The sequence below is a fragment of the Oncorhynchus clarkii genome, chromosome 10 (genome assembly GCF_045791955.1).
Source record: "Oncorhynchus clarkii lewisi isolate Uvic-CL-2024 chromosome 10, UVic_Ocla_1.0, whole genome shotgun sequence".
Taxonomy (NCBI): Eukaryota; Metazoa; Chordata; class Actinopteri; order Salmoniformes; family Salmonidae; genus Oncorhynchus; species Oncorhynchus clarkii.
This window is the reverse complement of record NC_092156.1, coordinates 42,397,640-42,467,645: the sequence shown is the minus strand read 5'-3', so window position 1 is coordinate 42,467,645 and position 70,006 is coordinate 42,397,640. Positions and strand designations below refer to the sequence as shown.

The following is a 70,006-nucleotide window of genomic DNA, read 5'->3' as shown; positions in this document are numbered from 1 at the left end:
TGTGGACTGTGGCTGAGGATCAAACCTGTTCACAGATCAAGCTACACACCAAAGCACAGCACTGATACACCCACAGCGGATGGCAGTGGGATTGTTCGTGATACCAAATCAACACACCGCCCCAATAACTAATTTAACTGTCTGTTTATTGTCTACCATTATTACCACCCTCCTGTGTCAATCTGTGGTACCTGTAGTGTTTTTTTCTGGTCACATTGTCAGGGAAACTCTTCATCCTATTTAAAGCTGTTCAAGGTACCCCCTCCTTCAGTTCTTTACAAAGTATGACAAGCACATGTCAACAATCTGCAACCCTTTTTGGTTTCACAAACATTAAAAGGAACAGTAAATGTCTGAGGTGGGCCTGGTTTCATGTAGCAGTGCATGCAGCTGTGCAAACACGCCATCCGGAGAAAACACAGAACTTCAGGTTATTGTGGCCACAGAGCATAGCTGTATTAGTCAGGCCGAGAGTGACATGTCTTTATCTCATATCTCACACAATTGTTGTCAAACATGAAGCAGAATACATCCACTGAATTTAATGTACACTGTAAAAAAGAAAGTGCTTTGTTACACAAACTAGTGGCAAATGAGCTGCCACCACCTTAAAGGAGACAAAACCTTAACTTGGCTGGAGTATTGAAACACATTGTTGTGAGGGTATTGGGACAGATTTAAGGTGTTCTGAAACATTAATCTTGAGGTATTCTGAAACATGACATGGTGTGTTGTAACACCACATACAGTGGGGCAAGAAAGTATTTAGTCAGCCACCAATTGTGCCCCCTCCCACTTAAAAAGATGAGAGAGGCCTGTAATTTTCATCATAGTTACACTTCAACTATGACAGACAAAATGAAAAAAAATATCCAGAAAATCACATTGTAGGATTCGTAATGAATTTATTTGCAAATTATTGAGGAAAATAAGTATTTGGTCAATAACAAAAGTTTATCTCAATACTTTGTTATATACCCTTTGTTGGCAATGACAGAGGTCAAATGTTTTCTGTAAGTCTTCACAAGGTTTTCACACACTGTTGCTGGTATTTTGACCCATTCCTCCATGCAGATCTCCTCTAGAGCAGTGATGTTTTGAGGCTGTTGCTGGGCAACACGGACTTTCAACTCCCTCCAAAGATTTTCTATGGGGTTGAGATCTGGAGACTGGCTAGGCCACTCCAGGATCTTGAAATGCTTCTTACGAAGCCACTCCTTCGTTGCCCGGGCGGTGTGTTTGGGATCATTGTCATGCTGAAAGACCCAGCCACGTTTCATCTTCAATGCCCTTGCTGATGGAATGAGGTTTTCTGATACATGGCCCCATTCATTCTTTCCTTTACACGGATCAGTCGTCCTGGTCCCTTTGCAGACAAACAGCCCCAAAGCATGATGTTTCCACCCCCATGCTTCACAGTAGGTATGGTGTTCTTTGGATGCAACTCAGCATTCTTTGTCCTCCAAACACGACGAGTTGAGTTTTTACCGAAATGTTATATTTTGGTTTCATCTGACCATCTGACATTCTCCCAATCTTCTTCTGGATCATCCAAATGCTCTCTAGCAAACTTCAGACGGGCCTGGACATGTACTGGCTTAAGCAGGGGGACACGTCTGGCACTGGCGGCGTAGTGTGTTACTGATGGTAGGCTTTATTACTTTGGTCCCAGCTCTCTGCAGGTCATTACTCTGGACGGCTCTGACTTAGAATACGTGGACAACTACAAATACTTAGGTGTCTGGTTAGACTGTAAACTCTCCTTCCAGACCCATATCAAACATCTCCAATCCAAAGTTAAATCTAGACTGGCTTCCTATTTCGCAACAAAGCATCCTTCACTCATGCTGCCAAACATACCCTTGTAAAACTGACCATCCTACCAATCCTCGACTTTGGCGATGTCATTTACAAAATAGCCTCCAATACCCTACTCAACAAATTGGATGCAGTCTATCACAGTGCAATCCGTTTTGTCACCAAAGCCCCATATACTACCCACCATTGCGACCTGTACGCTCTCGTTGGCTGGCCCTCGCTTCATACTCGTCGCCAAACCCACTGGCTCCATGTCATCTACAAGACCCTGCTAGGTAAAGTCCCCCCTTATCTCAGCTCGCTGGTCACCACAGCATCTCCCACCTGTAGCACACGCTCCAGCAGGTATATCTCTCTAGTCACCCCCAAAACCAATTCTTTCTTTGGCCGCCTCTCTTTCCAGTTCTCTGCTGCCAATGACTGGAACGAACTACAAAAATCTCTGAAACTGGAAACACTTATCTCCCTCACTAGCTTTAAGCACCAACTGTCAGAGCAGCTCACAGATTACTGCACCTGTACATAGCCCACCTATAATATAGCACAAACAACTACTTCTTTCCCTACTGTATTTAATTTATTTATTTATTTTGCTCCTTTGCACCCCATTATTTTTATTTCTACTTTGCACATTCTTCCATTGCAAAACTACCATTCCAGTGTTTTACTTGCTATATTGTATTTACCTTGCCACCATGGCCTTTTTTGCCTTTACCTCCCTTCTCACCTCATTTGCTCACATTGTATATAGACTTGTTTATACTTTATTATTGACTGTATGCTTGTTTTACTCCATGTGTAACTCTGTGTCGTTGTATCTGTCGAACTGCTTTGCTTTATCTTGGCCAGGTCGCAATTGTAAATGAGAACTTGTTCTCAACTTGCCTACCTGGTTAAATAAAGCTAAAATAAAAAAATAAAAGAAAAGAAAATTCACTAGGTCCCCCCTGTGGTTCTGGGATTTTTGCTCACTGTTCTTGTGATCATTTTGACCCCACGGGGTGAGATCTTGCGTGGAGCCCCAGATTGAGGGAGATTATCAGTGGTCTTGTGTGTCTTCCATTTCCTAACAATTGCTCCCACAGTTGATTTCTTCAAACCAAGCTGCTTACCTATTGCAGATTCAGTCTTCCCAGCCTGGTGCAGGTCTACAATTTTGTTTCTGGTGTCCTTTGACAGCTCTTTGGTCTTGGCCATAGTGGATTTTGGAGTGTGACTGTTTGAGGTTGTGGACAGGTGTCTTTTATACTGATAACAAGTTCAAACAGGTGCCATTAATATAGGTAACGAGTGGAGGACAGAGGAGCCTCTTAAAGAAGAAGTTACAGGTCTGTGAGTTTGTAGGTGACCAAATACTTATTTTCCACCATAATTTGCAAATATATTCATAAAAAATCCTACAGTGTGATTTTCTGGATTATTTTTTCTCATTTTGTCTGTCATAGTTGAAGTGTACCTATGATGAACATTACAGGCCTCTCTCATCTTTTTAAGTGGGAGAACTTGCACAATTGGTGGCTGACTAACTACTTTTTTGCCCCACTGTAAGTGTCAGTGTCATAACCCCTTGCCAGAGACTGGGAGCCCTAACCCGGAAATGCTTGGAAACACTATTAGTCCTGTGTAGCCGAATTGGATCCCTTCTCCTTTGGTGTGGTTTCCTCTCTAAATCTCATAAACACCATGATTGTATTTCAAATCCTGTTTCGAGCCGAATTAGATCCCCTATGGAGTTTCCAAAAAACTGTAATTGGGAGTTTCCTCTTTATTGTATGTTCCCTGCCCTTACAGTATATGGTGTGTTTATAAACTCATTGGTAATTCCAAAAGGTCAAATGTACAGTATTATGCTCAAAGGACAAGAGAAAAAAATATGTGTGAAAATACAAATTATTACATTTGTCCGGGACAATGAGTACAAAATTACTTTTCAATATTTTATTGCAAATTCCAAAACATTAAAAGGAAGTCAAACATTTGTATATTGATAAAGACAGTTCAAAGATCTGTAAGGTATTTATCATCAGAAATGTGACATTTTACACACTCATGGAAAAAAATACAGGCAATGACTGCTGATGTTAGCAGTAGCACTCATACAAAACCTCAGCCCATGGCTAAATGTGATCCACCAGTCATCCATTATGCTAATGTCCTGACCTCAGTCTTTATTTTCAGATGATGGTACATGGCATGGAAGATTGTTCATATTAATTTAAATCACAGTGCAGTTGAGTTAGATGATATGATTGACCATTGACATTAGCCTGTGATCCTGGTCGGCTTTGGTTAGGATTGGCCAGCAGGGGGGTAACGTAGTATGTATGTATGTATGCATGTCTGATTTTCTACAGGGAGAGAGAAATAGCCAATAATCTCAAACAATAATGATACTACATAAATGCATAATTTGGTTATCAAATGTCAGAACTGCCAATTCTCACACATAGGCAATAAGACACACGCATTTGACACTCTTCTCACGCTGACACACCGCACCTCATGTCTCATGCATCAAAAAGTACTGGTTTTCTTTTTAAAGTACTGGTTTTCTTTTTTAAATTAATCCAGTGTGTTAACTTTTCAACTGCGCCCAAATCGTTTTGAAATCCTAGTATCTGCACCAGAAATGTAAAGGAAAAATCCATCCAAAACCACTAATCCCTTTAAATTACAGTGTTAAATAACACTAATACAGTGCCTTGCGTAAGTATTCGGCCCCCTTGAACTTTGCGACCTTTTGCCACATTTCAGGCTTCAAACATAAAGATATAAAACTGTATTTTTTGTGAAGAATCAACAACAAGTGGGACACAATCATGAAGTGGAACGACATATATATATATATATATATTGTAACGACCCTGGTTTATAAGCTTGGAAATGTATAAACCCAGCGTCGTTACAATATATATATATACTTGAGGCAATGGGAAACGTTGCCCATGCTACGTCAATGGCCCGCGCGGAGCATTCTGGGCGATTTTGAGACAAGGAGCGGTTCTGCAAGGCTTGAATGGGAGTCTATTGGGCGCTAGCTCAAAACCCAAGATTAGCACGAATTTCGTCAACAACAAGTACAAGATTACACATATTTTCCGAGATGTGAGATAATTAACTTGCTCTTTGTAATATCGTATTGCTTTGAAATCTCAAAATTACGTACTTTCTAGAAAAGAGGCACGTTTCTCGACATAGACACTGACTTTGAGAAGGGATTGCGTGACGATAGGTTTAACAATCGCGTGACGCTGCATGACAACGTGAACGCGATTGGTCGACAGTCTACTGGGTGTAGCGTTACACAATCCTTCATTGGTTTCATATGTCCTTTCTAATATCATTTCAAGGGGCTTTATTGGCATGGGAAACACACACACTTCAAAACATTCAATGACACAGGGATAGAACATCCCTCAGAGATGAACAAAAACAATATAACATTAAAAATGGGTGAACCTTTCCTTTAAAATCACGAGTGGAACTTCTATCATTATTGTCCTGTTTTGCCACTGCACTGTGAACCGCGGCACATTGAAGCATATGATTGGTCAAGTTATGTAAGGGCTCATGGGGATTGGATGCATGTTTTAAAGAAACGCCCCTCGCGATTAGAGTGGCGTTTAATGGAGACAATGAAAACGTTCTCTGCCGAGTTTATAAAACTGCAAAAAGAGCAGCACGGTAGCGCTGTTTTATGTACAATGTTGTCAACAAAATGAGGTTGCTGTAACTTCCGTCCCTATTGCAGAATGCAGCCTTTTGACAGCATGGACTAAAGTCGATTTAATACACATTTACATTAGTCCCCTCGTTTCGAGATGGGCTTTTAGACTGTGACAATGAAAAGGAAGCAAACAGAGCTACAGTATGTTTTAGCAGGGAAGTTCTGCAGGGTGACCTGATTTGTAACTGAAAATAATTATTTCCAACAGATTGTGATGTGAACCCAAAAGTGTACGTTTGATTCTAGAGGTTGGAAAATAAATAGACAAATATTTTGTTTAGGATGTAGTCTAGTCATCAGGATATTTTATTATCTATTTACCTGATCAGTTTGACAATTATCATTCTTAACATTGGGGTAAAATATAGGGTAATTATTATTCCCTACACTTATTTTATTATTCCGCTTCTTCACAATTTTGACAGTGTAATTCCATATTTGAAATATGATATGCCTACTTGTGTCTTTGAAATTGAATCATATGAAGCTATGTATTTTTCAAATAAGCATTGGATAAAATGCTCCAGGACTCAAATATTATATTTGACATTTTAGTATTGTGCACATGCTAGGCAGAGATGGTAGTGGGACACAACTCATACATGCATCATATTTTGTCTACATAGAGTAAGATGGCAAGGATCTTCAACTGGTAGGCATAAACCACCTGAATAATTGATATTCATTCGATTTTCCTTGAAGTTTGGGTGATTTTAAGAAATTAATTGTTATAAGAAGAACATTTTCAAACACTCGGCACTTGGGAAACAGATCAGAGCTGGCCAACCCTCCTGGAGAGCAGGATTTTCTTCCATCCTTAGTGTAGTGGTGTGACTTCCTGGCACGTGTTGCCTACAAATTTCCACCCGAGATTAGGGTTTAATCCCTGCTTCCAATCTTCCCACTGTTTCTCCCCATTTCATTACTGTCTGAAAAAAGTATCAAATCACCCCCAAAATATGTAAAAAATGATATTAGCATACTTGATTTTTTGGGGGGATGAAATTTCAAGTAACAAAGTCAAAATATTGTGAGTGTTAATTTAATGTTCAAAGCATCCTAAATACACCTGACCTGTGGTTTTGATTTTCCACCCTGCTCATAAGCCTAAACCATATCAAAATTGCCATACATAGAATTGCAGGAAATAAGCTTTAAAATAGTAAAAAAATGTCCCTGCAGTACAGTTGACAACCATTGCTATAAATGCTAAAAAAAAATCCATTCTTACTGAAGCATACAGTGCATTCGGAAAGTATTCAGACCCCGAGACATTTTTCACATTTTGTTACGTTACAGCCTTATTCTAAAATGTATTACATATTTTTTTCCCTCCTCAATCTACACACGATACCCCATAATGACAAAGCAAAAATATGTTTAGAAATTTTTGCAAATGTATTAAAAATACAAAACAGAAATACGTATTTACATAAATATTCAGACCCTTTGCTATGAGACTTGAAATTGAGCTCAGATTGAGATGTTTCTACAACTTGTTTGGAGTCCACCTGTGGTAAATTCAATTGATTCGACATGATTTGGAAAGGCACACATCTGTCTATATAAGGTCCCACAGTTGTCTATAGAGCTCTGAGACAGGATTGTGTTGAGGCGGAGATCTGGGGAAGGGTACCAAAAATGTCTGCAGCATTGAAGGTCCCCAAGAACACAGTGGCCTCCATCACTCTTAAATAGAAGAAGTTTGGAACCACCAAGACTCTTCCTAGAGCTGGCAGCCTGGCCAAACTGAGCAATCGGGGGAGAAGGGCCTTGGTCAGGGAAGTGACCAAGAACCCGATGGTCACTCTGACAGAGCTCCAGAGTTCCTCTGTAGAAATGGGAAAACCTTCCAGAAGGAAAACCATCTCTGCAGTACTCCACCAATCAGGCCTTTATGGTAGAGTGGTCAGATGAAAGCCACTCCTCAGTAAAAGGCACATGACAGCCCGCTTGGAGTTTGCCAAAATGACTCTGACCATGAGAAACAAGAATCCCTGGTCTGATGAAACCAAGATTGAACTCTTTGGCCTAAATGCCAAGCGTAACATCTGGAGGAAACCTTGCACCATCCCTACGGTGAAGCACGGTGGTGGCTGCATCATGCTGTGGGGCTGTTCTTCAGTTGCAGGGACTGGGAGACTAGTCAGGATCGAGGGAAAGATGAAGAGAGCAAAGTACAGAGAGATCCTTGATGAAAACCTGCTCCAGAGCACTCAAGACCTCAAACTGGAGCAAAGGTTCACCTTCCAACAGGACACTGACCCTAAGCATACAGCCAAGACAACGCAGGAGTGGCTTCAGGACAAGTCTCTGAATGTCCTTGAGTGGCCCAGCCAGAGCCCGGACTTGAACCCAATCGAACAGAGACATTTGGAAAAAGTCAAGGGGTCTGAATACTTTCCGAATGCACTGTATATCACTTGAACTGGTACAGATATCCTACTCACGCCACTCCTCTCAGGATCCCGCCTCCTTGACCCATCTTCCTCTACTTTCTTCACTGTCTCAGCATATGACAACTTATGCACTACTCTAACCCTGGAAACCTCAACCTGCCTCTCTCGCAATGGACATTTCTGATCCACAGCCCCATGGGCACCCCTACAATTAACACATACCACTACTTTCCCCAAAGATACACATTGCTTTGTCTTCTGCACTTCTGCACACCTAGGAACCTCCCCCTACACACTGCTGCCACATGCCCACATGCTTGACACCTGTAACAACGTAATGTATTCGGCACAAAAGAACAGACAACGACTCTTCTGTTTCACCACTCACGCCAACCGGTCTGTCACACCAAATGACGAGCATCACAAACACCCGGAATTTTCCTTCAGTTGGTCAACTTTCACATTTACCGCTACCCCCATAATCACTCCTTCAATCAAATCAAATCAAAATCAAATGTTATTTGTCACATACACATGGTTAGCAGATGTTAATGCGAGTGTAGCAAAATGCTTGTGCTTCTAGTTCCGACAATGCAGTAATAACCAACAAGTAATCTAACTAACAATTCCAAAACTACTGTCTTATACACAGTGTAAGGGGATAAAGAATATGTACATAAGGATATATGAATGAGTGATGGTACAGAGCAGCATAGGCAAGATACAGTAGATGGTATCGAGTACAGTATATACATATGAGATGAGTATGTAAACAAAGTGGCATAGTTAAAGTGGCTAGTGATACATGTATTACATAAGGATGCAGTCGATGATATAGAGTACAGTATATACGTATGCATATGAGATTAATAATGTAGGGTAAGTAACATTATATAAGGTAGCATTGTTTAAAGTGGCTAGTGATATATTTACATCATTTCCCATCAATTCCCATTATTAAAGTGGCTGGAGTTGAGTCAGTGTCAGTGTCAGTGTGTTGGCAGCAGCCACTCAATGTTAGTGGTGGCTGTTTAACAGTCTGATGGCCTTGAGATAGAAGCTGTTTTTCAGTCTCTCGGTCCCAGCTTTGATGCACCTGTACTGACCTCGCCTTCTGGATGATAGCGGGGTGAACAGGCAGTGGCTCGGGTGGTTGATGTCCTTGATGATCTTTATGGCCTTCCTGTAACATCGGGTGGTGTAGGTGTCCTGGAGGGCAGGTAGTTTGCCCCCGGTGATGCGTTGTGCAGACCTCACTACCCTCTGGAGAGCCTTACGGTTGAGGGCGGAGCAGTTGCCGTACCAGGCGGTGATACAGCCCGCCAGGATGCTCTCGATTATGCATCTGTAGAAGTTTGTGAGTGCTTTTGGTGACAAGCCAAATTTCTTCAGCCTCCTGAGGTTGAAGAGGCGCTGCTGCGCCTTCTTCACGATGCTGTCTGTGTGAGTGGACCAATTCAGTTTGTCTGTGATGTGTATGCCGAGGAACTTAAAACTTGCTACCCTTTCCACTACTGTTCCATCGATGTGGATAGGGGGGTGTTCCCTCTGCTGTTTCCTGAAGTCCACAATCATCTCCTTAGTTTTGTTGACGTTGAGTGTGAGGTTATTTTCCTGACACCGCACTCCGAGGGCCCTCACCTCCTCCCTGTAGGCCGTCTTGTCGTTGTTGGCAATCAAGCCTACCACTGTTGTGTCGTCCGCAAACTTGATGATTGAGTTGGAGGCGTGCGTGGCCACGCAGTCGTGGGTGAACAGGGAGTACAGGAGAGGGCTCAGAACGCACCCTTGTGGGGCCCCAGTGTTGAGGATCAGCGGGGAGGAGATGTTGTTGCCTACCCTCACCACCTGGGGGCGGCCCGTCAGGAAGTCCAGTACCCAGTTGCACAGGGCGGGGTCGAGACCCAGGGTCTCGAGCTTGATGACGAGCTTGGAGGGTACTATGGTGTTGAATGCCGAGCTGTAGTCGATGAACAGCATTCTCACATAGGTATTCCTCTTGTCCAGATGGGTTAGGGCAGTGTGCAGTGTGGTTGAGATTGCGTCGTCTGTGGACCTATTTGGGCGGTAAGCAAATTGGAGTGGGTCTAGGGTGTCAGGTAGGGTGGAGGTGATATGGTACTTGACTAGTCTCTCAAAGCACTCTCAAGCACTCTCCCGAGCCCGTACGGGAGTTGTAGCGACGAGACAAGATAGTAGCTACTACAACAATTGGATACTACGAAATTGGGGAGAAAAAGGGGTAAAATTCAACAACAAAAAATTTAAAAAAAATCCCTGATACAGGTCCCTGTCCACCCTCTGGTGGTATGGACAACGTGTTATTATGTCTCCAGAGAAACTTAGATTCAAATAAAGGTCCTATCTATCAAATTACTATAGGCAGAATGAGGTGTTTTTGGCTGGGTGTTCTTCATAGTCCATAATGATTCAGAAACATGAAATCATTATTTAGATTTGATATGAACAAGTTGAGTGACAATGTCAATTGGAATAATTTAATAAAACAGCTTTGGGCTATGATTAAAAAAAATATGCCTCTTCAGTTGGCAGGATGAGGGAAGAAACCCACTGGTCACATACTGGTTGAATCAACGTTGTGTCCACGTCATTTCAATAAAACTACGTTGAACCAACGTGGAATAGACGTTGAATTGACGTTTGTACCCAGTGTGAAAGGGCTTATAAGAGTTTGGGTTTTGGAGTAGCCTATATGTGAACTTTAAGTTGGTTATTTTTTTTAAACAAATGTTACAGTTGGACACTCAATTATATTTTGATAAGACAGAAGACATTTCTTTGATATTGGATTTTGTCCAAACAAAAGTGGCCTTTTATGTGGCGGTGCCTGTGGCCCTTGCCGTGGGTGCAGTAACACAATTAAACCACAGGATGGCAGACAAGCGTTAATATGATATGAAATAATGTGTTTGATAGGGCTTTTCTCCAGGCTTACTTGCGTCTTGGTTTCATAAGGCACTTTAGTTATTTATCATACGGTCTATTTATCACACTATTTAGCTCCCGAGCGGTGCCGCGGTCTAAGGCACTGCATCTCAGCGCCAGAAACGTCACTACAGACCCTGGTTCGATCCCGAGCTGTATCACAACCAGCTGTGATCGGGAGTCCCATAGGGCGTCACACAATTGGCCAGCGTCGTCCGGGTTAGGGGAGGGTTTGGCCAGGGTAGGCCGTCAATGTAAAATAAGAATTTGTCTTAACTGACATGCCTGGTTAAATAATACAAATATTATTGTGGGGCACATATGTCTGGACAGCCCGGTCTCATAGACGAGATGTAACATAGTACATGTTAATCCGGTACACTCAAATTAGTATGATATGTTACATTTGGCATGGTTATATAAAACAGAAGGCAAAAAACGAATCTCACCACAGACAATTTTAGCATTTAAACTATTTACAACTTTTTTTTAGCTACTTTTCAACTACTTAGCTAACCCTTCCCCTAACTCTTACCTTAACCCTTTAACCTAACTCCTAAACTTAACCCTATCCTTAGCACCTAACCTTAATAGATAACCTTAGCCACTTAGCCATCTAGCTAACATTAGCCTCAACAAATTGGAAATCATAACATATCATACATTTTCATAACATATTGTACGAATTGCGATTCGTAATATAGCATACGAATTGCAATTCTGAACATATCATATATGAATTGTAATTCTTAACATATCACATGAAATGGATGACGCACATCACAAATTAATACATACCATACAAACCTAACATATCATACTAATTGGAGTATCCCGGAATTACATTTACCATGTTAAGTCTACCCATGAGTCCAGGTTGGTTTAGGCTACTCTTTATCATATTGTAGAGCTATTTATTATATGGCTAGCCTAATTGACAGCTGTATGGCACTGCATATAGATTAGAGGACAACACCGTTTCTGAGTATATTCTAGGTCTAGGCTGTAGTGGTCTGTGGCATTTCCCATGTTTTTCATTTAGCGGTCAGCTGAAAACCAGTGGTGCTGTAATACCACCTTTATTCAAGCCTCGCGTCACGTAGTTCTCCGGCGCGCGTTCCCCACTTTTGGTATGACCCCCTGACTGTGCCAGCAACACGTAACAGCTCTACCACTGAGGAAGCTGCAGTGGGCCTGCCCCCTTTAGCAATCGGATGTTTACTTGCTTTGTCAGCTGTGTCCTCGCAGCCTAGCCTACTATAGTCTACCTCCGAATTGATCAGAACCTCGGACTTGAACCCCAGAACAGCAATACATCAGACCGCCAAGGTTCCTTGTCACTCGTTTCCCCTTCTCTGCTACAATAGGACCTTGAACAAGGGCGCATTACGTTCACTTTTGTTTTTTGCTAACCAGTAAAGATGACATTAAAATCCAATAAAAACGAACCCGCTGTCATACTTGAGCGGGTGAACAGTGCTCGAACAGCCCTCTCCGACCTGTACCTGGAGCAGCTGCTTCAAAACAAACCAAAGCCAGAAAAGGTAAGCGGTTTACAATACATTCATACGATTGCCATAACATTCAAATTATAGAAAATATGTCTTAAATCAGATAAACAGTAGGCCTATATGTCTGTCTGGTAGGCTATAGCCTACGTACATTCCTTGGTGATGTCGTAAAAGCTATACAGATGTGTCTGTTAACTTCATTGCAGGAGTTCAAGACGCAGGGGATATTAATGCGCTGGTTAGCGCTGGTAAAATCCGGTTTAAGACGATCCTCTTGGTGTTCATGTGCTTTTTGTGTTTTTCATATATAGCCTACATTATTAAACATATTATTATTAATATATTTATATATTATTCATATATACATGGTTAAATATAGGTTTTTCCTATTTGTAAATAGTTTAACATGATGACCACACAGCCTATTATGTCATATAGGCTATCATGTTCAGAGCTTCACTCCAAGACGTTACTGCATGAGGAGAGTTCAGTAGTGCTTGTCAAATCCTAGCTTAGTTTGTTCCAGACAGGTAATAAGCCAGATTCAGTTCTGCAATTTCTCTTACAAGGAACAGAAACCACACACCAGGCACAAGGGCTGCGTTTAGACAGGCAGCCAAATTCTGATCTTTTTTTCCACTAATTGGTCATTTGACCAATCAGATAAGCTCTGAAAAGATGTGCTGTGAATGGTCAAAATACCAATGAGTGGAAAAAAAATATCAGAATTGGGATACCTGCTAAATATGTGTATGTGACCAACAACATTTGATTTGATTAGTTTAAACACAGCTTAGCAGAATCAGGTTAACCATTTCACAGCAATAGGGGGAAGTAGGCCAAGATGTGATGTCTACATAATGGATGAATGTATTTTTCAGAAGAGGGGACTGACGATGGTACTAATTGCCAGCATAGGTCTACTATGCCCACTGTAGTTTTTAACACTACTTTTACCTCATGACGTTTGTTTAGACATGTCCATATGGTGATCATGTACAGCATCTGAATTCTACAATGTGTTATGCTCCAGTTGTAATCTTCAACTGTGTCGTTTCTAGGCATAAGTGACATAACGCTTAGAGCCCCACAGACACTAGCGGGCTCCAGGAAGTCTCAACTTACTGTTAGGATAGTAGAATACACAACTGGCACATTTCCATTGAGGATGTACCTGTGTTTTCCCCGTGTCTCACTAGGCCAGGGCTCTGGCAGACCTGCTCCGACTTGGAGCCAAGGCAATGCCGTGGGTACTTTTCAGTGGGCATTTACATAACAATGGATATCTGTCAACTTTAAAGTAACTGTCCAGTATTTCCAGATTTCTTTGAAATATGACCTATAATTAATTACAGTAAGAGTGAAATAGTTTTCCTTCCAAAAAATTGTAATTAAGTATGTAGGATCTGCCCCTTTTTTCCAATTTTCACCTAAAATGACATCTAACTGCCTGTAGCTCAGGCCCTGAAGAAAGGTACCATTTGAAAGAAAACACTTTGAAGTTTGTGGAAATGTGAAAGGAATGTAGGAGAATATAACACAATAGACCTGGTAAAATACAAAGAAAAAACATGTATTTTCTTTGTACCATAATCTTTGAAATGCAGGAGAAAGGCCATAATGTATTATTCCAGCCCAGGTGCAATTTAGATTTTGGCCACTAGATGGCAGCAGTGTATGTGCAACGTTTTTGACTGATCAAATGAACCATTACATTTCTGTTAAAAATGTTGTATCAAGACTGCCCAAATGTGCCTAATTTGTTTATTAATAACTTTTCATGTTCAAAATTGTGCACTCTCCACAATAGCATGGTATTCTTTCACAGTAATAGCTACTGTAAATTGCACAGTGCAGTTAGATTAACCAGAATTTAAGCTTTCTGACAATATCAGATATGTCTATGTCCTGGGAAATGTTATTGTTACTTACAACCTCGTGCTAATCACATTAGCCTACGTTAGCTCAACCATCCCGTGGAAGGGACACTGATCCCGAAGAAGTTTTAAAAAGCAGCTTTTCTATGTTGGAATGATGTGGGTGTACCCCAACAACAGAATGGTGGGGGCATATACCGGTCATTAAAAATATTAATGTGAGTAGACCACTGATTGGCCAGCTCATCTTCCTTAGAAGGATGACATCATTGTCTATGAGGAAATAGCAAGTATTTTTTGTTTGAGAAGTTTGAGGTGGGGGTTTTTCAGTGTTTTTTCTCCAATTTATGCTTTGGCCACAAATACGAATATAGGATGAGTGCAAAAAATTATTTGGGTATGAGTTACCAGAATATGGACGTTTTCACTGAACAGTTACTGTAACACCTTTTCACAAAGCGACAGTCTTGAATGATGCAGAGGTTGTTGATTCTGCTCACCACAAGCCTTAAAGTGGAACTGACAGTGTTTTAACTACTTTTCAAATATGAAACAAACAGATAATCATAATTTCAGGCAAAAATATTCAATTCCCAATTTATGCTACAAAACCAACTTTATAAGAGGTTTTAAAAATAGGTTGTGTTTGACAAAAAAAATCAATGACATACATTAAGGCATTGTAGGCTAGCGCACCTGTCATACACAAGGCTTGCCACATTTCTATCTGGCCCGTGCTAGGATTTGGGTTGTCAATTCATTTCGGCCCACTATCATACCGCCCGCGATGCGCTGCACAACAAGTCACAAGCGAGTATAAATGAATCAACAGAGTCATCTACTTTATGAAATTACAGCCTGATGCGCTCGCGTCAGTGAATAAAAAAACAAAACATGTTTTAAGTTGGAATGTTATGACAACCTATAGCTACATTTTTGTTATTTGGAGTTATTAAATACTTTTCTGATTAGGGTCACAGTATATTATGCACATCTGCATGCATAGCAGTAAAGGCTGGACCAATATAATTTATCTCTCTATTGTTTAAATATGTTAAAATGCTATATACAGCATCCTATGTACAGGAGTGGACATTATAACGGCCATATTTTAATAAAACAATGGGCAGTTTGGGTCGCAGTTGCACGTTTTTTTGTTAAAACAAGTAGTCTATGTGTAGCTAGCTAACATATTGTTTTTTTCAGTGGCTACAGCTAGAGATGCAAGTGTCATTTGGTTAGCTAGCAAGAAATGTGAATCACTTTGCCAGCTAGCTATGCTGAACTTGAAGAACTGTTATCCACAGTTAGCATATCTCTTAGTTGTCAATCAAATGTATTTGGCATGTGTGGGCAGGCAGGCAAGTTCCCATTGAGTTGTCAAAACGTGGGTTGGGACCAGCATGCATTGGTAGGCAAGCTGCTGGTGATGGGTTGTTTGCGAATGAGTTGGCTCTAAGAGCCGGCTCTTGTAGGTGAACGTTGGGAGCCGGCTTGCATGTCAGAAGAGTCTAATCTATTTATAAAAATAAATAAAAAATAAGATACGAATAATCAAAATATTTAATTGAATAGAAAGAACTAATTCAAAGAACGAAAAAATAAATCAAATAATATAGGCCTAAATGCTCAAGCGCACACACATTCATTCTGACTGTCTGCTCAGACTAACAGCCTCACCTGTTGTTCCTGTCAATCAGACACGCAGTGTCAACCAATGAACCAAAGATGCGTGAGGGAGGGCCGAGCCAACTCACTCACAGTCACACACTTAGCAGTGTGTGAGAGAGGAAGGACAGCTGTGAAAACAACAGCTGGAAAATGAGTCGAAAGCAAAGTAGCATTTGGATGTATTTTAATGTAGACAATGTTAGAGCACAGTGTAGAATTTGCCAAAACAAAATCTCATATAAAGCCATTTCTACGCACAACCTACACTGGGAATATGCGAACTGTGCACCCAACTGTGAAGCTAGCTGTAGCGGAGCTTCGAGAAACTAGCGGCCCTGCTAGTGATAGTGGTGGAGCCACCACCTCCACACGTGGAGATGTATCCACTCAGTCAAGTAGGCCCACAGCAACGCAGTCTTCTATGGACCAGTTTATGCCGAAGTCTATGCCTGTAGCGAAACAAGGCCAAATTGATATTGCATTGGCTAAAATAATTGCCACCGATTTACAGCCTTTTTCGATTGTGGAGGACAGAGGTTTTAGAAATTATAGCAATAGTCTAATCCAATATACACAATTCCAAGCAGGAAAACCCTTTCAAAATCACTTATTCCACAACTGTACGAGAGCACACAGGCTTCGGTGTGGGAAAGAGTCCAGAAAGCTACTGCAGTTTGACTTACGACTGACTGCTGGACATCAAGGGCAACCACTTCTTACATGTCGGTTACATGTCACTTCATTGAAGATTTTCTGATGTCTAGCTGTCTTCTGGACTGCTTTGAGTTCAGCAACAGACACACCTCAGAGAACTTGGCAGAGGAACTGTTGAGAGTGGCCAGAGAATGGCAAGTAGATGGAAAAGTGGCCTGTTGTGTTAGCGACAATGCAGCTAACATAACCAAGCCATGAACATTTTAAAATGGACCCATCATCCTTGTCTTGCCAGTGGGTCATCACCTTCAGAGCATCTCTTACAATCAAGAGATGCTCTGAAGGTGATGACCCACTGTGGACAAAGTGAAAGCAGCTGTGGAATACTTCCACAGGAGCACAGTAGGTGCTGAAAAACTAAAGTCTACACAACGCCAGATGCCGATGCCTGAGCTGAGGCCTAAACAAGACTGCACTACAAGGTGGAATTCAACATTTTATATGTTGAAGCGGTTTCTTGAGTCAAAGGATGCCATCATCTCTACCCTGGCCATTGTCAATGCACCAGTTGATGCTCTGACCCAAGAGGAATGGGAGGTGGTGGAGTAGGTGTGCAAAGTCCTGGAACCCTTTGAGCAGGTCACTGTGGAGATCAGTGGCGAGAGGTACAGTAAGCAGTTATTACAACATCATTGTTTAATCCAGTATTATATATGTATATGAGCAGTAGATGATAATGTAGTATCAGTAGACAAAACATGAACCTGAACTAATCAATTACTCTTCTCTCTTTTCAGCTATGTGACAGCCTCAAAAATGATACTCCTGTGTGAGGGTCTGCAGCGAATCACAGCCAGCCGCCAGAGAGAAGCAAATGTAACCACATGACATGTGACAGAGTAGATGGACACCCTATGTTCATCAATGGACAGAAAGTTCCACAGAATGGAATATAATCAGGTGCTATCAGAAACCGCTACACTTCACCCCAGGTTTAATAAGTTAGCCTTCAGTGATGCCAGAGCGATTGATGAGGCTCATCAAAGAATAACCTCAGCAGCAGGGAGGGGCAGCCCCAGCAGTCATCTGGCTCAGGCACCAGGGCAACAGGAAGAAGAGGGATCAGATGCAGCAGAAGCACCAGCTGTAGTGCCACAAACATCTGCTGTTTGAATGCTGTTTGATGAGAGAGCAACCGGGGATGCAGCACGAAGGAATCCCTCAGCAGATGCCATAATGGAGGTCTGATCCTGTTTGGAGGAGCCCCCCTCCAAAGATCCACAGATCATCTGAGCTGGTGGAAGAACAAGGCCTCTGTCTACCCACGGTTTACTAAAGTCATGACAGGGAGACTCTGCATAGTGGCCACATCCGTTCCCACTGAGAGGGTCTTCTCGAAAACAGAACAAATTATTACTTAGAGAAGAAACCGCATCAGCCCCTCGAAAGTGAGGCAGCTTGTATTTCTGAATGCAAATCTCTCATAAAAGCTAAATATGGTCAGCATTGCTGTGTGCTGCTGGTTATAACATGGCAATAAAGAAGAGAGAGAAACGAGGGACCAGTTTAATGTTTTAAGTGAGATGCTGCAGTTTTGCAAATTGTTATTTATTTTTCTTTGATATGGTGCAATATTATATTATGCTGTTCAGATTGTATTAGATTTGAATGGTTAGATTTATATGCACTTTGTTGATATACATTAAAAAGTTAGACTTTAAATGCAAATGTTTAATAGCATTCTTTTTCCTAACAAACCAATGCATTTTTAAATACATTGTGGGTAAGGTAAAGTATGATTTCATTTAATAATTTAATTAGAATTGTTTTAACACCAATCGTAGTCAAACTATTGCAAACTGTTTGACTTGAAAAAATAGAAAACATATTTTTTTAAATAGCCGTTTGGGATCCAAAAGAGCCGTCTCTTTTTGGTGAGCTGAGCCGAACGAGTTGGCTCACTGAAAAGAGCCAGAATGCCCAATACTACAAGCTGCAGAAGGACGAGCAGGCTACTAGGCAATTTTGACGGTCAACCAGCTGAAAAAGTTTGAGAGACTATCTAATGTTCCCTCATTAGATTTTTGCTCATTTTGCTCTGGCTAGCATTAGTTGTTGATCTTGTTGTTGTTGATGTACATAGGCAACTTAGGGAGAGATAGCCTACCTTTTCATGGTTGTTTGATCACTAGGACTGTGAAGTACCCACATGTAAGAGGACTCCCGTGGTATTTACTGTACATATTTGCAGAAATCCATTCAAATGCGTTCTAATGATCTAAAGTCGCATTGTTGCTACTGCCTGTAAACACACAGTCCAGTTCAAAGTGAATGATGCCAGGCCCGTGTGGCATGTGGCTTATTTACATATAGTCCTGCTGTAGCTCTGATTGGCTATGGCGCACCAGTCTGCATAGACTCCGGTGCTGGACAAGACAGATGTTTTTATTAGGTTTTATCTACTGCAGTGTCTTAATTGTCCAAATGCACGGCCGCTTTCCCACTCTATATTTATATAGAATCTCCACAAATGTCTTACTCTACGTCATTCCCAAACATTCTATGAATTTATGAAAATGTGAAAATGACCATATCTAAGTGCTCGCTTGACTGAAAATGAACAACAAAGGTGTCATATTCTTCCTGGGGGTGTATATGAACAGATTTGAATAAGATTTCATGTTGATAACATGCTGTCAGTACCACTTCAAGTGACACACTACTGATGGAAACGCAACAACTCTAGAGCTTAACTTAAAACATTGGCGTCCCACTGGTCTGTGGGTAAATCTCAATGGAGAAGCACCAAATGTGTACGTTTTCCTCTTGTTATGTCAGTCACCGACAGTCACTCAATTAGCCCATGTCGGCTAACATTTTATAGATTGCTAGGTAAATTAATCTAGCTAGCTATCTAAACCTTGTATTAATTCTGGCCAAATTACTGACCAGGCACCTTGTGTGCCTAAGGGCTCTGACATCCAGGGGGCCCCTATTGGTTTTTCTCACTCAGATATCATATGAACATGGCACGAGTCATGGAAAAATGTGTAGAATTGCAGGCAATTCGTTTCAAAACAGCAAAATGTTCTCTCCATCGCATGGCAAAATGCATAGAACTGCAGGACATTTCCTTTAAAATTGCTAAATGTTTCTCTCAACCCCATGGTAAAATGAATAGAATCTCATGAAATGTATTTTAAAACTGCTAAGTTTTCTCTCCTCCGCCAAGAGGAGGGCGACTAAAATTTTTGGACGGTGAGGTGGGGAGGCCCCCCAACCAAATCTTTCTTAGGGCCCCCAAAATGCTAGAAACGTCCCTGAGCGTCAAGGGATGCAGGCAGCTGTTCTGGATGTTTTAATATGGATTTTCGTCTGTCTTCTTAATTATTTGTGAAAGACTTCCGTATGTCAAGTAAGGGTCTTACAGTAGTAGTAGGCTCCCATTCCAACCACACATTTCACCATGGACCTTTGACCCCACAGGTGAGGTGCTATCATCGTCTTAATGAGGCATAACTATAGTAGATCATTAATCCCCTCAGTCCCATTGGTCCCCTAGGTCAGGATGGCATTCCCATGTCCTTGTCTTTGTTTGCTTGCCGAGCCAGGTGTGCCTCTTAGATGCAATCAGGAGGTTGTCCTTTGTCTGTCTCAAGTGGGGATTTCTTGGTATGTGATGATTGTACAATAGGCCTCGCCAGTTTCAGAGGATTAAGGCTAAGGTGCATAGCAGCGCCTTTACTGCCTGGAGTTTGAGGGGATTTACTTGAGGAATGGGTCACCCATAGAATTATGAATTAGAATACTAGAATGGACATTAACCTTCTTATGATGGTCAAAAAGATCAGCCATGTTGGTCTGGGAGTTGGACAACCATGATTTGCTGGTGCTGTGATAAGATATTGTGCAAAACAATGAATTTGAAGATAATCTGCTCTATAGCCAGACAGTTTTAGAGGAATTATTCAAATGAACTGCCAAAATGCCAACATTCCATTTTAAAAAATGCAGTCAATCCACAGCCCTACACTGGCTGAAATCGGTTGATGACAGGATTTAGACAACTTGTAAATACATTAAGTACTGACATTGTAACACTCACAGCATTCCAAGAAAGCAAACATTTTGACGTTTATGGTCTGTTTGCATATATATATTTTAGAGGCTATTTATACAGATCATTTGTATAAAACCCGTATGAACTTTTTTTAACAATTATATAACAATATTTTGGGGTGACAATATTTTCTACTACACAATTTCTGTTATATCACATGCCTCTAGTAATTGAATAGGATCTCTATGGTGTCACCCCTCTATTGAAGTGGAATGACAGGTTCAAATACTCTGCTTGATCAGAGAAGGAGCCAATGAGTGATAGAGTAAGCCCGGCAATCAAGTTCGAAAGAAGCCATGACAATTCCAACAAGGACTTAGTAGCAACTTTGACATGGTAAGGGGAAGCCTTGCGTGGAGACTTTTCCTTGACATCAGCAACGGGTGTAATAACCTGGTGCAGCTGTACCTCAGGGAGAAGCTGAAATGTGAACTCATCATCTATTGTGAGATCTGGACTGTCGCCAAGTCAGGATCATATCTGCTTTGAGGAGGCAAACTAATATCTTATCTTAAGAATATCGTAGAGATGAGTGCTGGTGTCTCATTCTTTGTGTGTGTGTGTGTTGCTTGTGTGTGAATAAGGCTTCCCGTATGTGCTAGCTGCCTGGAGTGTGCAGACTACATAAGCTGAGTCATGTTTCACTGGACACTAGCCTAATCTTCCAGGCTAAAGAACTGCAGCTTTCTATAAATAGACACACAGCAATGTCTGCCTAATGCACGATGTCTCCCATCCTAAACCCTTGTCTCATCGGAGCAGTTTAAACAGGGACAGACAGACACTAGAACATTGCGGATGTGCTTGGGTTATGTTCCGTGCTCTCATCCTCTCATTGAACCAAAAAACATGTCCTTGTGAATAATGTTGCTCTGCTTTTTATATCAAGCTTACTTGAAATGATGATACCTGCTTGCGGGTTGTGTAATTACAAAATGATTATGCATTACATTTGTTAACTGTGTATTCTACATAATAAGTACTATGTAACAATGAGTACCAACCACACTACTTCACACTGTACCTGTAGTTGTAATTACAATATAAATACATACTGTATGTTTTCGCAACACTTATTGTGAAGTGGGACTCATCCAACATGAGCTCGACTAAACAAAATGCCTACAGCAATATGTGAGTGTAGGCAGAAACTTGTCTCATATTTTCTTCTATATGTTAAATGCCATTTATTGTAGCATTTATGTTTAGATATAGGGAGGGGCTCACAGATATGTGCTGCCTTAGGCTGTGTTTACACAGGCAGCCCAATTCTGATCCTTTGCCCAATTATTGGCCAAAGAGCTGATCTGATTGGTCAAAAGACCAAGTAGCGGCAAATGATCCGAATTGTGCTGCCTGTGTAAACGCAGCCTTACCGCTGTGGCCCTGCAAGGTCTCGTGGATCAATAGTTGTTAGTCTATTGGTTAGAAATCTACCCTAACCTAGCCCTGGTATGTTTGGGAGGGTTTGATTATAGAGACATTAGATCCAGTTTGTACCTTGGACTATTTGTCTAGCAACCTTGTGTTGTTGCTGTTTCACTGGAACACTCTGTCTTTCACATTGTGTATTCACAGCCATATTCACAGCACCCGGTGTAATTCCTCCTGTTCATTTCTTATCTAAATGAATACAAAAATATCCTACATTACAACATAACAGATGAATGTTATCGTCACTGGATTAGGTGATGGGAACCACAGATGAATGAAAGAGAACACAACACAGCATCACAACACAACGCTGTGTTGTGATGCTGATTCAAAACATGGCCCTTAGTCTCTGTTGTTTTTGACACTACTCCCCTGCCCACTTACATTTTTTAAAATGTATTTAACATTCATTTTATCAGGGAGTCATAAATAGTCATCAATAACCAAGCTTCCATCACTGGTGGATGACTACAACTCCCAGAGGCCTGATGTTCACACACTGAGGTCAGGGGTCAACACCAACTAGGAAATCACATGTTCAAAAGACCCAAAGGCTTCAAGACCAGATTGTTTTTATTTGACTCTGAGACCCTCCCCCCAGCCCTCCTCGTAATCGGACACCGCTCAGTGCAGTGGACGTAGGAAGCCACAGAAGAACATAGTGTTTTTCTTCTGGGAGACTGGGAGTGCCAAGGACCTCCACAGTTGAATCCACCCGGGCACTTTGGAGCCTGAAGTGTTTTTATTTTTTTTAGATGGTTTATAATTCGGTATTTCTGAGTCCTGTTGACTAGTTCAGCATTATGAGATAAAGAAGATGATTGACAATGCTTACTCTGCTAAAGCGACATTAGGAGGGATTGTACCATGAGCGGCTGTAAACTTGTAATAATGCTATAGTTAAACTGTGTTACCTGTTGAGGAGGATTACCCTCTTTGTTTACTGTCAAACTGATAATATCTACAGTGGCTGCTTGGCTAATTTGACACTAACAGCATAACGAGTTTTGTATTTCACATGACATAGTAACAGGACTCTTTTGGAATTGTATTTATTTAACCTTTATTTAACTAGGCAAGTCAGTTAAGAACAAATTCTTATTTTACAACGACGGCCTACCCCAGCCAAACCCTCCCCTAACCCGGGCGACGCTGGGCCAATTAGCTCTAACTGGGCTGTTGATTACTCACTAGGTAAACTAACTTTCAAACTGTGTTGGGTATTAAAAGGCTGTCATCTCTACCTTTTCTGTCTCACTTTAGACCAGGGGAGTCAAACTTATTTTGCCCCGGGGGCCGCATTCGGTCTTCAACGAGGTCCGGAGGGCCGCACTGAAAATCAGCAAGATATTCATTTTAAAGTATACTGAGTTATATATAACGTATACTTTTTTTTACTCAAACCACCTGTGGGTTGTATGTTTGACAGCCAAACTTTAGACCCACACCTTTTTCATTCTTGGCTGTAACTATAGAAACGGGATCTTGTTAAAACCCCTTGGTTCCCCTTTTGGAGAAGTTCCAAAAAAAAGCTTCAGGAAAACTAGCGCTCATCAATTATACAAAGCTGACCTTGAAATCACGGCCCAGTAGGCAGACAGTTCACCAAGGTCGGCTTGTAATATTGGGAAGCAAGTATGCCCGAGTCATCATTAAAACAAAAATTTAACGTTTTTCAACTTTGTAGTAAGCTTGTTCAAGAAATGCGTGTGCTGTGTGTTCTTCAGCTGACCTCGGCGGTTTTCTGCTATTAAAAATATTCATTATTCAGATGACACCAGTTACCCTTTAGACCAAAGTCTGGCAGTTTCCTTTGAACATGTGACTTCCTTCGCAGTCCAACCAAGGTCAGCACTTTGTAGGGGGATTTATTGAAGACTGGGTGAGCCTGTCCTTTTATGACTTAGTCCTGTGTGCTGAACAATATGATTAATGAACTTCAACCTTTTTGCCTGTATGATGGTGAAACTATTGTCATGTGTGCCTTACCAGTTTCTTTCAAAACAGGCCAGGACAGGTCCATCTTGGTAAACATGCAGCATACTGCGCTCTATGGCCCTATGGGGATGTTTTCAGTGTTTACCTTGGATCCAGTCTGAAGAGTGTTCCACTACAATGATGTGCTGATGTGTTATGACAGACACTATTTCTACACTCCTGGTCTCCTGTAATATCAGTATTATGTTGCAGAGTAAACAACGTGTTTACTCACATTGACCACAAGACCCCTCTAGGCTTTTACTGGAACACTGCAGACTAGTCCACATGGTGTTGAAGCCTAGTGTGTGTGTGTGTGTGTGTGTGACCTTGCTGCGTTTCCGGGACTGTATCTTCCGTAGAGAAGAGGAATCTCCCATAGACTCTGCATGATTAACCCCCCCCCCCCCCCCCCCCCCCCCCCCCCCACACACACACACACACACACTCCCCATGGCCAGTGGCAGCAGCACCAAACAGGGCACAGAATCTTAACATCTGTCCTCGGTCATTGCTGTTTTAACATTCAAGTCTATTCAAAATGTCGGAAAGAATCCACAGCCTACTGGGGTTTGTGTTGAAAGAAAAATGGGCCTGTGTCAGGCTTTGACAGTATCCTTTTTGTCATTCTCAGTCAGGGAAGGTATGGTCAGGATCAGGGTTCAATTTTCCCTACCTCAGCATTTTTCTCAAGGCTATCCACAACCAGTTTGTTTGAGCCTGGGCGTGTGCATAGTGAGATAGTGTACACAGTTCCTCCTTAAATGGGGAGAACAGACAAACATCAAACTGGTTGTTCTTTGGCTAATGGCCAAGACAACAATGCATTTTTAGACCCAGTCAAAGTGGTTGGGTGAAGGGTCAGTCTACAAGTAACAGCGGTAACAAGTTTGACAGTTTGCTTTCCATCTTTGTTCAAAACCCATCTGTCCTCGTGGTTCCTCCGAGGCAGACAACTTTAGGAGTTTTTTTTAGGGGTTGGTGAGCATAGAAATAGGCATAATAGACCTTGTCCTAAAACCTCCACACGATGTTTCAATAATATAATATGCCATTGTTGCACATAGAACACACACTCTAATGATAACCCACTCGGTTACAAGGGACAAGGAGAGACTAAAACCGATAAGATGAAGGAAAATTGCTTGGTGAAAATATTATTCCATTGGAGTTGTTAGTCATCTTTATGGCCTTGTTGTTTTCCCTCAAAGACATCACTGCCATCATCCGTTCTTTAGTCAGTGGATCTGACTACACTAGACAAGACTACTGGCGTATTGATTCCTATTCGTATACAGAACTATGACAGATTACCCCCTTCTTAGAGGCCTAGTTATGTTTCGGTGAGCTGATAATTGTGGAAACCAAACAAAGCTGTCAGAGTCATTGCGAGTGAACTTGTGTCAGTGCGATGTGGCCAAGCACATTGAACAAATGATTAGCTCATCTAAAAAGAGAAGTGGTTTACGTGGTTGACAAAGGCACCATTGGATTTCTCTGAACTAATATTATTACGTTCCATGTCCCCCATAGAGCTTAAGATCGTCAACATTGAAGGGACACTTGCAGTTATCTGTTAAAAGATACTCAAACGTATCTACGTTAGATAGCGTCTCTCAAGCCACAGAGCTTTGCATTGAACAAACTCACACCGCTGGAGCTGGCAGCGTGTTCCATCAGGGAGCGTAGGAGGCTTCATTCCATTACTGCACCTTACAGGTGGTAAGTAACCTTTGTCACCCAGGGGTCCATGTACAGAACAGTCAGGGGCTAGATTAGTCTGATGGCTGTCCACCTGAGTGGTTTTACTCATCCCTGGCAGGGCTAGTAATGTGATAATGCCCATGGGGCTGGGGGTGAGAGCAGTAAAAGTGAATTAGGCAGTGTGATAAAAGCTTGTGCCGCACTGTGTGTAATGGAGGGACATCCGCACAACAGAGCAGGCCAAATCCCACGGGAGGTCCCATCTGGACCGGTCTTCTTCTATTATCCTCTCCATGTGTGGAGTGGAAAGGGAAGGCTCCAATCTGCTTTAAATCATTTCATGGCCTACTTTTGGATCCCTGTTTTGAATTAGCTGCTGTGGTATTTCAAGGTCACAGAAAGGTCATTCACATAGAGCACTTTGGTGTACTTAAGCGTTTGGCATTTGTATTCAATCAAACCTGGTTTGCACATCGCTGAAATGGAATGGGTGGATTGGAGGTGAGGGATCATCAGCAAAGGCCACATTCCTTTGAGTTACATTACACACAGCTCAGTGTTCTTGCAGCCAGACAGTGGTCAAGTGGCCAGGGTTGCTATGTGTCGCTGTAATGGATGTCATAATCTTTACGAGGGATTTGTTTGTTCATATCAATACTTTTCTTCGAAACACGATCTCACTCAGGCGTAGCCATGGCAATCTTTTAGCAGGTGAACCAGAGCAGCGGATATGGGTTGTCCCTGCCTAATGAGCTGGTGAAAATGTGGAGTTAATTTTCAACCCTGAACAGATGCTGAAACTGCGAATTAAACATGGCTCTTGGGACACAGCCGAAAAAAGCTTTTAATAATGCCACTAGAAATGCCAATGTTCAAATAATCTGACATCAGATGTTGAGAATGCTGAACTCGTTGTATTTACAATGTATTTATGTATTCCCAGTAAACAAACAGCTGTATTGCTGCAACTGGCAATGCTTTTGAGTTGTTTGGGTACTTTGCATGAGATTGTCTAAAGGCTTTTCCAAGATTGCATTGTTCCACAATTTCTAAAACAAATAGGGACAACCATTGACATCTAGTAACCCTGCAAACGTGGCTGTTTTGGACGGATTATGACATTTTGTCAAGATGATAATCCAAAATTCCATGTCTTATAGGAGAGCCCTGCAGTTGTGTTCACAGTGAGTTTTTCACCCCAGTATCCTATTGTCAATGAATCCATCTCCTGTGCCTGTTGATGTGGAGTCTTGATATGTTTTCCCATAGGGGGTTATGCCAGCCTATGAGACGAAAGGAGCAGAAGTATACACCAACGGCAGTGCTGGTCACATGAACGGAACTGAGCCAACCAGGATGCGTGAGGTGGCGTTTGAAAAAAATCCCTCAGAGCCCATGGTAAAATCATTCAGATGCCAATTCCTCTCTTTTTATGTCTCGCTAACTCCCTTTCTGTCTTTCTCTCCTCTTTCGCTTCCCCATCTCTCCTCTATCTCTGTGACTCACTCTGTCATTTTGAAGATGGGTTGATGTGTGCTGTTTTCATGGTTTTTTTTGCCTTTAGGGGGTGACTCTGAAATTTAATGGAAAACAGAAGTGCACTGTGGCCAGAATATTACATGGGGGAATGATACATAGACAAGGTACAGAACTCAACCACATCAGCGAACATACTGAAGTGATTTGAATGAATTTGTATTAGAACAGCAACATTATCCCCATACTTGTATGGAAAATAGACATTGGTTATTTGCCTGATAACTCTCTCTGGCCATACTGGTTATTCTGTACCAGTGCTGATTATTTCCTGTCCTTCTCCAGGTTCCCTACATGAAGGGGATGAAATAGCAGAGATCAATGGAACGAGTGTGGCCAACCAATCTGTCGACCAGCTACAAAAGATCTTGGCGAGTCCCTACTGTCTCTATTTTAACAAAGAAAAATATGCTGAAGCGCATTCTGCCCCTGAGAGAATGGGTGACATGTTGCAATCTCACAATCCTACTTTTGATAGTGTGGAGTGTAAGTAAAATGGTTGCCATCCTCCCATTACAGAAAGATACCAACGGAGTAGTCACAATGAAAATCATCCCCAACCAGCCAAGGTGCTCTCTTGTGTGTGAGGTAAGCCAATAAATGACCCAATGAATGTGCACCCTTCCCCTTCCCCTGAATGGACTTGGCTATAATCACTATCTGGACTGAATTATTTTTTATTTTTTTCATCCTTAAGTCAAATTTCAATTGCATGCATAATCAAAGAAATGGTTACTATTCAAGCAGCGTTATTATGCTCATTGTTAGACTAGTTCTGCCATGATATCCCAAATTATTTCATCAGAGAAATACTGCAGGTACAGTTGAAGTCGGAAGTTTACATACACTTATGTTGGAGTCAGTAAAACTCGTTTTTCAACCACTCCACAAATATCTTGTGAACAGACTATAGTTTTGGCAAGTCGGTTAGGACATCTACTTTGTGCATGACACAAGTAATTTTTCCAACAATTGTTTACAGACAGATTATTTCACTTAGAATTCACTGTATCACAATTCCAATGGGTCAGAGGTTTACATACACTAAGTTGACTGTGCCTTTAAACAGCTTGGAAAATTCCAGAAAATGATGTCATGGCTTTAGAAGCTTCTGATAGGCTAATTGACATATTTTGAGTCAATTGGATGTGTGTCTGTGGATGTATTTCAAGGCCTACCTTCAAACTCAGTGACTCTTTGCTTGACATCATGGTAAAATCAAAAGAAATCAGCCTCAGAAATATAATTGTAGACCTCCACAAGTTTGGTTATCCTTGGGAGAAATTGCCAAACGCCTGAAGGTACCACGTTCATCTCTACAAACAATAGTACGCAAGTATAAACACCATGGAACCACGTAGCCGTCATACCGCTCAGGAAGGAGACGCGTTCTGTCTCCTAGATATGAACGTACATTGGTGCGAAAAGTGCAAATCAATCCCAGAACAACAGCAAAGGACCTTGTGAAGATACTGGAGGAAACAGGTACAAAAGTATCTATATCCACAGTAAAACAAGTCCTATATCGAAATAACCTGAAAGGCCACTCAGCAAGGAAGAAGCCACTGCTCCAAACCTGCCATAAAAAAGCCAGACTACGGTTTGCAACTGCACATGGGGACAAAGAGCGTACTTTTTGGAGAAATGTCCTCTGGTCTGATGAAACAAAAATAGAACTGTTTGGCCATAATGACCATCGTTATGTTTGGAGGAAAAAGAGGGATGCTTGCAAGCGGAAGAACACCATCCCAACCATGAAGCACGGGGGTGGTAGCATCATATTGTGGGGGTTCTTTGCTGCAGGAGGGTCTGGTGCACTTCACAAAATAGATGGCATCATGAGGCAGGAAAATTATGTGGATAAATTGAAACAACATTTCAGGACATCAGTCAGGAAATTAAAGCTTGGTCGCAAATGGGTCTTCCAAATGGATAATGACCCCAAGCATACTTCCAAAGTTGTGGCAAAATGGCTTAAGGACAACAAAGTCAAGGTATTGGAGTGGCCATCACAAAGCCCTGATCTCAAACCTATAGAAAATTTGTGAGCAGAACTGAAAAAGCGTGTGCGAGCAAGGAGGCCTACCAACCTGACTCAGTTACACCAGCTCTGTCAGGAGGAATGGGCCAACATTCACCCAATTTATTGTGGGAAGCTTGTGGAAGGCTACCCGAAATGTTTGACCCAAGTTAAACAATTTAAAGGCAATGTAAACTTCTGACCCACTGGTAATGTGATGAAAGAAATAAAAGCTGGAATAAATAATTCTCTCTACTATTATTCTGACATTTCACATTCTTAAAATAAAGTGGTGATCCTAACTGACAGGGAATTTTTACTATGATTAAATGTCAGGAATTGTGAAAAACTGAGTGTAAATGTATGTAGCTAAGGTGTATGTAAACTTCCGACTTCAAATGTATATTTGTATATATATATATATATATATATAGTACATCCTTTAGTCTGCAAGAGGTTGACAGTCATTACAGAGGGCCTCAGTCACCTATTGGTGCCATTGACTCATAACCTACTCTACTCACGTGCTATAACGTAATCTAAATACTGTTCCTATTATCTTTTGACCTTATCAGCAAATTGGTGAATTATTATTCACTACCACCATTGTAATAAGACAAATAAACTGGGTTCCACAGGGTTAATGTTCTTTTTCTACGATACCATGCTTGAAACGTGACCGTATCTTAGATACGGTACCTTCTGTACCTCCAATGATATCTTCTCCCAAATCCTCTTTATTAAATAGAGTTTGTTCTTTGTCAGGCGAATCCTCCCCTTAAGCCAATGAAAGACACAGGTGACTATACAATCATTAGATTCCACTAGTGGCCCGATATACAGATCATCACTCATGTTAGACTGGCGAACTGAACTGAAACACATTGGTAGTGTTCAACTTTTCATTTACTCTGCCATCTGCTGGTCACATTATGCCATCACATCTCCCCCAATTTATGGCAGTGGATAATGATTGTTCTGCCTTACAACCTAAAATGATGAAACATTTCGAGATATGAGTTTCATTTGAAATGTGAACTAATTGAAAAACAGTGTTATACAACATAATGACAAACCCTTCAACCAAAGTCATGTTTGTCAATTCCAGAATAAAAGAAGCATGTCCAGGCATTATGATAACTGCTCGAGTAGTATGGTCAGTGATGGCAGTCTAATGTAAAGCTTTTTGCCCATTGATAGATACTAATCCAGCAAATCGTTTTCTATATAATTATAATTAGGATAGGCTACTAAGCCTATCCTAAACTATATGGTAATTATATAGAAAACGATTTTGGAGCCCAAATCACTCTTGTGGATGGTACTATGTCCTCTGTGTGTTGCGTCAGAGAGCATAATACCACGGGAAGCGTTTGTGACCCATTAACTGATAGATTACTAACTAACCCTAACATCTAGGATGCTGTTGAGACAGGTAAGTTATCTCCTCATTTTAGAGTAATATACAATTCTACCATATGCTGGAAACGGCAGTGCTATAAATCATTGCAAAGACCATATTAACCGCAATACACATATTCCAAAATGTTTTGCCCAATTCCCAGCAAAGGAGATCATGTCCTCTCAGCCATCTCTGTGTGTGCAGCTGTTCTGTGTTACTCAACAGACGTACATGAGGGCTCAGTTTGACTACGACCCTGCCAAGGATGACCTCATCCCTTGCAAAGAAGCAGGGCTGAAGTTCAAAACGGGCAACATCATTCAGATCATCAACAAGCATGATCCAAACTGGTGGCAAGGCAAGGTGGACATCTCTACTGCCGACTTTGCTGGAATCATCCCCTCCCCAGAACTTCAAGAATGGTATGATCCGCAAAGTAGAGTAGTCCATCCACATCTGATTACCAGTAAAAAAAAAAAAGCTTTTGCCTCAAAGTTGCTCTAAAGTCCTGGGATCTGAAGTACTGGAACCCCTAGGATCAGCTGACCTTAACCTGAACAAAAACATCAGATGCTTAAAAACACACTTTGCTCTCAACCAAAAAAGAAAGATCACTTTGCTCCAAATAAAATATAGCGGTAATGTGTTAGAGGTAAAAAAAAAACGTTGTATGGATTGTAGGTGAGAGTAGGTTTTCAGTGTGTGAGTAACCCCAAGTCTCTCCTCTCTGCTCCAGGCGGGTGGCAAGTAAAAGCAAGGCCACAGGGGGCACTCAATCCTGCAGCCCCTTTGGAAAGAAGAAGAAGTGCAAAGACAAGTATCTGGCCAAGCACAGCTCTAGTAACACTTGTTATTTGTTTATACCCAATACAGTCCTGAGAACTACCTATACTAACTACATGTATAATGTATTCTACATGGCATGGGATTGTTTTAGATCCCTAAACCACCCATGTATTATTTTCTCCCTTTTGTTAGTCTTTGACCAGTTGGACGTGATTTCTTATGAAGAGGTTGTCCGGCTCCCTGCCTTCAGCAGAAAAACCTTGGTGCTTATTGGTAAGCTCCCAATGTGATCGTCATAATCAAGACCTGCCTGCCATAAAACAAATTGAAATCACAATAAAAGTGAGTATATTAACCTCCCTTGGCCTTCTGTAATCTCTCTTTTGCAGGTGCACCAGGTGTAGGAAGGAGCCACATCAAAAGCTCGTTGCTGACCAAATACCCAGAGAAGTTTGCCTACCCTGCACCACGTGAGTATGACCTTTACTTCTAATGATCTTCTGTCTGGTTTTGCCAAATCCACCAACCTACATTAACTGGGGCTCGATCCAAACAACAGACACCACCAGACCCCCACGTAAGGACGAGGAGAACGGGCAGGAGTACTACTTCATCTCCAATGACGCCATGACCAAGTGCATCACTGGGAATGAGCTGCTGGAGTATGGCAGCTTCCAGGGGTTCATGTTTGGTACCAAAATGGAGACTATCCAGAAGATCCATGAGCAAGGAAAAATTGCCCTGCTCGATGTGGAGCCACAGGTAAGCATAGAACTTAATATACACTACACATGACAAAAAGTATGTGGACACCGCTCATTGAATATCTCATTCCAAAATCATGGGCATTAATATGGAGTTGGTCCCCTCTTTGCTGCTAGAACAGCCTCCACTCTTCTGGGAAAGCATTCCGCTAGATGTTGGAACATTGCTGTGGGGACTTGCTTCCATTCAGCCACAAAAGCCTTAGTGAGGTCGGGCACTGATGTTGGGCGATTAGGCCTGGCTCGCAGTCGGCATTCCAATTCATCCCAAAGGTGTTCGATGGGGTTGAGGTCAGGGCTGTGTGCAGGCCAGTCAAGTTCTTCCACACCGATCTCAACAAACCATTTCTGTATGGACCTCGCTTTGTGCTCGGGGGCATTGTCATGCTCAAACAGGAAAGGACCTTCCCCAAACTGATGCCACAAAGTTGGAAGCACAGAATGGTCTAGAATGTCATTGTATGCTGTAGTATTTAAATTTCCCTTCACTGGAACTAAGGGGCCTAGCCCAAACCATGAAAAACAGCCCCAGACCATTATTCCTCCTTCACCAAACTTTACAGTTGACACTATGCATTGGGGTAGGTAGTGTTCTCCTGGCATCCACCAAACCCAGATTAGTCCGTCCGGCTTGGCCGGATGGTGAAGTGTGATTCATCACTCCAGAGAACACGTTTCCACTGCTCTAGGCAAGTTTTTCACCACTCCAGCCAAATCTTGGATTTGCGCATGATGATCTTAGGCTTGTGTGCGGCTGATCGGCCATAGAAACCCATTTCATGAATCTCCCGATGAACAGTTCTTGTGCTGACATTTCTTCCAGAGGAAATGTGGAACTCGGGTATTGAGTGTTTCTACCGAAAACAAACTTTTACGCGCTTCAGCACTCGGTGGTCCTGTTCTGTGAGCTTGTGTGGCTTACCACTTCGCGGCTGAGCCGTTGTTGCTCCTAGACATTTCCATTTCACAATAACAGCACTTACAATTGACCGGTGTAGCAGGGCAGAAATGTGGCATCCTATCTGACAGTGCCATGTTGAAAGTCACTGAGCTGTTCAGGAAGGCCATCTAACTGCAAATGTTTGTCTATTTTATATACCTGTCAGCAAAGGGTGTGGCTGAAATAGTTGAATCCACTAATTTGAAGGGGTGTCCACATACATTTGTATGTATAGTGTATAAAAAAAAAACTGTTGGTTAGCATTGCAATTAATTTGTGTCAGATGAATAACATGGTGCTTGTTTTTCCTTGTGATCAAGACATTGAAACTTTTGCGGACGGCAGACTTTGCGCCTCTAGTGGTGTTCATTGCACCTACCAACTCAGCTACCCAGGTACACTACTGCTCATTCGTCACATCCAGGAATTTTGGCTATTTGTTGAGGACCTTTCAAATGCACCATTTATACCATATCAACCTTTCTAATAAGTAATGAAGTCCTGAAACTCTCAGGAGTCTGAAACATCTCTGTCTCTTGTCTTGTAGTCGGAAGCTGTGCAGTCGATCCAGAAGGAGTCAGATGCCATCCACTCCACCTACAGACACTTCTTTGATGTGCTGCTGGTTAACAACGATGTTGATGAGAGTGTGAAAGGAGTGGAGGCAGCCATAGAGCAAGCCACTTCCACCCCACAATGGGTGCCGGTTTCCTGGGTCTACTGACCCGTGTACCCCCGAAGAAGTCTAACAAAACTGTTTTAATATCACAAGACCTGGCCACGCATTACTGATACACCACCAGGTTTGGGTAGCAGCTAATCGCTATGGTTACTGTCAATAAGTTTTGCACAAGTGCATAAAAAAAAGCAATACAGAAGATACCATTTTATTTCAGAAAGTAGAATGAAACTCACCACAAAGGGATATTTTAAATCTTTGTAAGAGCTTAGTGCTTCTGGCTTTCCAGGTGCTGAATGATGGGTGCCATATGACTGCAGCTGATTATTAGCATGTGAATGCATAGAGAACCACTACTGTGAACGTAACACTTTACCTGACAGGGTTTCATCATCAGTATCCTTATCTCGGGTTGAATTGTAAACAGGGTGTCGTGAAATGTTACATAACTATATTGTCCATATGGTCATGTATTAAAATACAGGGAAAACGTGTGTTCTACATTAAATTGTCAAGGTTCCTCGTGAATTATTTTGTTGACCTCATTAAATGGTCTCAGCTCAGAAAGGTATGTATACCGCATGTAAGGCACTTTCAAACTGAATTCAATTTCCCCCCTACACCATATTACTGGTCATGTTTCACCATCAGCTGGTGTGAAAAGTACTTCTGAATACAAAACTCAATTATTCTACCTCTCCCCCTGCAAGTCATTATACTGCAGAAAATAGCCTCAGATCCTAGACACTGGGTAGACAGGACAAAGGCAGCATAACAACAAAAAACATTTCATTTCAATTACAATTTATGATTACAGCTCATTTGTATTTACAGTACAATATAAAAAAAAAATGCCCGTGGCATTTCAGACAGTCGAGGGTACGCCCAGAGTAAACCAAAGTCCACATAGGGACAGTAGTTAAAACATGTAAAAACAAGGTCATACAGGGATTGTTGAAATCAGGGCTCTGCTACCCAACCACGACATTATAAATCAGGTTTGGGCCTGTGTTTTCCCTCATAAAATAACTAGGGTATGGGTATCACTAAATTGATCACTAACATGTTTTAAGCTGGGCCACTTGCTAGTGCTCTGCTGCACATAAGTCACATCAGACTAAAGTCTGAACATTGTGTCAGAAGTGCTTCAACCACAAATAAACACCCGAACAGATTTATTTCACAAAATAAATGTTCCTTGAGTTAGAGTTTAGTGTGACAAAAGTACTTAACATGTCTCGATTATTGAGCAGAGAAGCTTAAGTGGAGCCGCTGCTGTGGATATTCACAGAGTGCATGTAGAGCCAGCTGCCTTGTGCCCAGGAACTGAGTGACAGATAGAAGTCGCTAATGGATTTATTAACAGAGGAAGTTACTTCTGATTTCGGGTAGGGCCGGGCTTTAAATTTGGAAGCAGCAATCGGGCATGGGTAACGCAAAGGCCTGAAAGTTCCGGATATGGGTAGACTGAATGTCGCAGGCATGGGTAGGGCCTGAATGGCTCTAGTTGAGATGTCACAACCGTATGATCATAAGACTAGCCCCTTATGATTCGCCATTTGTGGTCATCCTGGACAGATTAACAAAACGAAAAATGTTACTTGGTTCTTGCCCCGCCTGCTGTCTCTTCAGCACCTGCTGCATCTATAGGATAAATATCTGCAGGCACACATTCTGGACCCTCACAATTCTATGGTCCTTTCATTGTCCGTAAGCTCTTCACTCCGCTTCTGCATCCGCTTCCTTCTTCTTCTTCTTTTTCTTCTTCTTGGCACTCTCGCCCACCTGCGCATAAAGAGATTTGTTATTCTTTGGGTAAATGTTGAAAGAAATTCAAAGTTCTAAGGGAAAATGCTCTCTGCAGTTTAAGTGCATGTTGGCTGTAGCGACTTGCTAACAAAGTAGATGTGGAAAATGTAAGGACCCAACATGACCGGATGCTCACATGCTCGAATGACTCACACCCCCAATAATGTAGCAGACCGACTCCCTCTGAAGCCACAGGCAGGTTGGAAAGGGATAACTGTCTGCACTGGTTGTGCACTCGTAGGCATGGCACATTATTAACTCACTGTACATTACCAGTATAGTTACTGAAAAACTACAGGCGAAAAACATGAAGTCAGTATGTCCCTTGCTACGACCAGAACTTCTCTAGCCACAAGATTATACAGCTGTCCAGTCTGGCCAGCAGCAGAAACCCACCTCTCCTTCTGTCTCTGCTGCTGGCTCCGCCGCCTCTGCAGCTGGGTCCAGTTTTTGCTTTTTTTCCTTCTTTTTCTTCTTCTTCTCCTTCTTGGGGTCTTCTGCCAATGGAGTGGAAGGTGCAGAGGCTGCCGCAGCATCACTATCGCTGTCTTCCCTCTTCCTCTGAAAGATGGAGAAATTGTCATTTAGTCCATCTCATGAGCTTAATTTATGTGGAATAAACTGCTTATTTGGCATGTGCCAATACCACAGGAGGCTGGGGGCACCTTAATTGGCGAGAACGGGGCCGTGGTAATGACTGGAGCGGAATTAGTGGACGGTATCAAACACACGGTATCCAGGTGTTTGATGCCATTCCATTGCTCTGTTCCTGACATAATTATGAGCCGTTCTCCCCTCAGCAGCCTCCTGTGGCCAGCAATACCCGAGTATAAACCTATGTTAGCATACCTTTGCGTCCCCATTGCCGGTTTCTTGAGCCTTGGGCTTGGACGCACTGAAAATGAGAAGGCAACATGTCTCACTGTTTCAGACGCATACCTTATTTAATTTACAAATACACCTACATCCACAAACTAGTCATCAACTTCCTCACAAGTTAACCCACAATAATAACTATGCATGTTCACACAGCTCAGCTGCCAGACATGCAGAACAGATGACCAGACCTCTGCTGAGCTATGAGAGTTGATGTTGCAGACTGACTCCCCCAGAGACCACGGGGCAGACCAGAAAGGGATAACCGTCTGCTGACTAGAATCAGAACGCTCCATCAAGCGCCTGTTAGACTGGCTTCACACCTGTAATCTACGTAGCCATCCTTCCAGTCTGATGGAGTGCTGTCGTTGGCTTTGCCGCGTTTGTCCAGCAGTCCCTTCTGGATCATCATCTTCTTCTGGCTGGCCTGTTCATTACAAATCAAAATCTTACTAGTAAGAAGAATAACAATGTGCACTAAAAGCATAAAGTTGTAAAATGGGAAGACTTCCAGTACCTTGGGCCCCAAGCCCCACTTGCGGGGGTAGGTGTCGCGTTCCATGATGACCCTCTTTATCTTGGCCACGACACCGTGGTCACACGTGGAGATCACTGCAGTAGTCATGAGGGCAGTAGCTGAAAATTCAAAGGGGGAAACTTGAGACACAAACATAAAACATGTATATGGAGAAAATGTGGTTTTTCAAAGCCATCAGTCAAGGGTGATAGATAATAGGTCATCTTTGCACAAAGCGCTAATGCCGCCTATGAGATCATCATGTGGCCTTTTGGAAAAACCTCCCAATTGCTTTGCAGAACAGCATATTTTGCATCTATTGCTCACCTATACAAATGGCCTCTCCTTTGGTTGTTATCACCACAATATCTTGGTTCATCTCGATGCCATCCTCATATCGTAGGACACCAGGCAACATTATCTTCGCTCCATAGCAGATCGCATTCACCTGGGGAGAAAATAAACCACACAGTTTATTTAAAGACGTGTCCAGTCCTCTAAACAAGGTCAGTTTGAAAATGACACCCAGACTATCAATGACAAGGCCGAAATCACTCACTGCACTGTCTTTCATGACCAAACGTTTGTGAGACACCAGAAGCTTCTCCAGTGGGTAGATGACTCTGCGCAGGTACGTCTCATCCTTGTTGTGGTCATACTGCCACTGAGCATCCAGCACATCGTGCATGGTCACCAGGTTGTCCTGCAGAGAACAAGTTCCAACATTGAAGGAGTCTAAAATACATGACACAAACAGAACACAGGCCTAAATATAATTTCCATAACATGCTGGCTAGAGTGGAATCAAGTGGCTGGGCATGACTACTTCCTACTCAGAGCCACTATGCCATTTCTGTGCCAATGAATAATTACCGGAACTGGGGAGAGGCCCAGAGCTGAACTCAACACATTGGACTTCAATTTAACCACTGACAAGACACAGCCAAAGGATTGAGAAAGAGGTGCGACTCACCCTCTCTCCCAGAACACCAGAGCGAACTCTCCTCAGCTCCTGCATCTGACCACCAACACCAAGGAGGAGCCCCAGGTGGACACACAGGGTCCTGATGTAGGTCCCCGCCTCGCAGCTCACCCAGAAAATACCTGCAACAAGCACAGTTAGTTTATTATCTCTATGCTAACAGCTTCTAGTTTAATGATATTGAATTGGAATTTCATGAGGAAATAATGCATTAGATTCCTTACCCAATCTCCTCTCTGGGTCGTACTCAATGAGTTTGCTTTCATAAACGGTCCTAACTCTCAACTGGCGCTTAACGGCTGCGATGAGAGGTGGTCGCTGGAACAAGGCACCTGTGAGGGTTTCTATTCCCTAAAAGAAAAAAAGAGAAGAAAAAGAAGTGTTGGATTAACCACGAACTCCCAAAACACGGTTATATCACCCATTTCCTTTCTAATGTGTGATCAGGTGTGTCAACTCGTCTTTGTTATCGCAGGGCCCTCCAGTCCTGCCCCTGTCTCCAGCATGAGCTGCCCCAGTAGAACACTGAGGTGGCAGAGTGGATCCCGGGACACAGCAGACACTCATGGCTAAAACAGACATGCGCACCACAGAGAAAGCAGGACCCTAGCAAGCACTCAGAGAATGGATAAACACGTTCATCATCTCACATCTATGTCAAAAACCTTCATATGAAAAGGTATTTTTTTACAGTTAAATTAAAATGCTGAGCCATGCTAAGATAAGACAAACTATTAACTTACCCTAGCAAGTGTGTGCTCATTCTCAATGGCATTGTGCAGCCGAACAATTCCCACATACTCTTTGCCTGAAACAGACGGCAGAAGAGTAGTAAGGAGTGGCCAATCTTAATGTGTTTACATAACCAGCAGGAGGTAAACAGTCCGAGCAGGAAGGGGTTGGGTTTACAAGGCGAATCACCTGCACTCTGCTGGGACTTGACCAGCCGCGTGGCTCTGTCCACACACACAATGAGGCAGCCGGTCACCTTGGGGTCCAGGGTGCCACTGTGGCCAGTCTTCTCCACTCGCAGGATACGTCGGATCCAGGCCACCACCTCATGAGAGGAGGGATTTGCAGGCTTGTCCAAGTTGATGAAGCCTGTCCTGCACATCACATGGATCGACATGGGGTTAGAGAAGAGGAGCAAAATGAAATCACAGACAAGACGTCAATACTTTCAAACGCATCCATGTAGAGCCATCAGACAAGGGTGATAGATAAGAAGTCATCTTTGCACATAGTGCTAGTGCAATCTATTTACATTCATCATGTGGCTTCAAAAAAAAATTGACACAGAAGAAAATAATTAAGAACCAAGGGTTACCGAACATAATCCTGAATGCTCCTCTTCAAAGGGTTTGAGCCATTTGGCAAAGGTGTGTAGTGAGCTGTCCGAATGTTGAGTTTGTCAAAATTCTGCAACACAATGAGTTAGAATTAAACAAACTAATTACAGTTACAAATAACTAAATGTAACCGCAAAGGGATGTGCATGTGATCAGGAGTTTACGCTCGTCTTAGTTGTGACCGAGCCCTTGACACATGCATCAGCACACCTGCCCCAACAGTTACCCCAGTAGAACACTGGGGACAAAAGCATAGAGTCAGGCCGCTGAACCCCCTGAGTCAAGAACAGACACAGGAGGCTGCAATGCCAGGGCCCAGCAGCACTCAGCGAATGGATAAACAAGTTCATCACTTCAGATACAGCATCCTGCTTCTACAGATAAGATGACAAGCACAAAGAAAACTCACTTTCAACAGCAATGGCCACTGAGATGTGTCCAGGCTGGCAACTTTGGACTCTGGTTTGATGAGGAAATCACCACTCTCCTGAATATCCTGTAAAAAAAGATATATATATTTAGAAAAATATACACTACCATTTTCATACCATTTGAATCTATAACAGTGAGAAGCTTTTAGCCAACTGGAGCATAACAATTATAATAAGGACTTACCCCAACTTCATCATCAGAAACGGTCTTTTCCTTCTTCTTCTTCTGTTTTTTGGCAGAGTTCACTTGAAAGCAAAAACAGAGAGATACACGTTACTACTCACTACATTTTTCGTTCCATGGCATGACGTTTATCTACAGGGGATCCCCCGTTTTCAGAGGTGGTGGTTGATAACTAATAGATCTCACCTCCATACGCATACCATTATTGTGAGCTATTTCAGACAACGAAGAAATCGTTATATAGCGAGTAAGAACTTTCGGTAGTTCAAGTCATCCATCATTGGAAGCACACACTGGATTTGGTAAGGCACACCCACGTGGCCGACACCGCCTGCACATGGTATAAAAAAATAGGCCTTTACGGCCAATTTGACCAAACGAGGTACTATGCCAGCGTTCACAGCAACTTGTATATCTACAAACAGCCACATAACTCGGATATGCCAAATTAACGAGCTAGTTAACTGAACATGTTTATATTAATCTACTTGCAACTTACTACGGTTAGCTACTTATTACGACTTGCTAAGCTAACTAAAGTTAGCTGGTCATTTTGCTAACAAAATTCGGCAAGGTTGCAAAACAATCTGGGAGCATACGCAGGTAAATAAATATGCCATAGACCTAGCTAGTTGGATAGTCACACGGTTTACACTAGATCAGCAAAGGCTACTGCGAACGTGGCCGCCTATTTGACCATGCCTCCATGTTGAGGGTGCAGCAGCGCTGCTAAAAACATGCAACAATTTCCAAGTAAATAAACATCGTAACTAGCTACACATCCTTCACACACCTCCCATTGCGTAGCACTTGTAGCCAGCTAAATAAATAGTACCGTTAGGCTGTGCAAAGAAGGGCTGCAGACCACTTACTTTCAACGTCCGCCATCTTCGGTGTGCAATGAGACTGAGGGGGACACGTGTGTTCAATGCGCATGACTTTTCAGGAAAAAGCGCTACCTCCCATCCAAGCCACGCGATAGTTCATTCTAGAATCAAATCAAATCAAATTTTATTTGTCACATACACATGGTTAGCAGATGTTAATGCAAGTGTAGCGAAATGCTTGTGCTTCTAGTTCCGACAATGCAGTAATAACCAACAAGTAATCTAGCTAACAATTCCAAAACTACTACCTTATAGACAGACACAAGTGTAAGGGGATAAAGAATATGTACATAAAGATATATGAATGAGTGATGGTACAGAGCGGCATAGGCAAGATACAGTAGATGGTATTGAGTGCAGTATATACATATGAGATGAGTATGTAAACAAAGTGACATAGTTAAAGTGGCTAGTGATACATGTACTACATAAAGATGCAGTAGATGATATAGAGTACAGTATATACGTATACATATGAGATGAATAATGTAGGGTATGTAAACATTATATTAGGTAGCATTGTTTAAAGTGGCTAGTGATATATTTTACATAATTTCCCATCAATTCCCATTATTAAAGTGGCTGGAGTTGAGTCAGTGTGTTGGCAGCAGCCACTCAATGTTAGTGGTGGCTGTTTAACAGTCTGATGGCCTTGAGATAGAAGCTGTTTTTCAGTCTCTCGGTCCCAGCTTTGATGCACCTGTACTGACCTCGCCTTCTGGATGATAGCGGGGTGAACAGGCAGTGGCTCGGGTGGTTGTTGTCCTTGATGATCTTTATGGCCTTCTTGTGACATCGGGTGGTGTAGGTGTCCTGGAGGGCAGGTAGTTTGCCCCCGGTGATGCGTTGTGCAGACCTCACTACCCTCTGGAGAGCCTTACGGTTGTGGGCGGAGCAGTTGCCGTACCAGGCGGTGATACAGCCCGACAGGATGCTCTCGATTGTGCATCTGTAGAAGTTTGTGAGTGCTTTTGGTGACAAGCCAAATTTCTTCAGCCTCTTGAGGTTGAAGAGGCGCTGCTGCGCCTTCTTCACGATGCTGTCTGTGTGGGTGGACCAATTCAGTTTGTCTGTGATGTGTACGCCGAGGAACTTAAAACTTACTACCCTCTCCACTACTGTTCCATCAATGTGGATAGGGGGGTGTTCCCTCTGCTGTTTCCTGAAGTCCACAATCATCTCCTTAGTTTTGTTGACGTTGAGTGTGAGGTTATTTTCCTGACACCACACTCCGAGGGCCCTCACCTCCTCCCTGTAGGCCGTCTCATCGTTGTTGGTAATCAAGCCTACCACTGTTTTGTTGTCCGCAAACTTGATGATTGAGTTGGAGGCGTGCGTGGCCACGTAGTCGTGGGTGAACAGGGAGTACAGGAGAGGGCTCAGAACGCACCCTTGTGGGGCACCAGTGTTGAGGATCAGCGGGGTGGAGATGTTGTTGCCTACCCTCACCACCTGGGGTCGGCCCGTCAGGAAGTCCAGTACCCAGTTGCACAGGGCGGGGTCGAGACCCAGGGTCTCGAGCTTGATGACGAGCTTGGAGGGCACTATGGTGTTAAATGCCAAGCTGTAGTCGATGAACAGCATTCTCACATAGGTATTCCTCTTGTCCAGATGGGTTAGGGCAGTGTGCAGTGTGGTTGAGATTGCATCGTCTGTGGACCTATTTGGGCAGTAAGCAAATTGGAGTGGGTCTAGGGTGTCAGGTAGGGTGGAGGTGATATGGTCCTTGAATAGTCTCTCAAAGCACTTCATGATGACGGAAGTGAGTGGTACGGGGCGGTAGTCGTTTAGCTCAGTTACCTTAGCTTTCTTGGGAACAGGAACAATGGTGGCCCACTTGAAGCATGTGGGCACAACAGACTGGGATAGGGATTGATTGAATATGTCCGTAAACACACCAGCCAGCTGGTCTGCGCATGCTCTGGGGGCGCGGCTGGGGATGCCGTCTGGGCCTGCAGCCTTGCGAGGGTTGACACGTTTAAATGTTTTCCTCACGTCGGCTGCAGTGAAGGAGAGTCCGCATGTTTTAGTTGCGGGCCGTGTCAGTGGCACTGTATTGTCCTCAAAGCGGGCAAAAAAGTTATTTAGTCTGCCTGGGAGCAGGACATCCTGGTCCGTGACGGGGCTGGTTTTCTTTTTGTAATCCGTGATTGAATCACCAGAACGGGAAAAAAAAGGACATTTTAGTTCAACTAATTAGAGTTCAACATTTTGTGATAACACCATTAAACTATAAAAGAATGCATGACACTCGTAAAAAAATAAATGTTCCTTTGATGCTGGATACGTTTTAATGCATGTCAGTCTGTCTTTGCATGACAACAAAAGAGAGCCACCGAATAGAAATCAAATCAAATTTTATTTGTCACATACACATGGTTAGCAGATGTTAATGCGAGTGTAGCGAAATGCTTGTGCTTCTAGTTCCGACAATGCAGTAATAACCAACGAGTCATCTAACCTAACAATTTCACAACAACTACCTTATACACACAAGTATAAAGGATGAAGAATATGTACATAAAAATATATGAATGAGTGATGGTACAGAACATCATAGGCAAGATACAGTAGATGGTATAGAGTACAGTATATACATATGAGATGAGTAATGTAGGGTGTGTAAACATATTAAGTGGCATTGTTTAAAGTGGCTAGTGATATATAAAATGTATTAATTTTTCCATTATTAAAGTGGCTGGAGTTGAGTCAGTGTGTTGGCAGCAGCCACTCAATGTTAGTGGTGGCTGTTTAACAGTCTGATGGCCTTGAGATAGAAGCTGTTTTTCAGTCTCTCGGTCCCTGCTTTGATGCATCTGTACTGACCTCGCCTTCTGGATGATAGCGGGGTGAACAGGCAGTGGCTCGGGTGGTTGTTGTCCTTGATGATCTTTATGGCCTTCCTGTGACATCGGGTGGTGTAGGTGTCCTGTAGGGCAGGTAGTTTGCCCCCGGTGATGCGTTGTGCAGACCTCAATACCCTCTGGAGAGCCTTACGGTTGTGGGCGGAGCAGTTGCCGTACCAGGCGGTGATACAGCCCGACAGGATGCTCTCGATTGTGCATCTGTAAAAGTTTGTGAGTGCTTTTGGTGACAAGCCAAATTTCTTCAGCCTCCTGAGGTTGAAGAGGTGCTGCTGCGCGTTCTTCGCTACGCTGTCTGTGTGGGTGGACCAATACAGTTTGTCCGTGGTGTGTACGCCGAGGAACTTAAAACTTACTACCCTCTCCATTACTGACAGGGTAGGGATAGGGCTCAGAACGCACCCTTGTGGGGCCCCAGTGTTGAGGATCAGCGGGGTGGAGACGTTGTTACCTACCCTCACCACCTGGGGGAGGCCATCAGGAAGTCCAGTACCCAGTTGCACAGAGTGGGGTCGAGACCCAGGGTCTTGAGCTTGATGACGAGTTTGGAGGGTACTATGGTGTTAAATGCTGAGCTGTAGTCGATGAACAGCATTCTCACATAGATATTCATCTTGTCCAGATGGGTTAGTGCAGTGTGATTGCGCCGTCTGTGGACCTTTTGGGGCGGTAAGCAAATTGGAGTGGGTCTAGGGTGTCAGGTAAGGGTGGAGGTGATATGGTCCTTGACTAGTCTCTCAAAGCACTTCATGATGACAGAAGTGAGTGCTATGGGGCGGTAGTCGTTTAGCTCAGTTACCTTAGCTTTCTTGGGAACAGGAACAATGGTGGCCCTCTTGAAGCATGTGGGAACAGCAGACTGGGATAAGGTTTGATTATTCAATCAAATCAAGAAAAAGGGTATTGAAAAAGGCAAAAGTTCCTGAATTCATGAATCCAAAATGTCTGGTAATTGTAGTGATTGAGACATACTATAATATTTTAATATTAGAAACTAATCCCTAAAACAAAGCCAATATGTTAAGTTCCAGTTCAAAACATGATTGTTGTTCTAACAAGAGCATATGCATGCATAATGCAGATCACAGTCCATGTTCTTCACTTAAACACTTAAAAATAGTAAAAGACTCCAGTCACCCATAGACTGTTCTCTATGCTACCACACGGCAAACGGTACTGGAACGCCAAGTCTAGGATCAAAAGGCTCCTTAAAAGCCTCTAACCCCAAGCCATAGACTGCTGAACAATTCATCAAATGGCCACCCAGACTATTTACATTGACCCCCCCCCCCCCTTTGTTTTTACACTGCTGCTACTCACTGTTACTTATCTATACAGAGTCACTTTACAAATTACCTCGACTAACCTGTACCCCCACACGTTGACCCGGTACCGGTTCTTCCTGTATATAGCCTCGTTGTTATGTAAATATATTGTGTTACTTTTTGATTACATTTTTTTTACTTTATTTAGAAAATATTTTCTTAACTCTATTTCTTGAACTGCATTGTTGGTTAAGGGATTGTTGTATTCGGCACCTGTGATTTTTTTGTTGTTGATTTGATTTAATAATATGGTATTCTGAAGAAGCAGGGCTGCAGCTTTTATCTCCAAATTACTGCAGCTTTTGGCTGGAGACTCTTCTTCACTCAGGCCTGCAGACCCAGGGAGCGGGCAGTGTTCAAGACGTCGTCTCTGGTCAGGTAGCAGCCACACAGTTGCCGCAGGCCTGTGAAGGACTCCCGACCATGCAAGACACGCCAGTTATCAATGAAGAGAACCTACCAGAAAAAGAGGGAACATACTGTATTGTTTGTGTATGATTTTGTAGTACATTACCCATCCCCTGAAACCCAATCCTGGTTTCAGAATGTACCCCACCCGCCTCTTATATCAACATGTAGTGATGAATCCTTTCTGTCTAGATCAATGAAAAGGCATCTCTTTTTCCTTACCTTTCCAGGCTTCAGTTTGACCCACAACTCATTCTCTGGCTTCCTCAGCTCTGTGGTCAACTGTCTGTGAGCCACATACCATCGATTGACAACATCATGGGGGATAGTGTTTATGACTGCCCGGTCATAGTTATTGTATCTGTGAGAGAGGCAACCAAGCAGGAGGTGATACCATATTAATCCTCAATATCAGATGAAATATTCATAACATTGAGCTCAAAGGATCTAGCTCTGGATTAACAAGTGTTACGCTGTATACACTATTATTTTTTATTATGAGCAAAAGATCCTGAGCTTCCCACAAAGAACCCTCCCAAGGGACTTAATTCATATTGATGGGTGTAGCATTTCTCAAATGTGTACAACATTGTGAATTAATAGCTAACAAATACTGGTTAGAGGTTGTATGGCCTAAGATGACAATGGAAGATATGTTTAAAGCAAGACATTCAGGGAGACATTCACATCTCAAATGAAAACAGACTGGTCATACCGGATCATGTACACCTCATTGTTCCAGGGATACACGTTGAGCACAGGGCCGATGCCTATCATGTGGTTGCGGTGGTCGCTGACATTTTCAATGTACTCATGCTTGATAGGCACCCGTGCTAGCAGCTCAAAGTTGTCAGGTGTCTTCTGGAGTACTTGGTCTGCAGAATAGAATCCATCCACGAGTAGTGTTCTTCCTCCCGTTCCCTCGTGTTTAAGGCAATGGAACACTTGTATCCTGTAATTCAAAGTCAAAGTAAGTCACATGATGTCATGAAATGCCCAATAGATGGCGCATTGCCCTGTCATTTCATGGGACACCAAGGTGGAGCCTATCACACTATATCTTGTTTTATCAAGATTCAAGAAATCTGTGCCATAGCAACGTGCATCTGCCTTGCATCTTATCAGTTAAAAAAAGCCATAAACCGGTGTTGAAACAGTGTCAAACTGCAGCTTCCAAAAGGAATGGACTGTTCCACAATGCTGAACCTGTTGTTAAAACTGTCCATTTAACTAACAATATATATTCAATTTAGCAGACGCTTTTATCCTAAGGGACTGACAGTCATGCGTGCATACATTTAAAGTATGGGTGGTCCCGGGAATCGAACCCACTATCCTGGCGTAGCAAGCACCATGCTCTCTCAACTCAGCTACAGAGGACCACATCATTGTAATCACCTAACACAATAACCTACATAGATGTCTAACGTGTCTGCATCTGAAGAGGAATCTCAACCTAACCAAGATACAGATCAGCATGTGTGCTGCCGTGCTAAATTGACCTGCCATGATAACTCAAACAATTAACACCCATCCGTGTGTGAACATCTTCTGAATACGTACCCACAAGGTTCCTGGAAGTATGAGGTGTCTGTGTGACGGTCCAGGGCCAGTTTGGTGTAGGCAGTGTCTCCTCGGGAGAAATCTGAAGTGAAGTTCCACATCTTGCCATACATAGTCTCCCTTATAGGAAACAGGAATGAAAACACAAAGTAGAGTCTGCCGTCTCAAAAAGAATATCGACAACACTATACAAGAACAATTCAAACATGTTTATAATGGCAACTTTACTCCAAAGAGTTATCTTTTGTTTTTTTGGGGTGTCAGAAGGAGGGCGATTACTTCTGATGGCCAAACAGTGTTACTGGACTAGAAGAATGGCCTCATCTGGCAACCATGTGCAATGCATTTCTTCTAACACACTTTTTCCTCCCTCCCTTCCCTCCTTGTCACCCCAAATTAGAGTCTAGTATAAAGAGGGATTAGTGTGCTGGTTCAGGCATTGGAAACTTCAAAACCACACCACCTATGGATTAATGAGAAGGCAGTACCACTACTCTCTCTTCTCCTCTTTGACAAATCCACACTCCAATCTAAGTGCTGAGAAAAGTTTGTTGTGCATGTTCACTTGGCAAAAGTATCAAGGGCTTGTTGTTAATTAAGGAAACCAACATCTTCTCTGTAGCAGGTAGCCTAGTGGTTAGAGCGTTGGGCTAGTAACCGAAAGGTTGCTAGATTGAATGTTAGATTGAATTAAAAATCTGTCATTCTGCCCCTGAACAATACAGTTAACCCACTGTTCCTAGGCCGTCATTGTAAATAAGAATGGGTTCTTAACTGACTTGCCTAGTTAAACAAAGGTCAAATACATTTTTAAAATGCACTGTTGCTTTGTAACAAGCATTGTAACAAGCTTACCTTATTCATAACATTGAGCTCAAAGGATCTAGCTCTGGATTAACAAGTGTTACGCTGTATACACTATTATTTTTTATTATGAGCAAAAGATCCTGAGCTTCCCACAAAGAACCCTCCCAAGGGACTTAATTCATATTGATGGGTGTAGCATTTCTCAAATGTGTACAACATTGTGAATTAATAGCTAACAAATACTGGTTAGAGGTTGTATGGCCTAAGATGACAATGGAAGATATGTTTAAAGCAAGACATTCAGGGAGACATTCACATCTCAAATGAAAACAGACTGGTCATACCGGATCATGTACACCTCATTGTTCCAGGGATACACGTTGAGCACAGGGCCGATGCCTATCATGTGGTTGCGGTGGTCGCTGACATTTTCAATGTACTCATGCTTGATAGGCACCCGTGCTAGCAGCTCAAAGTTGTCAGGTGTCTTCTGGAGTACTTGGTCTGCAGAATAGAATCCATCCACGAGTAGTGTTCTTCCTCCCGTTCCCTCGTGTTTAAGGCAATGGAACACTTGTATCCTGTAATTCAAAGTCAAAGTAAGTCACATGATGTCATGAAATGCCCAATAGATGGCGCATTGCCCTGTCATTTCATGGGACACCAAGGTGGAGCCTATCACACTATATCTTGTTTTATCAAGATTCAAGAAATCTGTGCCATAGCAACGTGCATCTGCCTTGCATCTTATCAGTTAAAAAAAGCCATAAACCGGTGTTGAAACAGTGTCAAACTGCAGCTTCCAAAAGGAATGGACTGTTCCACAATGCTGAACCTGTTGTTAAAACTGTCCATTTAACTAACAATATATATTCAATTTAGCAGACGCTTTTATCCTAAGGGACTGACAGTCATGCGTGCATACATTTAAAGTATGGGTGGTCCCGGGAATCGAACCCACTATCCTGGCGTAGCAAGCACCATGCTCTCTCAACTCAGCTACAGAGGACCACATCATTGTAATCACCTAACACAATAACCTACATAGATGTCTAACGTGTCTGCATCTGAAGAGGAATCTCAACCTAACCAAGATACAGATCAGCATGTGTGCTGCCGTGCTAAATTGACCTGCCATGATAACTCAAACAATTAACACCCATCCGTGTGTGAACATCTTCTGAATACGTACCCACAAGGTTCCTGGAAGTATGAGGTGTCTGTGTGACGGTCCAGGGCCAGTTTGGTGTAGGCAGTGTCTCCTCGGGAGAAATCTGAAGTGAAGTTCCACATCTTGCCATACATAGTCTCCCTTATAGGAAACAGGAATGAAAACACAAAGTAGAGTCTGCCGTCTCAAAAAGAATATCGACAACACTATACAAGAACAATTCAAACATGTTTATAATGGCAACTTTACTCCAAAGAGTTATCTTTTGTTTTTTTGGGGTGTCAGAAGGAGGGCGATTACTTCTGATGGCCAAACAGTGTTACTGGACTAGAAGAATGGCCTCATCTGGCAACCATGTGCAATGCATTTCTTCTAACACACTTTTTCCTCCCTCCCTTCCCTCCTTGTCACCCCAAATTAGAGTCTAGTATAAAGAGGGATTAGTGTGCTGGTTCAGGCATTGGAAACTTCAAAACCACACCACCTATGGATTAATGAGAAGGCAGTACCACTACTCTCTCTTCTCCTCTTTGACAAATCCACACTCCATTCTAAGTGCTGAGAAAAGTTTGTTGTGCATGTTCACTTGGCAAAAGTATCAAGGGCTTGTTGTTAATTAAGGAAACCAACATCTTCTCTGTAGCAGGTAGCCTAGTGGTTAGAGCGTTGGGCTAGTAACCGAAAGGTTGCTAGATTGAATGTTAGATTGAATTAAAAATCTGTCATTCTGCCCCTGAACAATACAGTTAACCCACTGTTCCTAGGCCGTCATTGTAAATAAGAATGGGTTCTTAACTGACTTGCCTAGTTAAACAAAGGTCAAATACATTTTTAAAATGCACTGTTGCTTTGTAACAAGCATTGTAACAAGCTAACCTTATTAAATAATATCCCATTCTAAAACCATTTCTGTTTGTATGTATTGTGGTGGGTGGTATGCAGCTACTTTTAAGACCCCTGAACACCCACTTCCCATTCCCTAAGAGGCCAGTACCTGATGAGGCTGACCCTCTGGGTAACAGTCTCTGTGGCCTCAACAGTTGGTGGGACACCCTCCACAAAAGCAATGCCATACAGCAGAAAGTTCCTGAGGAACTTCTTCAGTTCATCATCACAGGTCATAAACTTGTCCCAATTGGCAGGGGACACCTTGGCATTGGCATAGATGTCAGAGTTCCAGATGATGCGTGGCTGCATGGCACTCTGCTTCTGTCCCTCATAGCTGTTCTGAGCCAGCCAACTCAGGTTGTACTTTGTCACATGACCATCAGGCCCTGGGGTACACAAATCAAAGACAATTCCTTCTATTATACAATTCAATAACTGTTCCAAATAATGATGAGTAGCAATAGGTGCATATCACAGTGCTGCCAAAAAGGAAATGGGCTGAAATAAAAAACCATCAAATGACTGGCAATGGATTTAGAGGTTTTGACGACATCAAACAGACCTAGATATACGACCTCAAATGAAATGACTGATTGCAACGAGAGTAAGGGATTTAATGGTTACAGGGTAAAATAAATCATATGGTAGCAATGTCTACACTGTCTACAGTATGTCATTATAGCCTTTTACAAGAGGCAAAGGTCTCCCTGAACAATGCAGTAACTATCTCAGGATTGGCAGTGGTCAAGTTCCAGGCTACTTCACAATGTGGGCTTTCTCTTAGTTGAGAAAAGCAATCTTCAAACCAAGACTTACATGTGAGGAAGAGATTCTTATCATCCACCCTGGTGTTGGCGGGACATATGTTCAGCTCCACATGTGACGTATCTAGGTTCCTCTGGTTGGTCTTGCTGTTGTAGCAGGAGGCAGAGCGGCAATGATCCCGTAGCCACACATAGTCAAAGTGCATCACAAGTCCTCCATAGCTGAGCTCTGAAGATTCAAATGTTAGATTTATAAGTAAATATTAGTGTATAATATGGAAACTGGCCTAGTCAAGTGTCAGGTCTAGACACTATTCTAAGCAATGTACCAGATTAAAGTCCAATATTGGACCGAGTACGCCTCCACTCATCGACGAGGCTGTAGTGGAGCAGGTTGAGAGCTTCAAGTTCCTTGGTATCCACATCAACAACAAACTAGAATGGTCCAAACACACCAAGACAGTCGTGAAGAGGGCACGACAAAGCCTATTCCCCCCAGGAAACTAAAAAGATTTGGCATGGGTTCTGAGATTCTCAAAAGGTTCTACAGCTGCAACATCGAGAGCATCCTGACTGGTTGCATCACTGCCTGGTACGGCAATTGCTCGGCCTCCGACCGCAAGGCACTACAGAGGGTAGTGCGTACGGCCCAGTACATCACTGGGGCTAAGCTGCCTGCCAACTAGGACCTCTACACAAGGCGGTGTCAGAGGAAGGCCCTAAAAATTGTCAAAGACCCCAGCCACAGACTGTTCTCTCTACTACCACATGGCACGCGGTACCGAAGTGCCAAGTCTAGGACAAAAAGGCTTCTCAACAGTTTTTACCCCCGAGCCATAAGACTCCTGAACAGGTAATCAAATGACTACCCGGACTATTTGCATTGTGTGCCACCTCCCCAACACCTCTTTTACACTGCTGCTACTCTCTGTTCATTATATCTGCATAGTCACTTTAACCATATCTACATGTACATACTACCGCAATCAGCTTGACTAACCGGTGTCTGTATGTAGCCTCGCTACTGTATATAGCCTCGCTACTGTACGCACCTCGCTACTGTATATAGCCTCGCTACTGTATATAGCCTTGCTACTGTACGCACCTCGCTACTGTTTTTCCACTGTCTTTTTACTGTTGTTTTTATTTCTTACCTATTGTTCACCTAATACCTTTTTTGCACTATTGGTTAGAGCCTGTAAGTAAGCATTTCCCTGTAAGGTCTACACTGGTTGTATTCGGCGCAGGTGACAAATAAACTTTGATTTGAAAGTCCAACATTGGTTCTCAAGTAACACGAGGCTGAAAAGACCTGGCATGGACTCTCAGATCCTTAAAAAGTTCTGCAGCTGCACCTTTGAGAGCATTTTGACTGGCTGCATCTGCACTGGGTATGACAACTTGGCAAGGCGCTACAGAAGGTAGGTGCTACCCAGTACATCACTGTAGCTGAGCTCCATGCCATCCAGACCCACTGGTATAGAGGTCATAGGCTGTTCTCTTTGCGATCGCAGGACAAGCGGTAGAGATGCACCAAGTCTGAAACCAACAGGACCCTAAACAGCATCTACCCCCAAGCCATACGACTGCATTGACCCCTTTTCGAACAACCTTTTTTTGACTCATCACATATACTGCTGCTACTGTTTACTATCTGTCACTTTATTCCTAGTTATACTGAACACAAATATAAAACGCAACATGTAAAGTGTTGGTCCCATGTTTTATGAGATGAAATAAAAGATCCCAGAAATGTTCCATACTCAAAAAAGCCTTATTTCTCTGAAATGTAGTGCATTAATTTGTTTACATCCCTGTTAGTGAGAATTTCTCCTTTGCCAAGATAATCCACACAGGTGTGGCATATTAAGAAGCTGATTAAACAGAAGGATCATTACACAGGTGCACCTTGTGCTGGGGACAATAAAAGACCACTCTTAAATGTGCAATTTTGTCACTCAACACAATGGCACAGATGTCTCAAGTTGAGGGAGCTTGCAATCAGCCTGGTGACTGCAGGAGTGTCCACAAAACGTATTTCATCGTTTTTCTTCATCGTCTGAGACCAGCCACCCGGACAGCTGGTGAAACTGAGGATTATTTATGTATGAAATAAAGCCCTTTTGTGGGGAAAAAACTCAACCTGATTGGCTTGGCCTGGTTCCCCTGTGGGTGGGCCTGGCTCCCCTGTAAGTGGGCCTGGCTCCCAAGTGGGTCACCTATGCCCTCCTAGGCCCACCCATTGCTGCATCCCTGCCCAATCATGTGAAATCCATAGATTAGGTCCTAATTTATTTATTTCAATGGACTGATTTTCTTATATAAACTGTAACTCAGTAAAATCATTGCATTTATATTTTTGTTCAGTATTCTTGTACATATCTACCTCCATTAACTCATACCCCTGGTATATAGCCAATAACTCATACCCCTGGTATATAGCCAAGTTATCGTTACTCATTGGTAAGCTATTATTACGTGTTTTACTTTTTTATTATTTCTCTATTTTCTTTCTCTCTTCATTGTTAGGAAGGGCCCGGAAGCAGTTTCACTGTTAGTCCACACCTGTTGTTTACGAAGCACGAGACGATTAAAATGGTTTTTGATATGGACAACTTGAACTTGAACAAACACATAGGAAACTAGAGTGAATTAAATGCCAAATAGCCATAGCCTTTGGTAAAGGGAAGCGCAGATTTGAAGAAAAAAAACAATAGTCAAGACACTCACCAAGGCATTCTTCCTGAAGTTGCCAGTGACAACTCGTCGACTGTGGAGCAGCAGTACACTGCCAATACCTCGCTTCATTCTGGGTCCGTATGAGTCGGGAGACCAAAGGAGCCTGTGTTTTCGATATGGGTTGCAAATAGCCATGTAAACGGAAAAACACCCGAGCCAAAGCCATTATCTGTTAATGTAAAATTGGTTTAGATGGAACACTGGACAGATGCTCAATTATATACAGCAGTTGATGTGGATTATTCGCGTCAGAGACTCCTGCACAAATGATAAATTCGCCGAAATACTTATGTTATGTTCTGTTAATTACTGATGTCCCCTTTAAGGATAGAGCACCCTTGGTCATGCGCAGTGTTGTTCTATGTTATTCTTGTACTAACTAGTTTTGAGTAAATGTGAAGCTCCAGTTCAATTGCTTGTATTCAGAGTCTTTCTTATTACATGAATAAGTACTAAGTGTTAAGACACTACAACTTAATTGCTTTGATTGAGAACAAATCAACTCGTATGGTTTGATAATCTGAGTATACAATGCTCACAGAACAGATCTCGTGGATTCCAGTCAACTGTTGATAGCAGCACAGTGACTTGGCTGTAATTCAGATTTCGTGAACCTTCTTCTGCTTCGATGAACGCCTACGCGGGGTTTAATTATTAAACAAGTTTGCTCCATTTTTCCTAGTAGTTTATAGTATTTGCTGGCTAGCGTTGCAGTATCGTAAACTTTGGCCTCGTACCTTGCTGAGAACTGCTAGTATAGCAGCTATAAAATAGGGACAAAACAGTTTGAGGTCGCGTTCCTCTGCCCAGGCGTTGCTGTCGCATGTCAGATTTTACACCTTGATCACACCAGCAGTGTTATTGTGCAGCATCATTTGGATGTACAACATACACATTCTGCTACCATTTCTGTTAAGCCATCTGCGCATACAGTTTTATGCATACGTTTTATAAATCTAATTTATGCACCACACAGAACGCACTGCCAATGCAATGCAAACACAGCGTTCCATTGGAAATAAAAGTACTTTTGGTGCTCCAAAATTAAATAACACTGTCAGTGTGATTGAGGCGTTCCACACCTGGATGGGTATTTTACATATCAACTAACCACATCATATGTTATATCAAACTGTCACTTGATGACTCAGTCAATGACGTGCAACACAACAATTGGTTGATGCATGCTATGTCTGAGCAGGGGTACACGACCTAATGCCTCGATCACACCGAGAGAGGAACTCAAAATGGTACGCAGTATCATCTGGATATGTGTGCAATAAAAGTTCAACATTCACCTTTTGCTACCATTTCTGGCAATCCTTCTACACATACAGTTTGATGCATAACGTATGCCTCACACAGAATGCACTGCAACTGCCTCTGCAACGCAATGCTGCAAAGCAAACGCAGCGTTCCATTGGAAATGAATGTGCTTCTGGTGTACCAGAATGCCAAAACTCTGTCGGTGTGTTCAAGGCGTGTGGAAATGAATGTACCAGAATGCACTGCTCTGTCTGTGTGATCGAGGCGTAAGTCTTCCAGTTCTCGTGCTTGCTTCTGCCTCCCTCTGGTAGACTGGCATAATGCAGCTTGGTTCCGAGTTCTGAAATGTTGAAACAAAAAATGTATTTGAGGCTCAGGGCTTATATTACAAAGGCTAATTGTGTCAGGGATAAATGTTTACCCAAGATGATCAAATACTGTAGCTAGGTAAAGTAAAATCAAAGTCTCGTACCACAGATTTTCTAAACATATTGACCCTATGCGTCACAGGTTCCATCCATCCGGTTTGCACGGACAGGGATGACCGCTGAGGACTCGCGGCTTGCCTCGCCCTGTTTTGCAACATCGAAGCAGCATTTTGAAGACATTCGTTGAAAAAAAATATACAATGTATCCTTTCGTTGATATAGGATGGAAGTCTCTCAAGAACAACTACTTTTTTCATGTCTGAAAAGCCAGTAAATGAGAAATGGAGTGCCGGTACTATTTGATGAGCGGAGGAAAATTGATTTCGTTTAAAAGATATGGCTGTGAAGCCATGTGCTTCTTTGTTTACAAAAACATAGGCTGTTAGTGGAGTGGTGAAATTGTGTGAATAGTTCTGTAAAGAATTTGGACTTGTAAGAAGTGAGCCGTACAACCGGTAAGAAAGTCTGCGTTTTAGTCTAGTTGAAGACTAATATAATGAATTGGTTGTCCTTTTGTGTTGCGTGAGACATAAAACGCGTGGATTTACTTTGTCGATGGCCTTTGACATGCGCGCGCCTATTTCGGATTATTCTGGCATCAATGTTGCTTTGACCATCAAACCAGAAATTGTTTGCGTAAATTAGTTAACTTTCGGCAATTACCGCTATGGAACTTGTCTGTAACTTTGCGGTATCATGATTAATGTGTGGAAACGCCGGATTGTGTGTAGCCACTAGCCAGCTTGCTATCGTTAGCTAGCTAGCTAGTTACGCAACAAAGAGATTTCGGAAGGAGGGTAAAGACCCCTGAAGAAAGTGGCACAAATGTTACCTTTCATTAGCTGCATTTGTAAGGACGAAAATCTCAAAGAGCCCAAAGTTTGTTTAGCTCTGAACTACATCAACAGATCGATTGTCTATCTAGTTAGATTTACCCAACTATATTGTTTGATTTGTCATAATAGCTAAATGTGTCTTGACTCGTGCATTAGCTAATTTTGAAAGTGCGCTTTCACATTCGGTATTTTGGAGAATAATTGACTGCGCACTGAAACCTATTTACTCGAAGCCAGCTAGCTGTTCTGCAATAGATTTGCGCTCTAATAACTTTTCATAGCGCGTACATTTACTATTACAGGGATGTCCTCGTGTGGATTTTATGTGGGTGAGGGAAGGTCACGTGGGTAAAACGTTTGTTTACAATCAACCTCTGCAATCCCCACACCCACCAATTCCTCCATTAGTTTGATTGAGGCTATGGTCATTGCTACGCGAATGTTTTACAATGTTACATTATTTATGGATTTTTGATATTGTGGATTCATAATTTGTTATTCAGATGTTAACATGCAATATTATATCCCCAGTACCTGCAACTTGCCTGGAGCAGTCTATTCAGACAGTGGGACAAACTGTATCTGCCAACTCAATGCCTAGTTTCAATTCCCTACCGACCATTTGTAAGGGTGAGTGTTGTGGACTGTGGGAACATGGAAGAGTCTATGCATAAACATTTTGCTTGCATCTTTTTAACACTTCACCCCCTAATTACATACCATTAAATTAATGTTTTGAGACCCCTGGTGCCTTACAATGTTTACTGAGAATGTGCTTTGTGGGGAGCTTGTCTGCTATGTAATAAAGTGCTTACAGTGCAGGTAATGGTTATGTCCAACCTACCGCAATGTGAGCACTTCTGTCACAAGGCAGACGTCCTATCTGCTCAAATCTGACGTGGTCATCCAACATTTTGGTGAAAGAAAGTCCACTTCATTGTAATTTCCCAATTACATAGTTTCTGGCTTTCGGTTACTGGCCCAACGCTCTAACCACTAGGCTGCCTGCCACCCCATAAATGGTGGGATCCACTGAACTTGCTGTTTTTGCCCATTGGTGTCAAAAGTGCTGTTTGTGCAGGTAGATAAACTCATCAGACCTACTGCAAAACCAGCACTTCCTGACTCACAGGGTGCACCACTCATCCAGTTCCACCAGAGGGTAGGAATTCCTTGGTCGCAGTTGCGGCAAATAACATTGCCAGGGATCTCTAGTGTGGGTTTTGCCCTATAATGAAAGCACAGCCCAGATGCTGTATCTCTGATGTGAATTCCCAAAGGTTTTAGATCCCTTGAAAACATCCAACTACGTTGCTGCTGGTTCTGGACAGCTTTGCTGGGTGATCAGCCTGTGCACCTCAGAGTCGCTGTGCAAACCCATGCAAAACTGACTATAACTGGAACTGATCACCCTTCCTAGCTCACTACCCCTTGTCAACACAAATAAACCTAATATTGACTTGCACCTTTGCTGTCTCATCTTTGACCCAAAAAGGGCCCTTTAGCTGCTAGTATAGCTGTCAGAGTCACACAGCTTGTCTCTTTCCCTGAACAGCCCAGGAGTCATTTTGTTTCACCATTTTCTCCAATTTATTGGAATTTAGTGCAACTGGTCGTGGAACATGCTATGCTTCCTTGTGGTTTTACATTCTAAGTGGGGCCACTAAGACTGGCTTGTGTTGAGAGGCGGAGTCTTGGGCAATTGCCGGCAATCTTAAGAGGCATTGCACTTGTCTCGGTCTGACAGCACTGGCAGAGCGCGACCACTGGAGTAGATCCCATGGGGGCAACATGGGAGGTGACATACAGAAAACAGGCAGGGCAAGAATGTCAACCATATTTCTGTAAAGGATTGTACAGTGGAGGATAGTAAGATCAGATGGCAAACAGTACATGAGAGGTATTTGAAATGTGACATGAAGTGAATGTTTAGAGGAACAAGTCAGAAATAAAGTGTTTGTTTGGACCCTATCTATCTTGCATTGAGACTCTGTTTTGTTGTCGAATAGGAAAGAATGTAGTGTCACAGAATGAAGTGAACTCAACTGTAGCTTGAAGGTATTTTGTAATCAAGACCCCTCGGTCTTGAGGAGGATAGCAGTCTCTCTTAGCTACAACATCCCAACTTGTGGCCAAGGCCAGTGACGAATAGCATATTTTGAACATCATGCCATATAGATTTTTACACTGTATCAATCAAATGTATTTTATAAAGCCCTTTTTTACATCAGCAGTTGTCACAAAGTTATTTAGATACCCAGCCTAAATACTATTGAACATTGTGTTTTATCCCTAATGTTGAGCATTGGGAGAGGTGTCATGCGTGGCTGGGAATGAATACTTTTAGCAGTATTATGATGAAGTGCTCCTAAAGGATATAATATGACATTTCCACTGTCTGCCATATAATGGCGGTCATGTAGTATGTTAATGTGTGCCCCAAAACACAACTGCTAATTTTCCTTGCAATGTATGTCTTTGAAGGGGGTGAGGATAGACTGGTCAGGACATGCTGGCCATGAAAGTGGTTTATAATCCTCTGCTGTATCACTACAGGATATTCTTTGATTATTATGGTGAGTGTGTGTGTCTCTCGGGGTCTCCCCACTGTTTTAGCGCATTTCTCAGATTCCTGCCCTGTTCCCCTCACACCTGTTTAAACGCCCCTCTGCCTCCTTAAAAGTGTGGTTCTAGCCCATTCAGGGGGCCTCTGAATCTGCCTATGCCACGACTACAGCCCAGATGAAGGCCCCTACAGCCATATTGCCACTCCTCAGTTCCCCTTTTCCATTGATGTTAAAACATTTTTATACAAATAATTTCTGTAGGTGTACAAATAGTCCTAATGTTCCTCCTTAGGTGTTTTTAGATACTAGTGACTGTTCTCAAAGTAAAGAATTAAAGGACGTGGCCCCTTGCCACATTGCCTGTCTGGTTCACGGAGGGTAGTGATTATCCGAGTGCTTTCTCAATGCCCGGCAGAGAACATGATGACGCGGTACTGGTATTTCCCTTAAAGATCGCAGAGGTACAATGTATTTGTCTCTCTTAGTGTGATAGTTAAGTAACGCAATATGAGCTCTGACAGCAATTTGGCAGAAGCTTGCTGTGTGTTTGTGTGTAGTAGCATTCTATACTAATCCATCTCATACAGACTATTTGAGTTGTCAGTGCCCTAGAATTTGAATGTGCAAACTGCTAATGATGACCTATAAGGTTGTTCTGTGGTTATGCTCGGTGGACTTTTAGTGATGCAGGCCTGCCTCAAAGAAACAAAAGTGTTGTCACAGGTTACTAACAAAATGACAAGGCAGTAAAGACTTACTTTTGATATCCTTTTTCAGCGTTAGTTACTTGAAACAGAAGTCAACCCTACACCCCCACCCTAATTATTTGTCTTGCCAAGTAACAGAAGTTAAAACGGAAAAGCCCAGCTGTTTTGAGAGAAGGGGTTCATTTTGCTGTTCAAGCAGGTTTTGTCAAGAAAATGTCTGTTTTGCTAATATTACCCCCTTGGAGTCCAACATATGTCTGAACAGAGGTTAACTTGAAAAGTTGTTGAGAAGTTTCAAGTATTCTGTACTGGGACATTTTAGAACTCATTTGGCATACGTGTGTCAGTTGATGATCTTAATGCAATACCATATTAGTATACAGATGACATGAAGAGAGAGCCTACAATGTATCTCTTCTGAAGAGTACTTCTAACAGGACCAAATGCAGCTGTAGTGAGGCCAAAACATCAAGGGCCCCTACCACCCCATGCACACTTTCTGCCCTCAGCGGGTGCCTGGCTGTCACGGTTTTACGAGTTGTAAGCCTATTTCATTTGAAGTTTCCATTTTATCGTTAATTCCCTCAGGTACACACTTATTATAGTGCTTAATGAGCGCTTTAACCATGTCCACGTCTCGAGGAGAAAATGATGGTAGAGGTGCAAGGGGTGGAGTTTCTTGGGGTCAATAGCCAATGGAAAGCACCCCAATTATGAGTGGCATTGAGTTCAGTATTTATGAACTGTAAAGTTGTCTCAAACTGACACTGGGCTGTGAAGAGATACGAGTACAGGCGAGTAAGAAAATTATTTGAAAATGATCTGCTTCATATAATATGTGCTTTGATCATTAGGCTGGTCAAGAGGCCTGACTAGGTTAATTCAATTCATATATTTATCATTATTGTATAAGGGGACGTTTGATTGCATGCATCAATGATTGATCGTGGGTCTAAAACAGGATTTCTTTAAATTAGTTAATTGATGCTGTGGACATAAGCTTGAGCACGACCCTTTCCTGGAGTGAAGTGGGAAGATCTTTATATTCTATATAAAATATCATTGCTGCTCAGTCAAGGTTTAACTTGTCAGTTTAGGGTCATGTGTAATGTAATTAATCTATTAAAAGGTGGACAGGTGATTTAATTGATTCATGTGGTAAATTGAAAGCTTTCTGTGTAGTCTGATAAAAATGAAAGGATATTTTGATGTAGGTAGTTTCAAATGTGAAAGAAACTAGTCAGTTTATCATCCAATGTGCCAATACAGCTACTAAGTGAACAGCAAGTGTCTGTGTTCTATGATCAAAGAAGAAGAAAATAGAATTCCTACTGTATTTTACACCAGTCTGTGTTTTCCAGGTGGCAAGGATGATTTCTCAGGTTCTCCTGACGGGGACACTATGTTGCCTACTCCCAGGTCTGTTTCCACTCGAAACCAACATGTATGCCGAGTTGGCAACTAAATATAGCGTATATAACGGGGGCATAGCTTTCTATTGAAAACGGTATAACGCAAACAGATTTTATGAAATAGAAAGTTATAAAGTTTTCCTAAACTTCTGAGTCTGCAGAGATTTCTGCAGCAAGACCCCTCTCAACACCTCTGACCCTGTGGTATCCTCTATCCCTTATCCCGCTCTGCAGGTTTGCTGGATGCTACACCACTGAAGGCTAGAGGTAAAAGAAAATACAACAATGGCACGTGCTTGTTTTACTGCGTAACCCAATCTTTGATTTATGTTTGACTTGCGCGAGTGTTCGCACATGCAAGAAATAAAGGTTTCATTATTTTTCCTGAATGTGTTTTCTCCATCCCACTCTCTTCCACCATGGTTCCTGCCATTAAATGCAGCTGTGAGGGAGGTCAGCATCGACTCTGCCCAGGCTCGTGGCTTCCTGTCTCAGTCACGCCCCAAACGGAACGTCGATCACAAGTGGCACCGCGGCACGCCTGACTTCCAGTCCTACTACAAATTCTACAACAGCATCGGCCATATTGAAGGAGTGAGTAAAGGGAGCAAATCATGAGACACTCCCTAGCAGATTTTTCATCACTTTAATGAATGTTAAACAGAATTTAATACAGGTTATTTTCACCTGCCCATTCCTCAACCCACCTGATCACTTATTTTCTATTTCCCTCCCTCTCTCATTCTCAAACCCTGTGTGGATCTCTCTCTATATTCCTCCCAGCTGTATGAGATTGACAGGATCAGGATGCTGTATCAGCAGATGCGTCACCTGGAGCAGGTCTATGGGCCAGACGCCTCCAGCTACCAGAATGCCCTGGGTGTGATAACCCCACCACCCACCACCATAGCTCCTACTACCACCACGCTGCCTGATACCACTCAGCCCACTCCTACTACCCAAGCACCACTTTCTTTTACTAAGACTGACGTCCTGTATCTGTGTAACCCCAAAGACCCCCTCTGTAAAGCTCACATCGTCTACCTGCCTGCAGGGGCCATCCCAGTCCTCTGTGACCCACGCTACAACCCTGCCTGCAAACCCCAAACTGGTAAGGTGGTCATTGCTGCTGTACCTATGGAGCCAGCTCCTGCAGCACCTCTGGAGCCAGCTCCTGCAGCACCTCTGGAGCCAGCTGTTGAAGCACCACCTCCACGATCTCCTAAGAAGTCTCTCCAACCTCCTCGTCCTCCTCCCATCGTCATTAAAGGGATGGAGTATGACTGTGACCCTTACTGGGACCCTGACTGCCTCATCGATCACCCACCTCGCCCTGTCAAGGCGACTGAGCCACTACCACCACCCCATACACTCCCCGTTGTTGTGGAGAAGGAGGTGAAGGAAGACGTTGCTCTTGAGGAGACCAAAACACCTTTTGACCTGCGTGATTTTCGGCATGACATATTTGACCCTTACCGCTATTCTGACCAAGCCCCTGACCCGCAGTAGATGAATAAAACAACATAAAATTGACATACAGTAGTGTTAGTTTACAGTAAACAAATACAGGTAGAACAAAACCATAACTTTTTTATTAATGCAATTTCCCTCCAAGTATGACACTTTTTCACTTCATCAGAGAATATGGTTTCAGTTTTAGAGACAAGCCTGACAAAATATTGTATTCAACGTGTGTATGTGAGCCTGTTATTTTCCTTAACATTAGGACATTTGTCTGGGTGTGGACTCTACGAGGTGTTGAAAGCGTTCCACAGACACAGTTGTGTCATGTTGGCTGGATGTCCTTTTGATACACACGGGAAACTGTTGAGCGTGAAAAACCCAGCAGCGTTGCAGTTCTTGAAACACTCAAACCGGTGTTCCTGGCTCCGACTACCATACCCCGTTCAAAAGCACTCAAATCATTTGTCTTCTCCATTCACCCTCTGAATGGAACACATACACAATCCATGTCTCAATTATCTCAAGGCTTAAAAATGATTATTTAACCTGTCTCCTCCCCTTCATCTACACTGATTTGAAGTGGATTTAACAAGTGACATCAATAAAGGATCATAGCTTTCACCTGAATTCATGTGGTCAGTTTGTCATGAAAAGAGCAGGTGTTCCTGATTTGTACACAGTGTATACAGTGCATTTGGAAAGTATTCAGACCCCTTCACTTTTTCCACATTTTGTTAAAATGGTTTTAGTCATTTTTTTCCCCCATCAATCTACACACAATACCTCATAATGACAAAGCAAAAACAGGTTTTTATTCACAACAAATGTATAAAAAATATACAACTAAAATTTGACATTTACATAAGTATTCAGACCCTTTACTCAGTACTTTGTTGATGCACCCCTTGCAGCGATTACAGCCTTGAGTCTTCTTGGGTATGACGCTACACCTGTATTTGAGGAGTTTTTCCCCATTCTCTGCAGATCCTCTCAAGCTCTGTCAGGTTGGATGGGGAGCGCTGCTGTACAGCTATTTTCAGGTCTCTCCCGAGATGTTAGATCGGGTTCAAGTCCGGGCTCTGGTTGGGCCACTCAAGGACATGAGACTTGTCCCGAAGGCACTCCTGCATTGTCTTGGCTGTGTGCTTAGGGTCGTTGTCCTGTTGGAAGGTGAACCTTCGCCCCAGTCTGAGCGCTCTGACGCAGGTTTTCATCAAGGATCTCTCTGTACTTTGCTCCATTCATCTTTCCCTCGATCCTGACTAGTCTCCCAGTCCCTGCCGCTGAAAAACATCCCCACAGCATTTTGCTGCCACCATCATGCTTCTCCGGAGGGATGGTATTAGCCAGGTGATGAGCGGTGCCTGCTTTCCTCCAGACTTGACGCTTGGCATTCAGGCCAAAGAGTTCAATCTTGGTTTTATCAGACCAGAGAATCTTGTTTCTCATGGTCTGAGACTCGTATCAAGTTGTAGAAACGTCTCAAGGATGATCAATTGAAACAGGATACATCTGAGCTCAATTTCGAGTCTCATAGCAAAGGGTCTGAATACTTATGTAAATAAGCTATTTGTTTTTTATTTTGAATACATTTGTTAACATTTCTTTAAAAAAAACAGTTTTTGCTTTGTCATTGTGGGGTATTGTGTGTGTAGTGTGATGATTTAAAAAATAAATACGTTACAGCCTTATTCTAAAATGTAATAACGTGACGTGGAATAAATTAAGGGGTCTGAATACTTTCTGAATTCACTGTATATAGTCATATTGATTGTGGTCAAAGGGCGCTCTCCAGTGGTGAGAAACAGAAAATGAATCCAGTTCTCTGGACAGTGTTAGGAAAATAGACTGGAATATTTAGTAAATGTGTAGTGATCGCATTTTCTAAAGTGTAACACACTATGCTAGAGTATTATGAGTGGGAAATTGGCAGGATGAATTTGTGTGTGAGTATGTATAATGTTATTAAGTAGCTACCTGTGCATAGTTTATATTTAGTTATTAGTATTGTTTTTACTTTTCACCTCTGAGCAGTCTATGGCGCTGGATTTAGGCTACAGTCTCTGGAGGCGTGTTTTCGAATTCCGCCGCTGCCATATGAGTTTTAATAGCATTTCTCGCGGTGATCCTAGGGTCATGGGTTCACTTAATCAAGCGCTGTAGTATCATGTAAATATGTCGCCTGACGACTCCAATTAGTCGGCCGGTCTATATTCGCTACATACATCCAATCTAAAACTGCAATCAATGAAATTGTTAGGAGAAATAACGTAGCAGGTTAGGAAAAAGGGTTAGCGAAAAAGCACACCTAACCACTTCTAACCAGCATTGGGCAACCTGTCATCAGCATCTGGCTCTGAGGAGCATTTCTCGAAGACGAGGCCTATTGTATGCTGTCTCCGTTGTCATTCAGTTAAAGATGCACTATGCAGTAAACCCTAATTTCAGTTTGTGCGACAAAACAAGAAGAAGAAATATAGATTGTTAAACTGCAAAGCACCTAGTACTTACTCTACCTGACACTTGCATTTCTGAATTGAATTGGTGACTGTTACTTCATACACCCTTTATAACTCAATCAAGTGGATAAAGGTAAAAGGCACCGCTGAGATTCGAACTCAGGATCTCCTGTTTACTAGACAGGCGCTTTAACCATCTAAGCCACGGCACCGCCTGAAAATCTGTGAGCGGAGTGTTTCTTTGTACGTTGTACGAAACTGAATCCGACTGCTATTTTAATGGTGACTAAATGATTTAGCCTGTAAATTAGTCAAATATAGAACATTTAACTCATGGATACAGCCTGGTTGTATGTTTGTGATTAGGCCTACATTAAATTACATTTCACTATACAGCTCCGAATCCAAATATTATTTTCAAACATATCAAACACATTTTCTTAAATACTCGAGTAGAATTCTAGGTACGTAAGCGTAGACCACGCAAACGAGCCCCCAATCGTCTATCGCCGTGGAGTAGTGTTTGTAACAGAATGACATGTTTTAATCACTTAATAAATCATAAACCAAATTGTTATCATTGAAAACACACTCACTATTTGGCTGGTCTACAGTTACTTGTTACTTCTCATGAGGGAGAGAAATGATACAGTCAGGTCCGCAATGATTGGAACCCTTTTAGTAGTAGTAAACGCGTTTAGCGGGGAAATAAACTCCTATTACAAATCTTCCATCAATGACAAAATCTCTCCTAACGACGAGGATGGGATTCGAACCCACGCGTGCAGAGCACAATGGATTAGCAGTCCATCGCCTTAACCACTCGGCCACCTCGTCGCATGTATGAAAGCTGTTCCAGTACCATATTATGGAAAATACATCATACACAGAAATCATTCTGAGTATCACATTTGAGTTGTCAACTATATTTCCCAATTGCCATTAGAGGTCAAATCTCCTGGTAGTTGTTGTGAATTTGTTAGATTACTTGTTAGATATTTCTGCACTGTCGGAACGAGAAGCACAAGCATTTCGCTACACTCGCATTAACATCTGCTAACCATGTGTTTGTGACCAATAACATTGTATTTGATTCATACAGTATCACAATTGGAAGCAGTATTTTGAAGGGAGTGGGCGGAAGGCTTGTTCAACATACATTTGAAGATGGCAGCATGCGCACAGAACTATAGGTTTACTTTCACAATAGTTATTAGATCGTCAGCTAATCAGAACGGGATCATCGGAGTGTTGTAGTTCTCCGAAGATCAGGTGAGAATAATCATTTCTCATCAAATTCCATTCATCATGTTCTGATACTTCATTACTGAAGTAACAGGTAAGGATGTACCTCACTGACGATACTTTAATCCAATGGCAGCAATGGTCAAGAATGCGAGGCAACTAATTTTAGATCATGGTTAAAATATTACATTTTTGCCGATGCTGATACATTTCAAACTATAATTCCATGTCAGTCCTACACAAATGTGTATTTTGTATCCCTATCGTTACATTTACGTACATGTCATGGAAAGTCGGTATCTTTTACTTATTTGAGAATGCTTTGCGGCAAATATTAGCATAACCTCAGACCAACAGCCTTCCCATTGGTGCATACTCTGGTTGGCTTATTTGCTTTTAAAGTGGCACGTTTGTACTATCATCTTAATGACAACAACCTATTTCTACAAGCAAACGTTTTGTGGTGAACTTTGTCCAAATGTTCTGTGTTATTTCGCTGAATAAATACAAAAGAGAACGGTCGGAAATAAAATATCGTGACTGCTACTCCATTACTTACACCGCACTCGTGACAGCAAAGGTTTTCCGCTTTAGCAGCGAGTGGTTGCTGCTCCACGCGGCAGGTAAGTAAAACGACATCACCACACCAAATCATTTACAAGACTGTGTTGCTCCAAAGAACATTGCACTTGCTTATTATTGAGACCGTGACAGAAAGAAACACTCAGAAAACCATTTCAGCAGCAGGACTGTCGTACGTAGGCTAACCCATGCAGACCCAGTTGATTTCAATATGAATTTACCATCTCCCATCTGGCCCTAGCCTATTATCACTTTCTATCCAATGTAATTGAACACCATGCCAGTTTGAAGTATATGACGCACCATCACTGTTTCATTTTTTATCTAGCCAGAGTTAAGTCATTGCAAAACTATTTTCAACAGAATTGATCTCTGATGAGTTAACCCTCATACTACCGACTGGGGTCATTTTGACTACATTACCTTAGTTGGCTGCTTTGAGCAAAACTTTAATATAATAAAAATCTATTCTAAGAGCATATTGTTTGTGAATGATCTTTATTCAGAGTTCACTTGAATTTCAACAATGTCAGGTACAGGCAGGGATGACTGGGGCCTTCAGCAAGTAAGACACAAGGTAAGATTCACAGGTATAAATTCCCACTGTGCCCATGACAAAGTTAACTACATTACTTTAGTTGGCTGCTTTGAGCAAACTTGTATGTAATATAACATATTCTGGGAGCCTAGTGTATGTGTATGATCTATGTGGAATATTGTTGGACCATTGGTTTCCCTGAAAACAGGTATTGACAGGAGGAGCAATACTTTACAGACGACACCCTATCCAGCGACTGTGATCTGAGAACCCTTTTTGGCAGCAACGCTTGGCCCTAACCACTGCTCCATAATTGCTGTCCGTCAACCTCCCTCTCCTCATGATGTGCCAGTTGGGGTTGGTGCGCTGGCCAACTGTTTCCTGTCGTATAGCCTCTTGCTGCTCCATCAACAGTGCCATGCCAGCCAGGATGCCTGCATGCCCCAGGTGCCCTTGTTTTCTTTTTAACAATGTCTAGTACAGAAAGGGATGACAGGGAGGGTAGCGGTTGTTCTGGCTCAGTTTCAAGGAGAGATGCCATTCCACTGAACCTGCCCCGTAGACGGTTCCTCAGCCGGGTCCTCCACTGACGTCACCTGGTTGGGCACGGCTGGCTTCCTCCACCCGCATTACACATCCGTACGGCCGATATTGTGAACCGCCAAAATAGGCTGCATGGCTACACTTAAGGGCTCTATGGTGGCATTTGCATGTAGTAAAGGGAATCAAATCAAATGTTATTTCTCACATGCGCCGAATACAACAGGTGTAGACCTTTCCGTGATATGCTTACTTAAAAGCCCTTAACCAACCATGCAGATCAATAAATAGTTCAGAAAATACTTGCTAAATCAACAAAAGTAAAAAAATTAATAAAAAGTAGCACAATAAAATAACAATAACGAGGCTATATACAGTCGGTCATTTGTACATGTAGGTAGGGGTAAAGGGACTATGCATAGATAATAAACAGCGAGTAGCAGCAGTGTAAAAACAAAGGGGGGTGTCAATGTAAATAGTCTGGGTGGGCATTTGATTGGTTATTCAGCAGTATTATGGCTTGGGGGAAGAAGCTGTAAAGGAGAATCTTGGACCTAGATTCGGCGCTCCGGTACTGCTTGCCGTGTGGTAGCTGAGAGAACAGTCAATGACTTGGGTGACTGGAATCTTTGACCGTTTTTTGGGCCTTCCTCTGACACCACCTAGTATATACGTTACCAGTCAAAAGTTTGGACACACCTACTCATTCCAGAGGTTTTCTTTATTTTTACTATGTTCTACGTTGTGCGGCTGCTTGGCCATGGGAACCAATTTCATGAAGCTCCCGACAAACAGTTATTGTGCTGACGTTGCTTCCAGATGCAGTTTGGAACTCTGAAGTGAGTGTTGCAACCGAGAACGGACTATTTTTACACGCTACGCGTTTCGGCACTCGTCTGTCCCATTTTGTGAGCTTTTGTGGCCTACCACTTCGCGGCTGAGCCGTTGTTGCTGCTAGACGTTTCCACTTCACAAAAACAGCACTTACAGTTGACAGGGGCAGCTCTAACAGGGCAGATATTTGACGAAGTGTCTTGTTGGAAAGGTGGCATCCTATGACGGTGCCACATTGAAGTCACTGAGCTCTTCAATACGGGCCGTTCTACTGCCAATGTTAGTCAATGGAGATTCCATCTCTGTGTGCTAGATTTTATACATCTATCAGCAAAGGGGGTTGCTGATATAGCTGAATCCACTTATTTGAAGGGGAGTCCACATACTTTTATATATATAGTGTACATATAGTGTGTACAAATAGTCCACACACACACTATATATATAAATATATAGGGTTTTTGTGTGTACAAGTTTGAACATACCTACTCATTCCAGGGTATTTCTTTATTTTTACTATTTTCTACATTGTAGAATAATAATGAAGATATCAAAACTATGAAATAACACATGGAATCATGTAGTAACCAAAAAAGTGTTAAACAAATCAAAATATATTTTATATTTGAGATTCTTCAACATAGGCACCCTTTGCCTTGATGACAGCTTTGCACACTCTTGGCATTCTCTCAACCAGCTTCACCTGGAATGCTTTTCCAACAGTCTTGAAGGAGTTCCCACATATGCTTAGCACTTGTTGGCTGCTTTTCCTTCACTCTGCGGTCCAACTCATCTCAAACCATCTCAATTGGGTTGAGGTCAGGTGATTGTGGAGGCCAGGTCATCTGATGCACTTACGTTCGGATGCAGAGCAGTTGCCATACCAGGCGATCATGCAACCGGTCAGGATGCTCTCGATGGTGCCGCTGTAGAACTTTTTGAGGATCTGGGGATTCATGACAAATCTTTTTCGTCTCCAGAGAGGGAAAATGCGTTGTTGTGCCCTCTTCACAACTTTCTTGGTATGTTTGGACCATGACAGATGGTTGGTGATGTGGAGATAAAGGAACTTGAACTCTCGACTCACTCCACTACAGCCCTGTCGATGTGAATGGTGGCGTGTTCGGCCCTCCTTTTCCTGAAGTCCACAATCATTTATTTTGTCTTGCTCACATTGAGGGAGAGGTTGTTGTCCTGGCACCGCACTGCCAGGTCTCTGATCTCCTCCCTACTAGGTGTCTCATTGTTGTCGGTGATCAGGCCTACCACCATTGTGTCGTCAGCAAACTTAATGATGGTGTTGGAGTCGTGCATGGCCACGCAGTCGTGGGTGAACAGGGAGTACAGGATGGGACTAAGCACGCTCCCCTGAGAGGCCCATGTGTTGAGGATCAACGTGGCAGATGTGTTGTTGCCTACCCTTACCACCTGGGGTAGCCAGGTCCTTACCTCAGTGATGAGCTTTGTGGGCACTAGGGTGTTGAACGCTGAGCTGTAGTCAATGAGCAGCATTCTCACATAGGGATATGTTCCAGGTAGCCTCTGAGAATAACATTGACGAGTATACTGATATGGTGCCTGAGTTTATCAGGAAGTGTA

At 42.5% G+C, this 70,006-nt stretch overlaps 4 protein-coding genes and 8 non-coding genes across 15 annotated transcripts; 2 read left to right on the top strand and 10 right to left on the bottom strand.

Moving 5' to 3' along the window:
* The first annotated feature begins 12,032 nt into the window (after window positions 1-12,032).
* LOC139418503 (55 kDa erythrocyte membrane protein-like) lies at window positions 12,033-34,485 on the top strand. Its single transcript, XM_071168027.1, has 12 exons — window positions 12,033-12,434; window positions 27,108-27,236; window positions 27,403-27,481; window positions 27,660-27,745; window positions 27,894-27,962; window positions 31,022-31,218; window positions 31,533-31,636; window positions 31,775-31,855; window positions 31,972-32,052; window positions 32,142-32,344; window positions 33,607-33,681; window positions 33,834-34,485. The coding sequence occupies exons 1-12, from the start codon at window positions 12,312-12,314 to the stop codon at window positions 34,008-34,010; spliced, it is 1,404 nt and encodes a 467-aa protein (XP_071024128.1). The 5' UTR covers window positions 12,033-12,311; the 3' UTR covers window positions 34,011-34,485.
* Window positions 34,160-41,049, bottom strand: LOC139418502 (H/ACA ribonucleoprotein complex subunit DKC1-like). The gene is made up of 15 exons (XM_071168026.1): window positions 40,986-41,049; window positions 40,114-40,175; window positions 39,908-39,994; window positions 39,477-39,568; window positions 39,071-39,255; window positions 38,893-38,957; window positions 38,374-38,500; window positions 38,141-38,271; window positions 37,727-37,870; window positions 37,495-37,615; window positions 37,168-37,286; window positions 36,974-37,077; window positions 36,624-36,669; window positions 36,171-36,335; window positions 34,160-35,750 (listed from the first exon to the last, which is right to left on the bottom strand). The coding sequence occupies exons 1-15, from the start codon at window positions 41,047-41,049 to the stop codon at window positions 35,685-35,687; spliced, it is 1,578 nt and encodes a 525-aa protein (XP_071024127.1). The 3' UTR covers window positions 34,160-35,684.
* LOC139419841 (small nucleolar RNA SNORD83) lies at window positions 37,358-37,435 on the bottom strand. Its single transcript, XR_011635453.1, has one exon. It is a non-coding gene; the product is annotated as a small nucleolar RNA SNORD83 (small nucleolar RNA).
* On the bottom strand, window positions 37,945-38,083 carry LOC139419846 (small nucleolar RNA SNORA36 family). The gene has a single exon (XR_011635458.1). It is a non-coding gene; the product is annotated as a small nucleolar RNA SNORA36 family (small nucleolar RNA).
* LOC139419854 (small nucleolar RNA SNORD17) lies at window positions 38,589-38,799 on the bottom strand. Its single transcript, XR_011635464.1, has one exon. It is a non-coding gene; the product is annotated as a small nucleolar RNA SNORD17 (small nucleolar RNA).
* On the bottom strand, window positions 39,348-39,427 carry LOC139419842 (small nucleolar RNA SNORD83). The gene has a single exon (XR_011635454.1). It is a non-coding gene; the product is annotated as a small nucleolar RNA SNORD83 (small nucleolar RNA).
* On the bottom strand, window positions 39,647-39,856 carry LOC139419853 (small nucleolar RNA SNORD17). Its single transcript, XR_011635463.1, has one exon. It is a non-coding gene; the product is annotated as a small nucleolar RNA SNORD17 (small nucleolar RNA).
* Window positions 41,050-43,340: 2,291 nt separating the features above from the next.
* LOC139418501 (trimethyllysine dioxygenase, mitochondrial-like) lies at window positions 43,341-54,119 on the bottom strand. 3 transcript variants are annotated; one of them, XM_071168023.1, is made up of 8 exons: window positions 54,069-54,119; window positions 53,521-53,698; window positions 50,843-51,019; window positions 50,133-50,412; window positions 47,161-47,280; window positions 46,313-46,549; window positions 45,820-45,958; window positions 43,341-45,645 (listed from the first exon to the last, which is right to left on the bottom strand). In XM_071168023.1, exons 2-8 carry the CDS (start codon window positions 53,693-53,695, stop codon window positions 45,514-45,516), a joined length of 1,260 nt encoding a protein of 419 aa, XP_071024124.1. In that variant the 5' UTR covers window positions 53,696-53,698; window positions 54,069-54,119; the 3' UTR covers window positions 43,341-45,513. The 3 variants fall into 3 exon arrangements, with proteins under 3 accessions (XP_071024124.1, XP_071024123.1, XP_071024125.1); XM_071168022.1 differs by lacking the exon at window positions 54,069-54,119 and having other exon boundaries at window positions 53,521-53,827; XM_071168024.1 differs by lacking the exons at window positions 46,313-46,549; window positions 47,161-47,280; window positions 54,069-54,119 and adding exons at window positions 48,312-48,548; window positions 49,160-49,279 and having other exon boundaries at window positions 43,343-45,645; window positions 53,521-53,845.
* Window positions 54,120-55,304: 1,185 nt separating this feature from the next.
* On the top strand, window positions 55,305-63,954 carry LOC139418499 (NHS-like protein 3). Of its 2 annotated transcripts, XM_071168020.1 has the most exons (6): window positions 55,305-55,678; window positions 56,591-56,689; window positions 60,695-60,752; window positions 60,980-61,012; window positions 61,188-61,339; window positions 61,529-63,954. In XM_071168020.1, exons 3-6 carry the CDS (start codon window positions 60,704-60,706, stop codon window positions 62,252-62,254), a joined length of 960 nt encoding a protein of 319 aa, XP_071024121.1. In that variant the 5' UTR covers window positions 55,305-55,678; window positions 56,591-56,689; window positions 60,695-60,703; the 3' UTR covers window positions 62,255-63,954. The 2 variants fall into 2 exon arrangements, with proteins under 2 accessions (XP_071024121.1, XP_071024122.1); XM_071168021.1 differs by lacking the exons at window positions 55,305-55,678; window positions 56,591-56,689 and adding an exon at window positions 58,544-58,635 and having other exon boundaries at window positions 61,529-62,830.
* Window positions 63,955-64,806: 852 nt separating this feature from the next.
* On the bottom strand, window positions 64,807-64,880 carry trnat-agu (transfer RNA threonine (anticodon AGU)). The gene has a single exon. It is a non-coding gene; the product is annotated as a tRNA-Thr (tRNA).
* Window positions 64,881-65,423: 543 nt separating this feature from the next.
* trnas-gcu (transfer RNA serine (anticodon GCU)) lies at window positions 65,424-65,505 on the bottom strand. The gene has a single exon. It is a non-coding gene; the product is annotated as a tRNA-Ser (tRNA).
* Window positions 65,506-65,896: 391 nt separating this feature from the next.
* On the bottom strand, window positions 65,897-66,030 carry LOC139419840 (U8 small nucleolar RNA). The gene has a single exon (XR_011635452.1). It is a non-coding gene; the product is annotated as a U8 small nucleolar RNA (small nucleolar RNA).
* Between the last annotated feature and the right edge of the window lie 3,976 nt (window positions 66,031-70,006).

Coding starts and splice junctions, on each gene's coding strand:
- LOC139418503 (XM_071168027.1), top strand. CDS start 12,312: ATGACATTAAAATCCAATAAAAACGAACCCGCTGTCATACTTGAGCGG. Junction 31,637..31,774: donor TCTGGCCAAGCACAGCTCTA/GTAACACTTGTT, acceptor CCCTTTTGTTAG/TCTTTGACCAGTTGGACGTG. Junction 32,345..33,606: donor TGCTCGATGTGGAGCCACAG/GTAAGCATAGAA, acceptor CTTGTGATCAAG/ACATTGAAACTTTTGCGGAC.
- LOC139418502 (XM_071168026.1), bottom strand. CDS start 41,049: ATGCGCATTGAACACACGTGTCCCCCTCAGTCTCATTGCACACCGAAG. Junction 36,336..36,623: donor CCGGCAATGGGGACGCAAAG/GTATGCTAACAT, acceptor TCCATCTTTCAG/AGGAAGAGGGAAGACAGCGA. Junction 35,751..36,170: donor CAGCAGAGACAGAAGGAGAG/GTGGGTTTCTGC, acceptor CTTTATGCGCAG/GTGGGCGAGAGTGCCAAGAA.
- LOC139418499 (XM_071168021.1), top strand. Junction 60,753..60,979: donor ACTATGTTGCCTACTCCCAG/GTCTGTTTCCAC, acceptor CCCGCTCTGCAG/GTTTGCTGGATGCTACACCA. Junction 61,013..61,187: donor TACACCACTGAAGGCTAGAG/GTAAAAGAAAAT, acceptor CATTAAATGCAG/CTGTGAGGGAGGTCAGCATC.
- LOC139418501 (XM_071168023.1), bottom strand. CDS start 53,695: ATGGCTTTGGCTCGGGTGTTTTTCCGTTTACATGGCTATTTGCAACCC. Junction 50,413..50,842: donor TAAGAATCTCTTCCTCACAT/GTAAGTCTTGGT, acceptor TGTGTACCCCAG/GGCCTGATGGTCATGTGACA. Junction 45,646..45,819: donor TCAAACTGAAGCCTGGAAAG/GTAAGGAAAAAG, acceptor TTTTTCTGGTAG/GTTCTCTTCATTGATAACTG.